At 40.5% G+C, this 72,089-nt stretch overlaps 1 protein-coding gene and 1 pseudogene across 2 annotated transcripts in view; both read right to left on the reverse strand.

The window, feature by feature from the left end:
- Znf606 (zinc finger protein 606) overlaps nucleotides 1-4,292 on the reverse strand; it is an 18,453-nt gene extending 14,161 nt beyond the window's left edge. Inside the window, exons 1-3 of one of the 2 annotated variants that reach the window (XM_052170958.1) lie at nucleotides 3,878-4,292; nucleotides 2,343-2,399; nucleotides 1,794-1,855 (exon numbers count right to left, since the gene is read on the reverse strand). In XM_052170958.1, the coding sequence (XP_052026918.1) occupies nucleotides 1,794-1,855; nucleotides 2,343-2,391 (111 nt within the window). In that variant the 5' untranslated portion in view covers nucleotides 2,392-2,399; nucleotides 3,878-4,292. Of the gene's footprint in view, nucleotides 1-1,628; nucleotides 1,680-1,793; nucleotides 1,856-2,342; nucleotides 2,400-3,877 lie in introns of those variants that run through there. The other variant, XM_052170965.1, reaches the window with a different exon arrangement.
- Nucleotides 4,293-14,417: 10,125 nt separating this feature from the next.
- On the reverse strand, nucleotides 14,418-58,008 carry LOC127683728 (vomeronasal type-2 receptor 26-like; annotated as a pseudogene).
- Between the last annotated feature and the right edge of the window lie 14,081 nt (nucleotides 58,009-72,089).

The following is a 72,089-nucleotide window of genomic DNA, read 5'->3' on the forward strand; positions in this document are numbered from 1 at the left end:
ATCTAGGCATTTTAAAGTATGAACTGACAATGGAGCTTAGCATTTAAACACGCGTTTAATTCTATCAGGTGCACCGATGTTCTGATCCGAGCACTCATGCTGGGCAGCTCAAAACCACATTTACCTCTATCTACAAAGGACCCAATATCGTCTCATCTCCTTGGGTGCCTGGGTATACACACACACACACACACACACACACACACAGTAAATTTTAAGTGGCTAGAGAGATGGCTCAGCAGTTGAGAGCAGTGTTTGCTCTACCAGTGTACAGACATACATGCAGGCAAAATACCCATACAGATAAATAAAAAACATTTTTTAAAATTAAGAAATAATAAATAAATGAGGGGGTAGGTTGGAAAGATGGGTCAGTGAGTAAAGTTGGCAATCTGAACTCAATCTCTGGAACCCCCATGAAGTGTTTTTTAAAATTAATAACCCTTAAAATGTGCCAAGTGGAAGAAGCGAGATTCAAAATGTCATATGTTACGATTCCATTTAAGTTAAATACCCAGAATAGGCAAATCCACAGAGTTGGAAATTGACCAGCATTTGCCAGGGACTGGAAGTAGGTAGAACGGGAGTGACTACAAGTGGACAGAACAGTTCTCCCTGGGGAGACAGAAATGTTCTAGAATGAGAAGCTGGAAGCACCATTTTAATACATTAAAAACCAATGAACTGTACGATTTAAAAGGTCAGCTTTCTAGTACGTAGATATTATCTCAATAAAGATATTATATTTTTTAAAAGAAAAAAAAAGACAAATGGCTGGATCTGACGAAGAGCCTAGATGTGAAGGGAAGCAGTGACACTGGCGTTCCCATGGTCCTCTCCTCCCTGAGGAGCCACCTGGGTGCTCTTACACACCCAGAGCCCTGCTGGAACCCCGTGAATCTCTCTGATCTTACCCCACCCTCCAGCTTCCAGACCCTGATCAGACTGAAGCCTTTGACACCAGCCTGCCTCTCACAGTCTCTCCACTGTACACCTTTCCAGACACATGGTGCCTCCTGAGGCCAACAATTCCGAGGTTCGTAGGTTGGCAACAGGAGTGCAGAGGAACCTGGGTTCTCCTAACTAGGTCAGCCTGAGTGTAGATACCAGTCATACAGTATGTGCAGACTGTAACATACCCGTAGAGCGTCGGGTAGGCCAGACACCTGCGTACCAGGATGCGCCCACCTGATGTACTGCTTTTATCTCTTGGCTTATTAGTCAAGGTAACCTCCCCTCCACAATTCTGCACCCCTACTGAGCGCTATGCAGATCTGCCTCATCTCTCAAGGCATCAGTGGACTGAGCTGTAAGAGAGCTTAAGGTTTCCCCTCCTTGTGTCGGAGCATGTCTAACCCCAGGCCAACTGAAGTGTCATTACCTGAGTGTGCTGCCTTAGAGATGGACTGTTAGGTCCTCCAGGGAACTGCTCCTGTTCTCAGAGCAAGCATGGGGTGTACTAGACAGCACCAGCCCGAGTCTGACCTGAACACGCGAGGACATACACGGGTTGGGCTGGCTGTCACTCATTCATCGTTCTCAGAGCAGCTGATGACAAGTGTCTCAGCTCTGTGGGGAGGCAGGTGACAGCAAAGCTGTATCATGGACAACTGACTGGATTCCCCTACCTGCATTCCGGAATCGCTCACTGGCTGACTCCTTGGCCCATGTTCTTACTGCTGTAAATTAAGGAACAATATCAACCAGGTGGCCAGGGGAAACCTGGGAACACCTTCCAAGAAAGAGCAGAAGTTCCACCTCACCTGCACGTGGGCTACTGGGAGTCCACCTACCTTTCTCCCCCCCTCCTCAGGGCTTCCCTCTACGTGCCATGCTGAATCCTGAGGACACAGAGCTGCGAATAGAAAAAGAAGTCATGGAGGCATCACTTCCTGCCAGGAGTTCATCATGCACCCTATAGAAATGAGAAGTGCTAGGCCCCGCCCCTGCTCCTACCATCCTCAGTAAGGAAGAAAGCCACTTCTTTACCCCATAGATGGAGGAGATGGATCTCGGAAAAGGTGACACATGAATCCTCACTGACCTATGTATGCTACGAGGCACCATCTGTGAGGAGCACTTTTCACAGACTCTCTGGTTGGAGCCCTGAATATCTAGACATTAATTCTCGTGTTACCTGTCCTAGAGATGTCATCATCACATTACCCCTACAGACACTTTCCGACTCTTCTTTATTCCCGCTCTGTGGTGAGATCTGGACTCCAAGCTCCTGTGCTAAAGAACCTCTGGGTCACCAGCTCTGACCCTAGCTATGGCAGATCACTGAAGGAACAGGACGGGACAAGGCAGCCAACAGCTGAGGGTACAAGTTCTTGACTCACCCCGGGAGACAGAAGGGTCAGCAGCCGCCACCTCCCAAGACTGGTCCATGAAGGCACCTGCAGAAAAGGGTCAGATGACGACTGACATACAAGAAAAAAGGAGCACGACAAAGTCCCACACAGAGTCCCAGGGCATAGAAACAAATCCAATAGCATCTGTAGACTATGACTTAACAACAAGGCAATTAAAAACAGAACCCTTTGAATGGCTGAATGAGTTTCTGATAAGATGTAACATCATCTAAATTTTAATTTTAAGTAAGATACTGCCTTGATGTCTACGGTGATGAAAACTTAAAGAGATAAAAGTACCACATATCATTATTAACATTGTTTTTAAAATACAGATTAATGTTAATAAGTGAAATACAATATTAAAGGAGAAAAACACAAGAGAAGTAAAAGCGTTTTGACTGTATGCATTGCCGTTTAAATAGTTCTATGAGTTACCAGACTATCTTATAGAGGTCCTTTTCAGAAGCTGACCATCAAATATACAAAACTTATGCTGTCTTTTACAAATACATTTCCTCTTAACCACTAATCTGTTCTAATTTTGTATCAAGACAGCTAGACCTTCCATTATCTCCCAAAGCTGGCGTCCTTTCTCAGCCCTATAGGGAAGGTGAAAAAAAAAAAGTCAGGAGGGCCACGGGGTGGTGGCTGCCATCCCTGAGGATCAATCAGCCAGGGTCCTGCCCAGGAGCACTGCAATTATCAGCCTAGAGACAAAGCAAAAAAAGACAAAATTGGCCCAGTCTCACAAAAAATCCAGTGAGAACAAAGAGATCCCATCCACAAAGGTAACAGAAAACCCCTAAGAAGCATGATTTTTTAAAAAAATATGCGCGCGCGTGGTAATTGTGCAAGAAATGGTGCACAAGTAATACCAGCAACGGGGAGGCAGACAGGAGAATCCCTGGGGATTCCTGACAAGTCAGTAGAGTGGAATTAGAAGGTTCCTGGTTCAGTAAGAGACCCTGTCTCAAAGCCAAGATAGAGAGCCACTGAAGAAGACCCCCAATACCAACCTCATATTTAACACAGACACATACACTTTAGGATAAAGTGTGATCGCCTGCAAAGGTTAAAGCCAACAACCTCCACCACCTGCAAGATCTTTGAGACTCAAGCCAAGACGTCGATCCCCTCCTATAGTCGCGTCAGAGACAAAAGTCTAGAGTCTGGAGTTAGACCCCACAAATGCATGGATTCTGGGTCTTTGTGAGGTCGGCAGCCTCTCGGTTGGCACTAAGCACTGGCACACTTACAGAGACTCAGACACCCCCGGATTTGAGCCAAAACTCAAGGCAAGCAAGTTGCAAGAACCATGCACGCACACCCCAACTGCACACCCTCCCCCCCATTTGTCACTTCAAATTTCAAAGAACCCAGAGCCCTTCCCAAGCCAGGTTTGACGCCCTTTACCGATCTTTGCTCGGAAGGGAACGGTTAAGAGCCTGGCTCTCCCTCCTTTCCTGGCCTCTGCAACCCGGTCGCTCCAGGCGCTGGTTTCTGCAAGCTTCCCGCCTTACCTGGCTCGCAGCCACCGGCCCCGACTCCGCGCGGTGGCTGAGCTGGCTCGGCGCAGCTGCACTGAGCGTCCGGCTTCGGTCCTGCACCGAGACCCCGTCCCGGGCCCGGCCTACTCGGCCCACTGGGGCCGGCCTTTCCCAGTCCGTAGAAAGAGCGCACGCAGACCCCGGAGCTGCAGGGTCGGGGGCAACCGGGACACCGAGTCGGCGAGAAAAGAGAAGACACCCTTTGCACCCCGGCACTGAACCAGCCCTGGCCGCAGGCGCCGCTTCCCCGTGGCGGTTCCGACCACCTGCCAGGCTCTCTGTGACAACGACATCTGTAGCCCCTCGGTCCAGAATAGGGCCTTACCTTGGCCCGGACAATGGCGGCCCCACCCCCCAGAGTCGACCAGGGCACACCGCGAGGGCTACTGGGAGTTGTAGTTTCAAGGAGACGCGCTTCACGCTGCTACCGGAAGTAGGTCAAAGTCATTTTCAGAGCATATCCATCGCAAGTCTGGCTCTTGAAATACCCAGACTCTTAGGTTTCGATTGTTTCCCCGTCGAGAAGGGCCGGTGGCTCTCTCACTTGCCACCTGTCCCCAACTGATGACAGCCAGGATAGGTTGGTAGGCAAGGAACCTCAGTTTGAGTCTCAGTAAAATGGCAGTTCAAGGTAGCTCCTTTTGAAGTTGGAGCTTGATGAGTGTGATTTCTAGGAAGCACTTCCCTCAACCTTGACAAAATTGAGAACGTGGTTGTTGTTACACCTTTATTTTATTTTTTATTTTTAGATGAAGAACCTAATTCAAACCTTGCTTATGAAGTCCCACTTCTGAGAACATCAGAAATTGTCCTCCAAACCTCTTTCAAGATGACAAAGCTTTATTTATTTATTTTATTTTATTAGACATTTGCTTTATTTACATTTCAAATGGTACCCCTTTACACGTTACCCCTGCGAAACCCCCTATCCCTCTCCCCCTGCTTCCCCCTTCCCCCATTTCCTCACTTGCATTCCCCTATTCTGGGGATTCGAGCTTCACAGGACTGACGGACGGCTTCTCCTCTGAAATGATGAGATGTCTGAAATGGTCATCTTCTGCTACATGTGTAGCTGGAGCCATGGGTCCTTCCATGTGTACTCTTTGGTTGGTGGTTTAGTCCCTGGGAGCTCTGGGGGTACAGGTTGGTACATGTTATTGTTCCTCCTGCTGGGCAGCAAACCTCTTCAGCTCCTTGGGTCCTTTCTCTAGCTGCACCATTGGGGACCCTATGCTCATTCTATTGGTTGGCTGTGAGCCATGGGTATTTTGATCCACTTTCCAATAAGGATCAAAGTATCCACATTTTGGTCTTCCTTCTTTTTGAGAGCTTCATGTGGTCTGTGAATTGTATTTTGGGTATTCCGGGAATTTGGGCTAACATCCACTTATCAGCGAGTATATACTGTGTGCGTTCTTATGTATTTGCGTTACCTCACTCAGGATGATATTTCCTAGTTCCATCCATTTGCCTAAGAATTTCATGGATTCATTGTTTTTAATAGCTGAGTAGCACTCCATTGTATAAATATACCACATTTTTCTGTATCCATTCCTCTATTGAGGGTTCTTTCCAGCTTCTGGCTATTATAAACAAGGCTGCTATGAACATAGTGGAGCATGTGTCCTTATTACATGTTGGAGCATCTTCTGGGTATATACCCAGGAGTAGTATAGCTGGGTCCTCAGGTAGTGCTATGCCCAGTTTTCTGAGGAACTGCCAAACTGATTTCCAGAGTGGTTTTACCAGCTTGCAATCCCACCAGCAATGGAAGAGTTCTCCTCTTTCTCCACATCCTCTCCAGCATTTGCTCTCCCCTGAGTTTTTGATCTTAGCCATTCTGACTGGTGTGAGGTGGAATCTCAGGGTTGTTTTGATTTACATTTACCTGATGATTAAGGATGGTGAACATTTATTTAGGTGTTTCTCAACCAATCGGTATTCCTCAGCTGAGAATTCTTTGTTTAGCTCTGTACCCCATTGTTTAAAAGCGTTATTTGGTTTTCTGGAGTCTAACGTCTTGAGTTCTTTGTATATATTGCATATTAGCCCTCTAGGATTGGTAAAGATCTTTACCTAATCTGTAGGTTGCCGTTTTGTTCTATTGACAGTGTCCTTTGCCTTACAGAAGCTGTGCAATTTTATGAGGTCCCATTTATTAATTCTTGATCTTAGAGCATAAACTATTGGTATTCTTTTCAGGAAAATATCCCCTATGCCAATGTGCTCCAGGTTCTTCCCCCATTTTCTCTTCTATTAGATTCAGTGTATCTGGTTTTATGTGGAGGCCCTTGATCCACTTGGACTTGAGCTTTGTACAGGGAGATAAGAATGGATCAATTTGCATCCTTCTACATGTTGACTGCCAGTTGACCCAGCACCATTTGTTTAAAATGCTGTGTTTTTCCACTGGATGGCTTTAGCTCCTTTGTCAAAGATCAAGTGACCATAGGTGGGAGGGCACAGTTCTGCATCTTCAGTTCTATTCCACTGATCTATCTGACTGGCACTGTACCAATACCATGCAGTTTTTATCACTGTTGCTCTGTAGTATAGTTTGAGGTCAGGGATGGCGATTCTGCCAGAAGTTCTTTTATTGTTGAGAATAGTTTTCACTCTCCCAAGTTTTTTGTTCTTCCTGATAAATATGAAAGTGCGCTTTCAAGCTCTATGAAGAATTGATTTGGAATTTTGATGGGGATTGCATTGACTCTGTAGATTGCTTTCGGCAAGATGGCCATTTTTACTATATTAATCCTGCCAATCTATGAGCATGGGAGATATTTCCATCTTCTGAGATCTTCTATGATTTCTTTCTTCAGAGGCTTGAAGTTCTTGTCATACAGATCTTTCACTTGCTTGGTCAGAGTCACATCAAAGTATGTAATACCGTTTGTGGCTATTGTGAAGGGTGTCATTTCCCTAATTTCTTTCTCAGCCTGTTTATCATTTGAGTAGAGGAAGGCTACTGATTTGTTTGAGTTAATTTTATATCTAGGCACTTTGCTGAAATTGTTTATCAGGTTTAGGAGTTCTCTGGTGGATTTTTTTTGGGTCACTTAAGTATACTATCATATCATCTGCAAATAGTGATACTTTGACTTTTCCTTTCCAATTTGAATCCCTTTTGTTGTCTAATTGCTTTGGATAGGACTTTGAGCACTATATTGAACAGGTAGGGAGAGAGTGGACAGCCTTTTCTTGTCCCTGATTTCAGTGGGATTGCTTCAAGTTTCTCTCCATTTAGTTTGATGTTGGTTACTGGTTTGCTGTATATTGCTTTTACTATGTTTAGGTATGGGCCTTGAATTCCTGATCTCTCCAAGACTTTTTATCATGAAGAGGTGTTGGATTTTGTCCAGCGCTTTCTCAGCATCTAATGAAATGATCATATGTTTTTGTTCTTTGAGTTTGTTTATATAGTGGATTACATTGATGGATTTCCATATATTGAACCAGCCCTACATCCCTGGGATGAAGCCTACTAGATCATGGCGGATGATCATTTTAATGTGTTCTTGGATTTGGTTGGCAAGAATTTTATTGAGTATTTTTGCATCTATATTCATAAGGGAAATTGGTATAAAGTTCTCTTTCTTTGTTGCGTCTTTGTGTGATTTAGATATCAGAGTAATTGTGACTTCATAAAATGAATTGGGTAGTGTTCCACCTGTTTATATTTTGTGGAGTAGTTTGAAGAGTGTTGGTATTAGGTCTTCTCTGAAGGTCTGATAGAACTGTGCATTGAACCCATCTTGTACTGGGCTTTTTTTTTTGGTTGAGAGACTATTAATGACTGCCTCTATTTCTTTAGGAGTTATGGGATTGTTTCGATTATTTATCTGATCCTGATTTAACTTTGATACCTGGTATCTGTCTAGAAAGTTGTCCATTTCATCTAGATTTTCCACTTTTGTTGAGTATAGGCTTTTGTAGTAGGATCTGATGATTTTTTGGATTTCCCCAGTATCTGTTGTTATGTCTCCCTTTTCATTTCTGATTTTGCTGAATTGTACACTGTCTCTGTGCCCTGTGGTTAGTCTGGCTAAGGGCTATCTTATTGGTTATCTTGCTTATCTTGTTGGTTTTCTAACTGAACCAGATCCTGGTTTGGTTGATTTTTGTATAGTTCTTTTTGTTTTTACTTGGTTGATTTCAGCCCTGAGGTTGATTATGTCCTGCTGTCTACTCCTCTTGTGTGTATTTGCTTCTTGTGTAGAACCTTTAGTGGTGCTGTCAAACTGTTAGTGTAAGTTCTCTCCAGTTTCTTTTTGGAGGCATTCAGAGCTGTGAGTTTTCCTCTTAGCACTGCTTTCATTGTGTCCCATAAGTCTGGGTATGTTGTCCCTTCATTTTCATTAAATTCTAAAAAGTCTTTAATTTCTTTCTTTATTTCTTCCTTGACCAAGTTTTCATTGAGTAGAATGTTGTTCAGTGTCCATGTGTATGTGGGCTTCCAGTTATTTTTGTTGTTATTCAAGACCAGCCTTAGCTTGTGGTTGTCTGATAGTGTGTATGGCATTATTTCAATCTTTTCATATCTGTTGCGGTATGTTTTGTGACGGAGTATATGGTCAGTGTTGGAGAAGGTACCGTGAGGTGCTGAGAAAAAGGTATATGCTTTTATTTTAGGATAAAATGTTCTATAGATATCTGTTAAATCCATTTGGTTCATAACTTCTGTTAGTTTCACTATTTCTCTGTTACGTTTATGTTTTTCTGATCTATCCACTGAAGAGAGTGGGGCATTGAAGTCTCCCACTATTATTGTTTGGGGTGCAATGTGTGCTTTGAGCTTTAGTAAAGTTTCTTTTATGAATGTCAGTGCTCTTGTATATGGAGCATATATGTTCAGAACTGAGAGTTCATCTTGGTAGATTTTTCCTTTGATGTGTATCAAATGTCCTTCCTTATCTTTTTTGATTACTTGAGGTTGAAAGTCGATTTTATTTGATATTAGAATGGCTACACCAGCTTGTTTCTTGGGACCATTTGTTTGGAAAATTGTTTTCTAGCCTTTTACTCTGAGGTAGTGTCTGTCTCTTTGCCTGAAGTGAGTTTACTGTATGCAGGAAAATGTTGGGTCCTGCTTATGTATCCAGTCTTTTGTCTATGTCTTTTTATTAGAGAATTGAGTCCATTAATATTAAGAGATATTAGGGAGACTCGATTGTTGTGTAGTGGCTATTCCTGGTTGTCAACTTGACTATATCTAGAATGAACTACAATCAAGAATTGGAAGGCTCACCTATCATCCTAACCTGGAGGTTCAGAGATACAAATTTCTGACCTGGATCTTGGCATGGAGATCTTGAAGCATAGTGGCTATGAATTCCAGAAGATTAAGACAAGGAGATCTCCGAGTTCAAGGTCATCTGGAATTAAAGGTGCTGTGGCACAGGCCTTTAATCTGGGCCACACCCTCTGCTGGAGACCTACATAAGGACATTGGAAGGGGGAAGACTCACTCTCACTCTTCCTTGTCTGCTTGTCTTGTGGAAATGAGCAACTGCTAGATCCTTGGACTTCCATCCACAGCTGCTGCTGACCATTGTTGGCGAGTTGGACTACAAGCTGTAAGTCATCGACAAATTCCCTGACTATATAGAGACTACCCATATGATCTGTGGCTCTAGAGAACCCTGACTAATACACTCAGATACACTGAATCTAATGGAAGAGAAAATGGAAGAGAGTCTTGAACTCACTGGCACAGGGGAAATTTTCTAAACAGAACCCCTATGGATCATGCTCTAAGATCAAGAATTGATAAATGGGACCTCATGAAATTGGAAAGTTTCTGTATTGCAAACGGCATAGTCAATAAGACAAATCAGCAACCTACAGATTGGCAAAATATTTTCACTAACCTCGCATCTGATAGAAGGCTAATATCCAAAATATATAAAGAACTCAAGAAACTAATCACCAAAAAACCAAACAACCCAATCAAAAAATGGGGTATAAAACTAAACCGAGATTTCACAACTGAGGAATCTGGAATGGCTGAGAAGCACCTAAAGAAAAACTCAGAGTCCTTAGTGATCAGAGAAATCCAAGTCAAAACGACCCTGGGATTCCACCTTACATCAATCAGAATGGCTCAGATCAAAACCTCAGGCCACAACACATGTTGGAGAGGATGTGGAGAAAGAGGAACACTCCTCCATTGCTGGTGGGATTGCAAACTGGTACAACAACTCTGGAAATCAATCTGGAGGTTCCTTAGAAAATTGGAAATAGATCTACCTGAAGACCCAGCTATACCACTCTTGGGAATATCCCCAAAAGATGCCCCACCATGCCACAGGGGCACATGTTCCCCTAAGTTCATAGTGGCCTTATTTGTGATAGCCCGAGGCTGGAAACAACCCAGATGTCCTACAACAGAAGAATGGATACAGAAAATGTGGTTCATTTAAACAATAGAATACTACTCAGCTACTATCAGATCGACGAGAAGCACCTAAAGAAATGTTCAACGCCCTTTGTTATCAGGGAATTACAAATCAAAACAACCCTGAGATTCCACCTCAATACCAGAATGGCTAAAATAAAAAACTCAGGTGACAGCAGATGCTGGTGAGGATGTGTAATAATCATCCTCCATTGCTGGTGGTATTGCAAGCTGGTACAATCACTATGGAAATCAGTTTGGCTACTCCTCAGAAAACTAGACACAGTACTATCTGAAGACCCAGCTATACCCATGGGTATATACCCAGAGGATTCTTCATCATGCAATAAGGACACATGCTCCACTATGTTCATAGCAGCCTTATTTATAATAGCCAGAAGCTGGAAAGAACCCAGATGTCCTTCAACAGAGGAATGGATAGAGAAAATGTGGTGTATAAATACAATAATACATTTATACAGTATTTATACTCAGCTATTAAAAACAATAATTCGTGAAATTCTTTAGGCAAATGCATAGAACTAGAAAATATCCTGAGTGAGGTAACCCAATCACAAAAGAACACACATAGTATTCACTCACTGATAAGTGAATATTAACCTAAAAGCTCTGAATACCCAAGATACAATTCACAGACCATATGAAGCTCAAGAAGGAAGACCAAAGTGTGGTTGCTCCAGTTCTTCTGAGAAGGGGAACAAAATACTCACAGGAGCAAATATGGAGATAAAGTGTGGAGCAGAACTTAAGAAAAGGCCATCCAGAGACTGTCCTACCTGGGGATTCATCCCATAAACAGTCACCAAACCCAGACACTGTTGTGGATGTCGAGAAATGCTTGTGAAAGGAGCCTGATTTGGCTGTTTCTGAGAGGCCCTGCCAGAGCTTTACACCGAAAGAGGTGGATGCTTGCAGGCCACTACTGTACTGAGCACTGGGTCCCTAACGGAGGAATTAGAGAAAGGACTGAAGGAGTTGAAGGGGTTTGCAACCTCATAGGAAGAACAACAGTATCAATCAATCTGACTTTCCAGAGCTCCCAGGGACTAAGCCATCAACCAAGGGGTACACATGGTTCTAACTGCATGTGTAGCAGAAGATTGCCTTGTCAGGCATCAATGGGAGGAGAGGCCCTTGGTCCTATGAAGGTGCAATAGATGCCCCTGTGTAGAGGAATTGAGGGTGGGGAGGTGAGAGTGGGGTGGGTGGAGGAACACCCTCACAGAAGAAGGGGGAGGGAGGATAGGATAGGGGATTTCTGGGAGGGGGAAACTGGGAAAGGGGATAGCATTTGAAATGTAAATAAAGAATATATCAAAAAAAAAAAGAACAAAGACATTCTGACTTTTGTATACAAATGGATGGAACAAGAAAATATCATTCTGAGTGAGGTAACTCAGACTCAAAAGGACATGCCTGGTATGTTCTCACTAATACGTGGCTGTTAGCCCCCTCCCCTCATTATAGAATACTCAAGATGCAGTCCACAGAACTCAAAAAGGGCGGTCCCACTTGGGAGGAAGAACAAAGCAATCTCAAGTGGGTACGGAGGGAGGGACCTGGGAGGGAAAGCAGACAGGGCAGGGAGGGAACCGAGGGGAGAGGGGAACCTGATCTGGTATCAGGTGAGGGAAAAGGACTGAAACATTGAGGGCCAGCAGAAAGGATGGAAACAGGCAACCTCGGGAGACAGGAGGTTGGGGGGACCCTCCAGAATGCACCAGAGATCTGGGAGCTGAGAGACTCTCAGGACTCAAAGGGAGGGACCTTAGATGAAATGCTCAACAGTAGGACAGTAGGGAGAGGGAGCGTATAGAGCCCACCTCTAACAGGAAGTCAGGGCACCAAATGAGGGAGAGGGTACCATCTCTAAGTCTGGCAAGATGCTTCAGTAGATACGTTTACGTGGTACACAGACCTGATGACCTGCATCTAATCCCAAGAACTCATATGAAGGTAGAAGGGGAGAACCAACTCTACACAGCTGCCCTTTATTTCACATGGAAACCATGGCGTGTCAACACACCCACACACACCCACTCTTCATATATACACAATAGATAATTTTATATAAAAAGATAAATTCTAGACTCTGTTAATCCAAATGATAAATATAATTTCCTAACATCACCACAACCATTCTTGAAGTTAAAAATAGATTAAAAAATTGGTTCAGCAATTTAGTAAGTAAACACACCTGCTGCTAAGTCCAAGAACCCTCACTAAATTCTCAAGTCCCAGGGATTGGTGGAGAAAACTGACTTCTTTAACTTCCATTTGACTTACACATATGTGGTATGGCATTTGGATATCCCACAAACAAGGAAGAAAACACAGAAGGAGCACATCGAAACACATCAATCAATCAATCAGTAAGCATAGAATTAAAAAGAAATAGAATATATCAGCAAAACTCCAATTCACCAACCTGTTATATTATTTCAGCCTACAGTTATTTAACATCTATTTTCAATAATTTGATCTATTCTTATAAATCATAATATAATGAAAGGTCACACTCTGTAATTGATTGATAATTCTTTTTTAAATGCTAGTTTTATTGAGATGTAATTCACAGATTGTACAGTTCATTCATTTACATTGTGCAGTTTTCCAGATGTGGAGCACACCTAAAATGCCTGCACTTGGGAGGCTGAAGCAGCAAGATTGCTGCAAGTTTGATGCTAACATGGAAAGACCCTGTCCAAAATAAACAAATAAAAGCAGATGACAATTAACTTATCTTAAATATGTTTTCATGTTATCTTACAACAATTACCAAATAATTTTATTTATCTTTAAGTGTGAGTGGCAGCAGTGTGAGCACGTGTGCTCAGAGGCCAGAGCTGTGGGATCCATAGAGCTGTAACTACAGGTGGATGTGAGCTGCCACACACGGGTTGTGGCAGCCCCCTGGGTCCTCTGGAGAAGGAGTAAGTGTTCTGAAACACTGTGCTATCTCTCTGGTCCCACAGAGTCACTTTTAGAACTTTATTACCTCAGAAAGAAACACTGCACACTTTGGTCTTCACTCTTCCATGCCAATCTCCTCTCCACACAAGTCAAGAAACCTGTCGTCTAATGTGTGCCACTATGGTTTTACTTCATCAGAATATTTTATTAAATGGAATAATAAAATATATTATTTTGATTGGCTTCCTTAACTCAGTATAAGATTCTCAATACGTAACTGTATATTAAACAGTATTCTATTACTTATGTTAATACTTATTTACAAATAATGTCATAGTCATGGATTAAGTTTTACAAAATATTCATCAAATGATAAACATTTAGATTCATGCAACTTATATAAATAATGGTCCTCTGAAGGTTCATTAACAGTCTTTACAGACATGATTTATTTTTTTGGGTATATATATAAAAGTGAGATTGCTCAGTCATGTGATAAGTCTCTGAAGTAACTGTCAGTGAAAGGTTTAATAACCAGTACTCCTCCTCTCATAAAAAACCCAAAACAACCCCCCAAAACCAAAAACCAAAAACCAATCAAACAAATTAACAGATCAACAATCTGCCTGTCAATTTCCCACATCCTCAGCAACCCTTGACATCATCATCATCATCATCATCATCATCATCATCATCATCATCACTTCATCTCCATTTTCGCACCTTTGCATTAATGTTTTGTGTGTATGCATGTGAGGGGTGTGCTGTGGTTTGCAAGCAGAAGTCTGAGGAAAAAGAATCAGTGATGTCAATTCACTACATCCACCATGTGCATCCTAGGATCACATTCAAATTGCTGTGCTTACTGGCAAACACTTTTTATCAATTGAACAATATTCTAAGCTCCCCTTTCCAAGTCCACATTCTTAACTGTGATGACTTTCAGCAATACATATGGAGAGAATAGTCAGTGACCATCTATAAATCCACTCTAAACCCAATAGTCATTTGTTGTGCTCTAAGTATCTCAGTTTAATCTTGATCTGTCTTTAAATATCTTTTGATCCACACAAAAACAATGAAATGAAATCATGCACGTGGTCCTGGTTCCTCCCCTGAGGACTCGATCTTGAGGCATTTTGGTGATGATTTGTGGGGATGCCTTCTCTTGTGAGGAGCATCTCACTGTTTTTCTTGCTGTGCCTTTTGGCCTTGCCTTAGCCAGGCAGAGGTGTTCCTCTCAGGTTTCAGTAAGATGATGTAGCACTTGGGGATGAAGATGCCACCCAGCAGCCCAGCAGTGGAGGCCAGGATGGAGAAGATCTCTACAGCCACAGTGGACTTTCCCCGGGCACTGTGGTACAGGGGCAGGAAGGCTGTCCAGACACTGCAGAAGAGCAGCATGCTGAAGGTGAGGAACTTGGTCTCATTGAAGACATCTGGAAGGCCTCTGGCCAGAAAAGCCACAGAGAAGGTACCCCCTGCCAGGAAACCCAAGTAGCCCAGCACACAGAAGAAGGTGGCACCAGAACCCTCCTGGCACTGGATGACAATGTGCTGGGGCTCTGAGACCATATCCCTGTCTGGGAATGGTGGGGAGGTGGCCAACCACACCCCACAAAGAACAGCCTGTATTGTGGAAGCAATGAGGACCACTGAGGTCGAAGCACCAGGGTTCAGGCAGACCTGGATCCTGCTCCGTGGCCTGGTGACTCTGAAGGCCAGGACCACTGTTAGAGTCTTGGCCAGAACAGAGGAGACAGCCACTGTGAATACCACAGCAAAGGTGGTCTGACGCAGGAGGCAGGTGATAACGGTGGGTCTCCCAAGGAAGAGCAAGGCACACAGGGCACACAGGGAAAGAGAGATCAGGAGGAAGTAACTGAGAGTCCTGTTGTTGGCCCTGACCACAGGTGTGTCCCGGTGCCTCAGGAACACGCCAAGAACCAGGACAGCCAGACCAGCCAGCAAGAGTGCCGCCAAAGCCAATATGAAGCCCAGTGGCTCCTCAAAGGCCAGGAAGATCTCTGTCCTGGGCAGGCAGTGGTCTCTGCTGTGGCTCGAGTACTGCTCCTTGGGGCACAGAAGGCATCTCTTCATGTCTGTGGGAGACACACATACATAATATCTGTATTACAATAGGAACTACATTAGCTCTGAAGGAAGATGTCCTAAGTGCTAATTGCTCTTGCAGCTTTCCCATTAATTAATGTATTTATGAATTATTCTTGGTGTCCAGGTTCAGAATTGGTAATATTAGGTGCAGAGACACAAAGAGAAATTTGTACATTCTATATCTGTTTTTGTTAGATATATTCTTTACCCAAATCCCCTAACCTATCCCTCCTCCTCCTGTTCCCCACTCTCACTTCTCTGTGCTAGTATTCCCCCACACTGTGGCATCGAGCCTTCTCTGGACCAAGGGCCTCTCCTCCCTTTGATGTCCAACAAGGCCATCCTCTGCTGCATATGCATCTGGAGCCATGGTTCCCTCTATGAGTACTCTTTTGTTGATGGTTTTGACCTGGGAGCTCTGGGGTACTGGGTGGCTCATACTGTTGTTCCTTCTATGGCACTGCAAACCCCTTCACCTCCTTGGGTCCTTTCTCTAGCTGCTCTATTGGGGACCCTGTGCTCACTTTAGTGGCTGGCTGAGAGTGCCCCCCTCTCTATTTGTCATGCACTAGCAGAGCCTCCCAGGTGACAGCTATATCAGGCTACAGTCAACAAGCACTTGTTGGCATCCACAATAGTTTCTGGGTTTTGTAACTATATTTGGGATGGATCCCTAGGTGGGGAAGTCTCTGCATGGTCCTTCCTTCAGACTCTGCACCACAATTTGTCTCTGTATCTCCTCCTTGGGGTATTTTGTTCTCCCTTCTAAGAAGGACCAGAGTAACCATACTTTGTTCTTCCTTCTTTTTGAGTTTCATTTGATCTGTGAAATGTGTCTTGGGTATTCCAAGCTTCTGGGCTAATATGCACTTATCAGTGACTGCATGCCATGTGTGTTCTTTTGAGATTGGGTTACCTTACTCAGGGTGATGTTTTCCAGTTGCACCCATTTGCCTAAGAATTTCATGAATTCATTGTTTTAAATAGCTGAGTAGTACTCCATTGTGTAAATATACTACATTTTCTGTATCTATTCTTCTGTTGAGAGACATCTGAGTTATTTCCAGCTTATGTCTATTATAAATAGGGCTGCTATGAACATGGTGGAGCATGTGTCCTTATTACATGCTGGAGAATCCTCTGGGTATATGCCCAGGAGTGGTATAGCAGGGTCCTCTGGTAGTATTATGCCCAAATTTCAGAGGAACCAACAAACTGATTTCCAGAGTGGTTGTATCAGCTTGCAATCCCACCAGCAGTGGAGGAGTGTTCCTCTTTCTTCACATCATTGCCAGTACCTGTTTTCTCCTGACTTTTTGATCTTAGCCATTCTGACTGGTGTGAGGTGAAATCTCAGGGTTGTTTTGATTTGCATTTCCCTGATGACTATGAATGTTGAACATTTCTTTAGGTGCTTTTCAGCCATTCAATATTCCTCAGGTGAAAATTCTTTGTTTAGCTCTCTATCCCATTTTTTTTAAATAGGGTTATTTGGTTCTCCTGAGTCTAGCTTCTTGAATTAACCCTCTGTTTGATGTAGGGTTGCTAATTTGTTGGTTGCTGTTTTGTTCTATTCACAGTATCCTTTGCCTTACAGAAACTTTGTAATTTTATGAGGTCCCATTTGTCAATTCTTGATCTTAGAGCATAAGCTATTGGTGTTCTGTTCAGGAAAATTTCCCCTGTGCCCATGTGCTTGAGGCTCTTCCCTACTTTCTTTTCTATTAGTTTCAGTGTTTCTGGTTTTATGTGGAAGTCCTTGATCCACGTGGACTTGAGCTTTTTACAAGGAGATAAGATTGGATCAATTTGCATTCTTCTGCATGCTAACTGCCAGATGAACCTTTTGTTGAAAAGGCTATCTTTTTCCCACTGGATGGTTTTAGCTCCTTTGTCAAAGATAAAGTGACCATAGGTGTATGGGTTCATTTCTCAGTCTTCAATTCTATTCCATTGTTTTATCTGTCTGTCATTGTACTACTACCATGCAGTTTTAACACAATTGCTCTGTAGTACTGCTTGAGGTCCAGGATACTGATTCCCTCAGAAGTTCTTTTACTGTTGAGCATAGTTTTAGCTATCCTTTGTTTTTGTTATTCCAGATGAATTTGAGAATTGCTTTTTCTAACGCTATGAAGAATTGAGTTAGAATTGTGAGGGAGATTGCATCGAATCTGTAGATTGTTTTTGGCAAGGTGGACATTTTTACTATATTAATCCAGCCAATCCACAAGCATGGGAGATCTTTCCATCTTCTAGGTCTTCTTCGATTTCTTTCTTCAGAGACTTGAAGTTCTTGTCATACAGGTGTTTCACTTGTTTGGTTAGAGACACACCAAGATATTTTATGTTGTGACTATTGTGAAGGTTGTTGTTTCCCAAATTTCTTTCTCAGTCTGTTTATCCTTTGAGTACAGGAAGGATACTGATTTGTTTGAGTTAATTTTATATCTGATCACTTTGCTGAAGTTGTTTATCAGCTGTAGGAGTTCTCTGGTGGTTTTTTTTTGGGTTGCTTAAGTATACTATCATATCAACTGCAAATAGTGACAGTATGACTTCTTCCTTTCCAATTTGTATCCCTTTGATGTCGTTTTGATGTCTAATTGCTCTAGCTAGGACTTCAAGTCCTATGCTGAATAGATATGGAGAGAGAGAGGGCAGCCTTCTCTAGTCCTTGATGTCATTGGGATTGCTTCAAGTTTCTCTCTATTTAGTTTGATGTTGGCTACTGGTTTGCTGTATATTGCTTTCACTATGTTTATTGAACATAGTGAATTCCATGAATTCCTGAACTTTCCTAGACTTTTAACATGAAAGTTAAAAGATGCTGAACTTTTTCAAATGCTTTTTCAGCATCTAATGAAATTATCATGTGGTGTTTTTTGAGTTTGTTTATATATTGGATTACATTGATGGATTTCCATATATTGAACCATCCCTGCATCCCTTGGATGAAGCCTACTTATTGTGGTTTTGAAGTGTTCTTGGATTCGGTTGGCAAGAATTATTTTTTGTACCACATATGAATTTATTACAAATAATGAAACATGAAAACTTGTATATCAACAACCTTACCTTATTGCTAAATTCAGTAGAAATACTTATTTACTTATTTTAATGAGATAAATACAGTGACACAACTTTCCTATTATCGATGCAATGCAATATTAATTGAAGTCCCGCTAGACCTTGTACACACATAAACACAATACAAACATGGACACTACTCCTGTTTCCCAATTTTCTTGGCTTCTTTCATGTCTCTCTTCCTCATACTATAAATCAGAAGGATCAGCATGGAAATCCTTGGGCATAAAAGAGTGAAGGCATTGGTTTTTTCTTAATCTAGAGACTAAGAAGAGCTTGAGTGGAAATATATAAAGAACAATGTTTCCTGAAAAGAATGCAACTGAAGTCAAGTGGAGGAAGAGCGTTGAACGTCCCTTGGAAGAGTAGATCACCAAAACAGACGAGATGGTATAACAATAAGTCACAAGAATTGCAACATGGTTTTCAGCTCTATTAACCCCAACATTGTGAATATTGCTAGTTCATTCATCTACAAGAGAGTAACAGAATATGATGGGTACCAAAAAACAAAACATGCTGACAGGAGTCTGTCTCCTGAGAGGCTCTCCAGGGACAGAAAAATATAGAGGCAGATGTTTGCTTGCAGGGTTGGCAAGAATTTCACTGAGTATTTTTGCACCAATATTCTTAAGGGAAATTGGTCTGAAGTTCTCTTTCTTTGGTGGATCTTTGTGTGGGTTTGGTATCAGTGTAATTGTGGCTTGATAGAATGAGTTAGGTAGAGTTTCTTCTATTTCTATTTTGTGGAATAGTTTGAAGAGTATTGGTGTTAGGTCTTCTTTGAAGGTCTGATAGAATTCTGCACTAAAACCATCTGGCCTTGTGCTTTTTGTGGTTGGGAGACTTTCAATGACCCCTTCTATTTCTTTAGGGGTTATGGGACTCTTTAAATGGCCTATCTGATCCTGATTTAACTTTTGTATGTGGTATCTGTCTAGAAAATTGTCCATTTCATCCAGATTTTCCAGTTGTATTGAGTATAGTTTTTGTAGTACGTTCTGATGATTTTTTGAATTTCCTCAGTTTCTGTTGTTATATCTCCCTTTTTATTTCTGATTTTGTTAATTTGGTTACTGTCTCTGTGCCCCTTTGTTAGTCTGTCTAAGGGTTTATCAACCTTGTTGATTTTCTCACTGAACCAGCTCCTGGTTTTGTTGATTCTTTGTATAGTTCTTTTTGTTTCTACTTGGATGATTTCAGCCCTGAGTTTGATGATTCCTGCCTTCTACTCCTCTTGGGTGTATTAGCTTTTTCTATTCTAGAGCTTTCAGATGTGCTGTTAAGCTGCTAGTGTATGCTCTCTCCAGTTTTTTTTGAGGCACTCAGAGCAATGAGTTTTCCTCTTAGCACTGTTTTTCATTTTATCCCATAAGTTTGGGTATATTGTGCCTTCATTCTCATTAAATTCTAAGAAGTCTTTGATTTCATTCCTTGTTTTTTCCTTGACCAAGGTATCATTGAGTAAAGCATTGTTCAGCTCCCATGTGTATGTGGGCTTTCTGTTATTTATTTATTTATTTTTGCTATTGAAGACCACCCTTAATCCATAGTGATCTGATAGGAGGCATGAGATTAGTTCAATGTTTTTATATCTGTTGAGGTCTGTTTTGTGACCAATTATATGGGCGATTTTAAAGAAGGTACCATGAGGTGCCTAGAAGAAGGTATATTCTTTTGATTTAGGATGAAATGTTCTATAGACATCTGTTAAATCCATTTGGTCCATAACTTCTGTTAGTTTCACTGTGTCTCTGTTTAGTTTGTGTTTCTCTGATCTGTCCATTGATGAGAGTGGGGTGTTGAAGTCACCCACAATTATTGTGTGAGGTGCAATGTATGCTTTGAACTTTAGTGAGGTTTCATTTATGATTGTGGGTGTCCTTGCATTTGGAGCATAGATGTTTGGAAATGAGAGTTCTTCTTTGTAGATTTTTCCTTTGATGATTATGAAGTGTCCTTCCATGTTTTTTGATGACTTTTGGCGGAAAGTCAATTTTATCTGATATTAGAATGGCTACTCTAGCTTCTTTCCTGGGACCATTTGCTTAGAAAATTGTTTTACAGCCTTTTACTCTGAGGTCGTGTTTGTCTTTGACACTGAAGTGCACTTCCTGTATGCAGCAAAAATGCTGGGTCCTGTTGATGTATCCAATCTGTTAGTCTGTGTCTTTTTACTGGGGAATTGAGTCCATTGATGTTAAGAGATACTAAGAAATAGTGATTGTTGCTTCCTGTTATTTTGATGTTATTTTTATGTTTGTTTGATTATCTTTGTTTGGCCTTGTTGAAAGAAGATTACTTTATTGCTTTTTCTAGGGTACAATTTCCCTCCTTGTGTTGTTGTTTTCCATCTATTATCCTTTGTAGGGCTGGATTTATGGACAGATATTGTGTAGATTTGGTTTTATCATGGAATATCTTGGTTTCTCCATCTGTGGTGATTGAGAATTTTGTTGGGTACAGTAGTTTGGGCTGGCATTTGTTTTCTCTTAGGGTCTGTATGAGATCCGCCGAGGATCTTTTAGCTTTCATGGTCTCTGGTCAGAAGTCTGGTGTAATTCTGATAGGTCTGCCTTTTTATGTTACTTGGGCTTTTCCCCTTACTGTTTTTAAGAGTCTTTCTTTGTTTAGTGCATTTGGTGTTTTGATTATTATGTGACGAGAGTAATTTCTGTTCTGTTCAAGTCTGTTTGGATTTCTGTAGGCTTCTTGTATTTTCATGGGCATCCCTTTCTTTAGGTTAGGGGAATTTTCTTCTATAATTTTGTTGAAGATATTTACTGGCCCTTTAAGTTGTAAATCTTCACTCTCTTCTAAGCATATAATCCTTAGGTTAGGTTTTCTCATTGTTTCCTGGATTTCCTTGATAATTTGGGTAACAAGCTTTTTGCAGTTTGCATTTACTTTGATTGTTGAGTCAAGACTTTCTATGGCATCTTCAGCACCTGAGATTCTTTCTTCTATCTCTTGTATTCTGTTGTTGATGCTTGCATCTATGACTCCTGATTTCTTTTCAAGGTCTTCTATTTCCAGACTTGTCTCCCTTTGTGCTTTCTTTGTTGTTTCTACTTCCATTTTTAGGTCCTAGATGGTTTTGTTCAGTTCCTTCACTTGTTTGTTTCTGCTTTCCTGTAATTCTTTAATGGATTTTTGTGTTTCCTCTTTAAGGGTTTCTATTTGTTGACCCATCTCCTCCTGTATTTCTATAATTGATTTTTGTGTTTTTTTTTTTTAAGGGCTTTTACCTGTTGACTCATGTTTTCCTGTATTTCTTTAAGGGAGTTATTTTTTCCTTCTTTAAGGAAACATCATAAGATGTGATTTTAAATCCAGATCTTGCTTTTCCAGTGTCTTGGGGGTATCCAGGACTTGCTGCTGTGAGAGAACTTTGATCAGATGGTGCCATGTTGACTTTGTTTTTGTTGGTAATGTTCTTGTGTTTACCTTTTGCCAACTGGTTATCTCTGGTATTAGCTGGTCTTGCTGTCTCTGACTGTGGCTTATCTGTCCTGCAAACCTATGTATCTGTGCTCCTGGGAGATTCATTCTCTCTGTGTACACAGGTATGTATGTACTCCTCGGAAACAAGCTCTCTTGTGGTTGTTTTGGGGTATGTAGCTCTGTGGCCCAGGATCAGCTCTGGGTGTGGACAAAAATCAGAAGACTCCTGTCCCAGGCTGCTCCTAGTCCCCTATGTCCTCAGGGTTTTGGACTGTTTTCTCTGAGCAACAGTGGTGGCCCTACCTGTGCTGTCCGGCATCTCCGCACTCTTGGGTGGTCAGCTATCTCCCTGTGCCACCCGGATATGGCATGCTGTGGCAGAGGATGGTCCTTCTCTGCACTCCTGGGTAGTTAGCTACCTCCCTGTGCCACCTGGATATAGCATGCTGTGGCGGAGGATGGTCCCGAGCTGTCTATATGTGTTTTGTGCGAAGGCTTTGATTCTGCTTTAAAAGAGTGTCTCCTGTAACTCAGCCTGTTCTTGATCTGGCTGAGTAGCAGATTACCTTGAATTCCTCAGTCTTCTTCCTTACCCTCTTAAGTGGTTTGGTTAGAAAACTGCACTACTATATATAACTCATATGGGTTAGGGTGTGTTTGTGTGTGCATATTTGTGTGTTCATATATGTATGGTATGGATGCACCTGCACGTGGAGACCCAAGATTATCATCAGATATTGTTCTCAATCATTTTCCACACATTATTATTTTTCAGTCAAATTTGTTTATTTTATTTTGTTTATATATTACATATTTATTCACTTTGTATATATTGTATGTATGTGTGTGAGCTCAGGTATGCCTTGGTGTGCACTTGCAGGCCAGGACAACTTTCAGGAATTTGGTCCTATCCTTTCACTATGCGAGTCTCAGGAGATGAACTCACGTTGTCAAAGTTGACAGAAATTGAACTCATTTTAGTTGTCTATCTATCTATCTATCTATCTATCTATCTATCTATCTATCTATCTATCTTCCATATATCTATATCTATATGGAATAATTTACTGTATTTAATTTGTTGAGTATTTTGTCTATGCATACATATGGATATCATGTACCTGCAGAAGTCAGAAGATATCATTACATTTCTTGTAACTGGAGTTACAGAAGGTTGTGAAGCACCATGTGGATGCTTCTAACTGCTGATCCATCTCTCCAGACCCTCTCTTTAATAGTTGTTGAGACAGGTTCTCTAACTGAACTTGGAGACTACACTGCTCAGGCACAAGAATCTTCTCTCATGTGAGCTTTTTAGTGATTACTTTTTTTCTTCAAGAGTAAAAAGTCATATTGCCAGATGTTTAAGACAGAATTATACCTTGAAAATACATATTTAAAAATCCTTTTCCTCAGTTTCTCAAAATGGGATTGTATTTCACAGTAAGGCAATTGGAGATGATATAATACAGGTTAAATGAAGTCACCAGGGTATACTCTAGTTCCAGCAGGACTGCTATCCTGATGAGAAGGGGGAGTTGGAGCACAATGTGGCTACATATGACTTATTCTGAGCACTTGAGAGGTAGAAGAGGTGGATTTCTATCTTAGAGGTTAGCCTGTTTAACATAGTGAGTTCCAATCCAGACAGGGCTGCATTGAAAGATGTTGTCTCAAAGCTAAACAACAAACTAAAAGGAGGGGACACATAGGTATACAGACATCTCCCCTCAATACCCCTCAGAAATACCATTCTGGGGACAACTTGGCTTTGCATTTCCAGCTTTCAGCATGTAAAGGAGTAAGCTCTGTATAAAAACAGCCCAGAATGTGGTGGTCTGTTGCCATTCAACCTCTGGGATGAACCCAGCTAATACAGAGAAAGAAGAAAGTTGCAACAGAACAACCATGATGCAATTCCACTTACCAGAGCTTTCAAAAGCAAGTGAAATCCATCAGTCTGCATAGAAGTCAGTGTTTTTATAAGATCCTTAGACAGTTGTGGAAGTAGCTTATGCCATGGTACTTTTTATATGTTTATATTTTTCATTTTTCAAGACAGGACTTCTCTGGGTGTGGCCTTGGCCATTCTCAGATTCCTTCTGTAGACCAGGCTGCTTTCAAACTCACTTATAAAGATCAGATAGCCTCTGACTCTCAATGCTTTGATTCAAGGCCTGCAGCACTATTACCCTCTGACACTAAGTTTATTGATATGGGGGCAAAGGGTAAGCAGTGCTTGCTATTGGACAATTCATCAGGTTGTGCAATTATGGATAATTTACTTGTCCTACTCAATAAAGCACTTATTCAAGAACAATTATTATAAGAGTAGCGTTCTCTTGTTTGTGGAATAGTTTAAGGAATATTGGCTCTTATTGGAAAATCTGGTAGAATTCTACACTAAAACTATCGGGCCCAGGTGTTTTCTGTTTGTTTATTTTTTTTTGTTTTTTTTTCCATTTGGGAGAATTTTAATGATTGCTTCTATTTCTTTAGGTGTTATGGGATATTTAAGTACTTTACCTGGTCTTGATTAACTTTATCTTTGACTGGTAGTATGTATCTAGAAAATCATCTATTTACCAAAACATAATCCACACATCAAATGAGGTACAAGAAGAAAGGAGGAGTGGCCCCTGGTTCTGGAAAGGCTCAGTGAAACAGTATTTGGCAAAACCAGAACGGGGAAGTGGGAAGGGGTGGGTGGGAGGACAGGGGAAGAGAAGGGGGCTTACGGGACTTTCGGGGAGTGGGGGGCTAGAAAAGGGGAAATCATTTGAAATGTAAATAAATTATATTGAATAAAAAAAAAGAAAATCATCTATTTAGAAGCTGGAAAGAACCCAGATGTCCCTCAACAGAGGAATGGATACAGAAATTCTGGTATATATACACAATGGAGTACTATTCAGCTATTAAAAACAATGAATTCATGAAATTCTTAGGCAAATGGATGGAACTAGAAAGTGTCATCCTGAGCAAGGTAACCCAGTCACAAAAGAATGCACATGGTATGCAGTCACTAATAAGCAGATGCTAGTTCAAAAGCTCAAAATATACAAGTTACAATTCACCCAGCACAGGAAGTTCAAGAAGAATGAGTACTTAAGTGAGGGTGCTATGGTTCCTCTGAGAAAGGGAGCAAAATGTTCACAGGAGCAACAAGGGAGGCAATGTGTAGAGCAGAGTCTGAAGTTAAGGCCACCCAGCGAGTGCCCTACCTAGGGATTCATCCTATAAATAGTCAGCAAACCTCGACACGGGGAAGTACAATGAGAAGTATGTACCAAAGGGAGCATGCCATGGCTGTCTCCAGAGGGGCCCTGCCGGAGCCTTACAAATTCAGAGACAGAAACTAGCAACCAACTATTGGACTGAGCTTGGGGTCCCCAGTGGAGGATCTGGAGGGTGGTCAGAGGAGCTGAAGGGGTTTACAGCCCCATAGGAAGAACAATGACTTTGGACAGATAGATCCCAAGACTCCCAGGGACTGAAGCATCAACCAAGGGGTATACATGGTTCCAGCCAAAAATGTGGCAGAGGAATGCCTTTTTGGGCATCAGTGGGAGGAGTGGTCTTTGGTCAGGTAAAGGCTCAATAGAGGCCACAACAAAGGGAAACAGATGGGGGGGAAGTTGGGGGGGGGAAGTGGGGAAGGGAATCACTGGGGATGGGGACTTTTGGGAGGGGGGAAATTGAGAAAGGTTTTACCATTGGCAATGTAAATGAAGAAGATACTCAATAAAAAAATGAAATACAAAAAAAAAAAGATTTTCCAATTTTGTGGAATACAGTCTTCTCTGAATTTTCCCAGTGTCTGCTGTTAGGTCTCCTCTTTCATTTATGATTTTGTTTATTTGGATATGCTCTCTGTAGATTTGTTAGATTGGCTAAGGTCTTGTCTATTTTGTTGGTTTTCTCAAAGAACCAGCTCTCAGTTTCATTGATTCTTTGTGTTGTTTTCTTTGTTTTTAAGTGATTGATATCATTCCTAATTTTGATCATTTCCTGCCTTCTACTCCACTTTTGTGTGCTCACTTCTTTTTTCTAGAGCTTTCAGATATACTTTTGAATGGCTAGTATGAGAACTTTCTGGTTTCTTAGGAAGGCACTTATTGCTATGCATATTCCTCTAAGCCCTGCTTTCATTGTGTCCCATAAATTTGCTTATCTTGTGCCTTTATTTTCATTGAATTCTAGAAAGTCTTTAATTTCTTTCTTTTTCCATGTCCCAGAGATCACTGAGTAGAGAGTTGTTCACTTTCCATGAGTGTGTAGGTTTTCAGGTGTTTCTTTTGTTGTTGAAGTCCAGCTTTAAAATGTAGTGTTGAGAAGATACAGGGCATTATTTCAATTTTCTTATACCTGTTGATGCTTGCTTTGTTACCAACTATATTGTCAACTTTGGAGAAGAATCCATGAGATGCTGAGAAAAAGGCATTGTCTATTGTGTTCAGGGGAAATATTCTATAGATTTCTGTTAGGTCCATCTGATTCATAATGTCTATTAGTTCTGTTATTTCCTCATAGGTTTTGTCCAGATGACCTGTCATTTGCTGATTGGGCTATTGAAATATCCTACTATTGATGTGTGGAGTTCAATGTGTGATTTAAACTTTAGGAACATTTCTTTTACAAACGCAGGTGCCATTGTGCTTGGGGGCATAAATATTCAGAGTTGAGATATTTTCTTCTGATGAGTAGGAAATGTCCTTACCTGTCTCTTTTAATTAATTTTGGTCGAAATTCTATTTTATTAGATATTAGAATAGTTACTCCATTTGCTTGGAAAACATTTTTATAGACCTTTACTTTGAAGTAATATCTATCTTTAATGCTGAAGTCTATTTCTTGTATGTAGTAGAATGATGAATCCTCTTTTCAAGTCTATTTTCTTATTCTGTGTCATTTTATTGGGGAATTGAGTTTATTGATGTTGACAGATATTAATGACAAGTGATTGTAATTTCCTGTTATTTTGATGTTGGTGGTGTGTGTGTGTTTCTTTGTATATGTGTATTTCTTTGTGCTTCCCTTGTTTTGCTAGTATGGAATTACTTATTTCCTGTATTTTCTTAGATGTAATTATCCTCCATGGGTTGTATTTTCTTTAGGGGTGAATTTGTGGATAGATTTTATTTTAATTTGGCTTTATCTTGAAGTATTTTGTGATGGAACATTTGCTGGGTATAATAGTCTAGATTGGCATCCAACAGAATAAATTAAACATGGACCCTTGGGACTCGCAAAGACTGAACCAACAACCAAAGAACATACACGGACTTGACCTAGGTGTCTCTATATATAGCAGATGTGCAGTTTGGTCTTCATATGGGTCCTGAACAACTGGAATGGGACCTATTTCAAAAGCTGTTGCCTGTTCATGAGATATGTTCTTGCATCTGGTCTACCTTGTCTAGCCTCAGTGGGAGAGGATGTGTATAGCTCACAGAATCTTGATGTGTCAGGAGAGGGGGGTACCCAGCGAGTCCCCATATACTTAGAGGAGAGGGAATGGTAAAAGGATTGTGGAAGAGGGTAAATGGGAGGAGGAGGGCAGAGAATGGGATGAAAAGTAAAAAAAAAAAATAAATAAAAATAAAATTAAATAAAAATAGTAACATACTTAATGATGTTCCTTCCTAATGTCCACATAAAATAGAGATTGTGTACCATCTTAGTAGATGAGTGCAGTGGTTTTCATCTTGGTAGATAAGAATTACCCCCATGGCTCATATATTTGAATGTTTGATTTCTACTTGATAGACTGTAGGTGGTAGACTGTAGGTGGTGGATTGTAAGATATAGCCATGTCAGAGATGTGTTTCTGACTGTGGTCTTTGAGAGTCCAAAATCCCAGACCATGCCCACTCTCCACATCTCTGCCCCACTTATATGGATCAGCATATAAGCTCTCAGTTACTGTGGTACCATGTCTGCCTGCCTGCCTCTTTCCTGTTGTGATCGTCATGGACTCAGTCTCTAAAACTCTAAGTAAACCCCCCATATCAATGTTATTTTTTAGAAACTACCTTGGCCATGGTTTTTCTGTACAGCAGTACAACAGCAACTAAGACAATGAAGAAATACAGCAGGCTCACAGTGCTCTGTGGGTCCCTCAGATTTCAGGTCCATAAGCCCTTACCTCTTTGGTCTGCAAACTGTCCCTCGGGGCATGGGCTGCAATCGAAACAGCAGTGGGGGGCTCCCAGTTGGGGCACTTGGCTGAACCCTGGAAGGCAGCTTTCACTGCAGACGGAGGTGGGCACCTGGTAACAGTAAGCAGAGTGTCACTGTGACTCTCCAGGAAATCATGCTTAGCCTCACCCTGAGAAGCAGAACAGAACAAGTTCCTCTCAGCCCACTGGATGAGATGCCTTTCAGGAAACATATATATCCTAAGAGATGCTCAATTGCAGAAGTACCATTGCATGTAATAGGAGGAGGGTTACATATAGCTTCTTTGGCTAATGACTTCAAAAACTTAGCTAAACAGTCTTCCAATCTCTCTGTGGCACCTACATCAACAACTGAATGTACAGGGAGATGGCTAAGCTGGCAGAAGTACATACTGCTCTCTCAGAGAAGCAGGGTTCAATTCTCATCACCCTCAGAGCACCTCACACTGTAACTCCAGTTCCAAAGACCCAATTCCATCTTCGGGCTTCTGTAGACACCAGGTATACACATAATATGTATGCAGGCAAATATGCATACATGCAAAATACACTAGAAAAGAAACTGTAATATTTTTAGATATTACAGAAACACTGCCATATCCTTCTGTCAAACCATCCTGCTTGTCTCCGTTACTCAGGAAACCATTTTTTTATGTTTCCCTTTTTATTATTTTTTACTTTCTTTTGGACACACCCCATAACCTGGACATGCTTCCCTTGCTACTCTTGGCTTTCTTTCTCTTTCTCTGAAGCTTCCTGCAGCCTGTGATCGCTTGTTGGACTCCATGCCTAACTCAGAAGACATGACTCATGTCTCAGTTCCTTTCCCCATCTCCCTCCTTTGTGAAACTGTTGAGATTTACAGTTTGACTGTCCTGTTTGTTACTTTTGCATATACTCTAATAATTAAGTATCCTCAAGCTTCAGAAAAAGAAAATTTACAGGTATTTACTTCCTTAGCACCTTAGCACAGACATAGACACACACACACACACACACACACACACACACACACACACACACACAGGCACACACACAGGCACACACACAGGCACACAATCACACATGCATCCTCCTGCTCTCAAACCCGTACTTGTAGTAGAGACCTACAAAGACTGACTCAGTTCCTTTTAGCACATTTCCAACTCCAGACAAGGATTATCTAAATGATAGTGCAGAATCCTGAGATCTCTGCTATGACAGAAGAAAGTAAAAGGACTTCCCAGAGCAAGTACATTAAAATAATATTCCATAAGAATCCTCTGAACACCTAGCGTGCATCATTTATGCTTCACAAATTATCAGAAACTCATTCTCATGAAGAAATCCTTAGGTCGCCATTGACTGGAGATGCCACCAGGACAAAGTTAGACAAAGTTGCAGAAGGAGGGGAATTCTTTGTCCACTGTCATAGGACAGGAAGTTGAATCATTTCTATGCAGCAGATTACACACATAGATATGCCTATCTCAAAACAGCCAATTTATTAACATTTGTTAATAATTGTTAACTTTTAAATCTCAAATTATCTCCCAAAGTCTTGTGTATTTTGTACCACCGATTAAGAGATGGTGGATTTTTGAAGAATGATTGGATCTTGATGTATCTGACATAACCAATGGATCAATTCCTCAGTAGACTCATAATTTGATGTACTATTGTAGGTGGAAATAGGACATGGGATCTAAATGGAGCAAGAGAGAAACAGGAGATATGCACTAGTAAGATCTAACATGTTTATCTATCTAATCTGTCTCTAGCCCTACCTCCCACTTCTGGGGCTCATGAATGGGGAAACTTCTACCACATATCCCTGCTGCCAAGATATATTGTCTCAATCAGACACACTCAAAGCAACGGATCCATCTGTCTTGCCCTTCTCACACCGTGAGTCAATAAAAACATTTCCTCACTTCACACTGTTTCTAGGGTATTTGTTTTGGTTGAGAACATCTAACACAGCAAGTCACCTGAGAGTGTCTGCTAAGTTCATTTCTCAGGTAGCCCATGGTAAGGTGTCTGGTTTAGTGGGTCACTACCTTCCTCTTCACTGAGTGGGTCCTGAACACAGACAATGATAATACTCCCAAAACACCACCGGTGCAGATTCTGATTGTATTTGGGGAGCCTGCTGTGTTCTTGATCCAATTTTACACAACTGTGTGTTATGTAATTTTCTGTATTTGTGTTTTTATATCTATATATGATTATGTGCGTGTATGTATAAGTGCATGTGGAGGCCCAAGGATAATGTTGGGAATCACCCTCCACTGCTTTTCCACTATGCACACTGAGGCACAAAGTAAAACCCTGAGATAGCTCATATGGTGAGTCTTACTTGCTCCTTGTTTTGGGCATCTCCTTGTCTCCAACTTCCAAGAATAAAATTACAGGGGAACCACACTGACCCATCTACATATACATGTTCTGGAGACCTAATGTCTGCATAGCACACACTTTAACTGCTAAGCCATCTCTCTAGCTCCAGGTCTGATATATTCATTTTTACTGGTGACTAAGTATTATTCAGAGAATTCTCTTTTATGAGGTAAAGAGCACAGTCAGTTATAATTGACTGGCTCTATCTAGAGTGGCATCTACTTACGTAGAGATCAAGGACCCTGGACTTTGAATTTTCCTGTGACTTTAACACAGTAGCACACAAGAGTCATCTCTGCATGCAGGCAACTCACTTTGATATCCTCCTTCAAATGGACCATCATTTTGTTCTCTGAAGAGGCTTGAGGGTCTATGATGCCTACATGAACCAAGTGAAATATGCCCTTGGGGGTCCTCTGCCCTTGGAGAATGTCAAATCTTGACACCAAATCTCCATTTGCATCAAACATAATCTCAGTTCCATCAGGAGTCTTGAAGTGAACCTTTCTGAGGGCATGAAGCAGCTGAGGAAGAATGGGAAATATTGTAGACTGGTCAGGGTCAGTACCCAGGGTCTTATCCAAAATCCCACAGTCCATTAACCTCTGCAATGATACAAAGTCTCCTCATGTTAGGACTGGCCCTAGCTGCCAGTAGGTATAAGGGGGCTTAAGGTGGTGTGATATTGTCAGATACTCACAAACATGTTCTAGCCTTTAAAAAGTAATAATTCATAATAACTAATCCAGATATTCTAATCTCTCTCTTTATATATATATATATGTATATATGTATATATGTATATATATATATGTATATATGTATATGTGTATATGTGCATATATATATATGCGTGGACATACAGCTCACATACGCTAGGCATTTCAGAGACTAGCTATCAGTTATATTCTCTCCTTAGGCTGCCATATGTTATTCAGGAATCCAACTTAGGCTTGGGACAAATTCCATTATCATCTCACTAGCCTTCAGTTTAAATCCCAAACATTCCACTGTGGCGCTGTTTCCAGGCCCTCATTTGTCTCTGTGCTGCTGTCCTCAAACTTTCCTTCATATTCTTTAGACACAAAACCATAATAAGACTTCCACAGACTGACCCCAGCCCACTTAGGCCCCCTAATCACTCTGACCCATATGTCACACTCTTTCAGTAGCCATGTGGCTCTTCTTGCTTGTCACCACTCTAGGGTGTTGCTACATGCTATCCCTGCCATAGACACTGTTATTACTTCTTCCCATGGTGAAATTTCACATTGTCTGTTTGGAAATCAGATATTTCCCGACAGAAAGAACTTCTCAGACCATACTCAACCCTTTTCCTTGCTTCTCCCTCCTTCTAATTTACATTTTTTCATGGATTACCCACACAGTAATCACCAACCTCCTTTTGTTTGTTTTGTGACAATATCTTGCTGTGTAGTTCAGATCGGCTTTAAACCTGATTATCTTGCCTTGACCTCCAGCGTGCTAAGATGACAGGCTTGGATCACTATGCCAGGTATCATGTAATTTCTACTAGGTCACTCTCAGCCAAAAATGCAAACAAATTATCACTGTTCATCTGGCTCAAAATCATATGTATCTTTGCCAGGCACATAGTAGAGACTCAAGTCACCTGAATGGAGGTAATTAAAACACACTCCTCCTAGGCCAACAATTTTATTGTGGATTGCAGAGATAAAGATACGGTAGAATCAAAATGCACAAAAACCCATTATATAAATGTATGAAATTTCTATCCCCTCTGCCCAAACACCATCTTCCTTCTGGTCTGCACCTCCACTAGGAGTGGATTGGTGTGTCTGCTCCTCTCCAGTACCCGATAGCCTGCATGTCTCCTAGGAGGTCTGCCATAACCAAGGGCACAGGTAAGACCCCCCACGTCAGAACTCATGTCAGATAGAACCACTGCAGAACCCAGGAGATGTGGGACCTATCCCGTCTGCCTGAGCCCCATCTTCTCTCTGGGCTGCGAAGTCGCCTGGGGAAGATGGACATGCCTGCCCCTCTCTTACACCCCATAGTCTGCCAGGAGGTCAGGCACAACCAGAGACCCAGGTTTTCCCTTACCAGAGATACAGGAGGACTGCTCTAACCAGGTACAGGGGGTCCCATCATAACCAGTCTGACTCCCAGGAGGCCTGGTATAATTTATCTCACAGAGCACTCCCTGCCATCAAGGAGGTAGACTACAGTTAGAGACACCAGGCCAGTTAACACCAGAGACAACAGAAAACCCACATACACGTGGAAACTGAACAATACTCTACTCAATGATACCTTCCTATACTCAAAGGATAACCAGGCTGAGAAAGAAATTAGGGAAATGACCCCCTTCACAATAGCCACAAACAGTATAAAGTATCTTGGGGTGACTCTTACCAAACATGTGAAAGATCTTTATGACAAGAACTTCAAGACTCTGAAGAAGGAAATGGAAGAAGACCTCAAAAAATGGGAAAACCTCCCATGCTCATGGATCGGTAGAATCAATATAGTTAAAATGGCCATTTTGCCAAAAGCAATATACAGATTCAATGCAATACCCATCAAAATCCCAACTCAATTCTTCACAGAGTTAGAAAGAGCAATTATCAAATTCATCTGGAATAACAAAAAACCCAGGATAGCTAAAACTATTCTCAGCAACAAAAGAAAATCTGGGGGAATCAGTATCCCTGACCTCAAGCAATACTACAGAGCAATAGTGTTAAAAACTGCATGGTATTGGTACAGTGACAGGCAGGAGGATCAATGGAACAGGATTGAAGATCCAGAAATGAACCCACACACCTATGGCCACTTGATCCTCGACAAAGAGGCTGAAAACATCCAATGGAAAAAAGATAGCCTTTTCAACAAATGGTGCTGGTTCAACTGGAGGTCAGCATGCAGAAGAATGCGAATTGATCCATCCTTGTCTCCTTGTACTAAGCTCAAATCCAAATGGATCAAGGACCTCCACATAAAGCCAGACACTCTGAAGCTAATAGAAAAGAAACTGGGGAAGACCCTTGAGGACATTGGTACAGGGAGAAAGTTTCTGAACAGAACACCAATAGCGTATGCTCTAAGAGCAAGAATCGACAAATGGGACCTCATAAAATTACAAAGTTTCTGTAAGGCAAAAGACACCATCAAGAGGACAAATCGGCAACCAACACATTGGGAAAAGATCTTCACCAATCCTACATCAGATAGAGGGCTAATATCCAATATATATAAAGAACTCAAAAAGTTAGACTCCAGAAAACCGAACAACCCTATTAAAAAATGGGGTACAGAGTTAAACAGGGAATTCTCACCTGAAGAAATTCGGATGGCGGAGAAGCATCTTAAAAAATGCTCAACTTCATTAATCATTAGGGAAATGCAAATCAAAACAACCCTAAGATTTCATCTTACACCAGTCAGAATGGCTAAGATTAAAAATTCAGGAGACAGCAGGTGTTGGAGAGGGTGTGGAGAAAGAGGAACACTCCTCCACTGCTGGTGGGGTTGCAAATTGGTACAACCACTCTGGAAATCAGTCTGGCGGTTCCTCCGAAAACTGGGCACCTCACTTCCAGAAGATCCTGCTATACCACTCCTGGGCATATACCCAGAGGATTCCCCACCATGTAATAAGGATACATGCTCTACTATGTTCATAGCAGCCCTATTTATAATTGCCAGATGCTGGAAAGAACCCAGGTATCCCTCAACAGAAGAGTGGATGCAAAAAATGTGGTATATCTACACAATGGAGTACTATTCAGCCATTAGAAACAATGAATTCATGAAATTCTTAGGCAAATGGATGGAGCTAGAGAACATCATACTAAGTGAGGTAACCCAGACTCAAAAGGTGAATCATGGTATGCACTCACTAATAAGTGGATATTAACCTAGAAAACTGGAATACCCAAAACATAATCCACACATCAAATGAGGTACAAGAAGAAAGGAGGAGTGGTCCCTGGTTCTGGATAGACTCAGTGAAACAATATTCGGCAAAACCAGAACGGGGAAGTGGGAAGGGGTGGGTGGGAGGACAGGGGAAGAGAAGGGGACTTATGGGACTTTCGGGGAGTGGGGGGCTAGAAAAGGGGAAATCATTTGAAATGTAAATAAATTATATCGAATAAAAAAAAAAGATTGGACAAGAGAAGAAATTTCTCCCATCATGTAATGGTCAAAACACCAAATGCACAAAACAAAGAAAGAATAGTAAAAGCAGTAAGGGGAAAAAGTCAAGTAATGTATAAAGGCAGCCCTATCAGAATACCACCAGACTTCTCAGCAGAAACTATGAAAGCCAGAAGAGCTTGGGCACATGCCATGAAGAACCAAGAGAACACAAATGCCAGTCCAGGCTGCTATACCCAGCAAAAATCTCAATTATCATAGATGGAGAAACCAAGACATTCCATGACAAAAGCAAACTTACACAATATCTTTCCAACAAATTAACTCTACAAAGGACAGTAGATGGAAAACGCCAACACGAGGAGGGAAATTACACCATAGAAAAAGCAAGAAAATAATTTTCTTTCAACAAACCCAAAAGAAGATAGTTATATCAACATAAAAATAACATCAAAATAACAGGAAGCAACAATCACTCTCTTAATCTCTCTCTCTTTTTAAACCAGAGGCTATTCTTTTTTAAAAATTAAAACAATTATTTATTGAAAAGGAAAGGGAAGTAAAAACACTTTATTTTATTTTAATTTTATTTTATGATAAAATTAAAGATTTACATGGAAAATATTTCATATAAACAAGTTACAAAGGACAAATTTCATGGAAAATTAAGGAGCAAAGTGGTAGACATGTAAAACATTGATAAATTAATTGAAAAATGGGATAGAAACATTTTATGATAGAGCTGAAGATTTACATGGTAAATATTTCTGATAAAATTGTAGAAAAATGTAGAAAAACATGTTAGAATTAAAGATTATCATGGAAAATTTTATATAGATATAATAATGGTAGACATAAAAGTATTCCTAAGTTGATTCAATGTGAAATTATAAACATTTTTGATAAACTTGAAGATTTACATGGAAAATATTTCTGATAAAATTGTAGAAATATATAGAAAAACATGTTAAAATTAAAGATTATCATGGAAATTATATAGATAAAATGATATGCATAGAGATAATTCTAAATTGATTGAAGGTGGAATTATAAACTTTTTCAGATAACATTGAAGATTTACATGGAAAATATTTCTGGTAACATTTAAGAAATAGACAATCACGTTAAAATTGACTGTTTCATGGAAATTTTTAGATAAAAAATGGTTGATGTAAAAACTCTAAATTAATTGAAGGTGGAATTAGAAACATTTTTGATAGAATGAAAGATTTACATTGGAAACATTTCTGATAAAATAGAGGAAGTATATAGAAAGACATATTAAAATTGAAGATTATCATGAAAAATAATGCAGATAAAATGGTAGAGATAAAAGAAATTACTAAATTAATTAAAAGGGGAATTACAAACTTTTTTTGACAAAATTGAAGATTTACATGAGAACTATTTTGTTAGTCTATGTCTTTTTTATTGGGGAGTTGAGTCCACTGTTGTTAAGAGATATTAGAGAGTAGTGATTGTTGCTTCCTGTTATTTTTGATGTTATTTTTATGTTTGCATGGGTATATTATTTTGCGTTTGTTGAAAGATTAGTTTTTTGCTTTTTCTAGGGTGTAGTTTCCCTCCTTATGTTGGCATTTTCCATCAACTATCCTTTGTGGGGCTGGATTTGTGGACAGATATTGTGTAAACTTGGTTTTATCATGGAATATCTTGGTTTCTCCATCTATGATGATTGAGAGTTTTTCTGGGTATAGTAGCCTGGGCTGGCATTTGTGTTGTCCTAGGGTCTGTATGAGGTCTGCCCAGGATCTTCTAGCTTTCATCATCTCATAGGTCTGCCTTTATAAGTTATTTGCCATTTTCCCCTTACTGCTTTTAATATTCTTTCTTTGTTAAGTGCATTTGCTATTTTGATTATTATGTGCCGGGAGGATTTTCTGTTCTGGTCCAGTCTGTTTGGAGTTCTGAAGGCTTCTTGTATGTTCACGTGCATCTCTTTCTCTAGGTTAGGGAAGTTTTCTTCTACAATTTTGTTGAAGATATTTACTGGGCCTTTAAGATGTAAGTCCTCACTCTAGTCTATACCTATAATCCTTAGGTTTGGTCTTCTCATTGTGTCCTGGAGTTCCTGGATGTTTTGAGTTACCAGTTTTATGCATTTTGCATTTTCTTTGACTGTTGAGTCAATGTTTTCTATGATATCTTTAGCACCTGAGGCTTTTTTTCTTCTCTTTTATTCCGTTGTTGATGATTGCATCTATGACTCCTGAATTCTTTCCAAAGTTTTCTATCTCCAGGGATGTCTCACTTTGTGATTTCTTTATTGTTTCTACTTCCACTTTTAGATGATGGATGGTTTTGTTCAGTTCTTTCACTTGATTGTTTGTGTTTTCCTGAAATTCTTTAAGGGATTTTTGTGTTTCTTCTTTAAGGGCTTCTATCTGTTGACCCATGATCTCCTGAATTTCTTTAAGGGATTTTTGTGTTTCCTCTTTAAGGGCTTTTACCTGTTGACTGATGTTCTCCTGTATTTCTTTAAGGGAGTTATTTAAATCTTACTTGAAGCCCTCTATCAGCATCAGGAGATACGATTTTAAATCCAACTCTTGCTTTTCCAGTGTGTTGGGGTATCTGGCACTTGCTCTGGTGAGAGAACTGGGTTCTGATGTTGCCATGTGGTGTTGGTTTCTGTTGGTAGGGTTCTTGTGCTTGCCTTTTGCCATCTGGTGCTAGTTGGTATTCTTGTCTCTGTCTGGAGTTTGTTTCTCCTGTGGGCCTGTAAGCCTGTGTCCTTCCTCCTCTGTGCTCAAAAGTGAAAGCCTGCAGGGAGATTACTCCCTCCTGGTGGGCTATGCACAGAAGGCTGTGGAGTCTTATGGCTCCCTGGCACAAATGGTGGCAGGAAGCCCTTAATATCTCTTAACATCAATGAACTTAGTTCCCCAATAAAAAGTTATAGACTAGCAGACTGGATATGTAAACAGGACCTAGCATTTTACTGCATACAGGAAACACACCTCAGTGTCAAAGACAAACACTACTTTAGAGTAAAGGGATGGAAACATTTTCCCCTAGCAAATGGTTGCAAACAACAAGCTGGGGTAGTCATTCTAATATTGCATAAAATCAACTTTCAACAAAAAGTTATCAAAAGAAAGCAATTCTCATATTCATTTTTAATAACCAAATCCCAGGATAGCAAAAACTATTCTCAACAATAAAAGAACTTCGGGCAGAATCACCATCCTTGACCATAAGCTATACTACAGAGCATTAGTGATAAAAACTGCATGGTATTAGTACAGTGATAGGCAGGTAGACCAGTCGAACAGAATTGAAGACCCAGAAATGAACCCACACACCTATGGTCATTTGATCTTTGACAAAGGAGCTAAAACCATCCAATGGAAACAAAATGGTGCTGGTTCAACTGGTGTTCAGACTGTAGAGGAATGCAAATTGATCCACCCTTATCTCTTTGTACAAAGCTCTAGTTCAAGTGGATCAAGGACTGCCACATAAAACCAGATACAGTGAGACTAATACTAGAAAAAGTGGGGAAGAACCTCTAACATATAGGTGTAATAGGAAAATTTCCTGAACAGAACACCAATAGCTTATGCTCTAAGATCAACCCTAGACAAATGGAACTTCCTAAAATCACAAAGCTTCCTAAAATTGCAAAGGCAATTGACACTGCCAACAGGACAAAATGGCAACCAACAGATTGAGAAAAGATTTTTACCAACCCTACATTCTATAGAGAGCTAATATTCAAAACAAAGAACTCAGAACTCCAGGGAACCCGATAACCCTATTAAAAATGGAGAACAGAGCTAAACAGATAATTCTCAACTGAGGAAACTTGAATGTCCAAGAAGCACCTAAAGAAATGTTCAACATCCTTAGCTATCAGGGAAATGCAAATCAAAATAACCCTGAGATTCCACGTGACACTAGTCAAAATGGCTAAGTTCAAAAACTCAGGTGACAGCAGAAGCTGGTGACGATATGGGTAAAGAGGAACACTCCTCTATTGTTAGTGGAATTGCATGCTGGTAGAACCACTCTGGAAATTAGTCTAGCTGTTCCTCAAAAAATTAGACATTATAGTACCTGAGGACCCAGCTATACCCTCCTGGGCATATACCCCAAAGATGCTCCAACATATAAGAAGGACATATGCTCCACTATATTCATAGCAGCCTTATTTATAATAGCCAGAAGCTAGAAAGGACCCAGATGTCCTCAGCAGAGGAATTGGTACAGAAAATGTAGTACATTTACACAATGGTGTACTGCACAGCTGTTAAAAATAATGACTTCATGAAATTCTTAGGCAAATTGAGGGGACCAGAAAGTATCATTCTAAGTCAGGTAATTCAGTCACAAAAGAACACACATGGTATATACTCACTGATAAGTGTATATTAGCCCAGAAGCTCAGTCTACCCAAGATACAATTCACGGACTACATAAAGCTCAAAGATGAAGAAAGACCAAAGTTGGATGCTTTGGCCCTATTTAGAAGGGAGAAGAAAATACTCACCAGAAGAAATACAGAGACAAATTGTGGAATAGAGACTGAAGGAAAGGACATTAAGAGACTGCATGACCTGAAAATCCATCCCCTATAGAGGTACCAAACCTAGACACTATTGTGGCTGCCAACAAGTGCTTGCTGACAGGATCCTGATATAGCTGTCTCCTGAGAGACTCTGCCAGAGCCTGACAAATACATAGGTAGATGCTCACAGCCAACCATTGAACTAAGCATGAGGTCCCCAATGGAAGAATTAGATAAAGGACTGATAGAGCCAAAGGGGTTTGCAACCTCATAGAAAAATATTACGAACCAACCAGATGCCCCAGAGCTCCCTGAGACTAAACCACCAACCAAAGAGTACATATGGAAGGACACATGGCTTCAGCCACATATGTAGCAGAGGATGGTATCAATGGGATGAGAACCCCCTTTTCCTGTGAAGGCTAGTTGCCTCAGTGTAGGGGAATGCCAGGGAGGGAGGTTGGTATTAGTGGGTTGGGAAACACACTCATAGAAGCAGGGGAAGGGGGATGGGATAAGGGGTATGTGTATGGGGGAACCAGGAAAGGGGATAATATTTGAAATGTAAATAAAGAAAATATACAATCGAAAAAGGAAAATAAAGAAACAATAAAGAAATCACAAACAGAGGCAAACCTGAAGATGGAAAGCCTAGGAAAGAGATCAGGAACTGCAATTGCAAGCATCACTAACAAAATGCAAGCGACAGAAGAGAGAACTTTAGGTGTAGAAGATATCTTAGAAGGTGTCAACACACAACAGTCAAAGAAAATACAAAGTGTAAAAAGCTCCTACAAGACTAAACCTAAGAATATTTAGAATAGAAGAAAGTGAAGATTCCAAGTTCAAAGGGCCAAAGAACGTCGTCAATAAAACCATAGAAGAAAAACTTTCTAATCTAACAAAAGAGTAAATGCACAAAATGACTGTAAATGCACAAAAAGCTTACAGAACACCAAATAGATTAGACTACGAAAGAAAATCCTTCCATTACATAATTATCAAAACACAAAATACTCAGAACAAAGAAAACCATGAAAGGAAAAAGCCAAGTAATTTATAAAGGCACATTTATTAGAATTATATCAGACTTCTCAATGGAGATTCTAAAAGTCAGAAGATCCTGGAAAGATCCTAAGAGACCAAAATGCTAGCCCAGCCTACTATACCCAGCAAAACTCTCAATTGTCATAGATGGAGAAACCAAGATATTCCATGACAAAACCAAATTTAAGTTATATCTTTCTACCAATCCAGCCCTATAGACAATACTAGAAGGAAAACTCCAATAGAAGGAGGGTAACTACACCCAAGATAACAAAAAATTAATCATCCTACAACAACTCCCCACACCAAAAGAGAAACACACATATAACACCAGCTCCAAGAACAAAATTAACAGGAACTAACAATCACTGGTCTTTAATATCTCTCAACATCAATGGACTCAATTCCCCAATAAAAAGACACAGGATAAAATGGTGGATAAGTAAACAGGATCCAGCATTTTGTTGAATGTGAGAAACACATCTCAGTGACAATGACAACCACTATCTCAGAGTAAAGTGTTGGAAAAAGGTTTTCCAAGAAAATGTTCCCAAGAAACAAGCTTGAGTAGAAACAACTTAAAAATTGCAAAGGGAGACAACTTTCGAGATAGAAAGCCTTGGGAAGAAATCAGGGGCCATAGATGCAAATATCAACAACAGAATACAAGAGATAGAAGAAAGAATCTTAGACGCCGAAAATACCATAGAAACCATTGACTCAACAGTCAAAGAAAATGCAAAATGCAAAAATCTTTAAACCAAAACATCCAGGAAATCCAGGACACAATGAGAAGACCAAACCTAAGGATTATAGGTATAGATGAGAATGAAGATTTACAACTTAAAGGGTCAGTGAATATCTTCAACAAAATTATGGAAGAAAACTTTGCTAACCTAAAGAGAGAAATGCCCATGAACATACAAGAAGCCTACAGAACTCCAAACAGACTGGACCAGAACAGAAATACCTCCTGTCACATAATAATCAAAACCCCAAATGTACTAAACAAAGAAAGAATATTAAAGGCAGTAAGAGAAAAAGGCCAAGTAACATATAAAGGAAGACCTATCAGAATCACACCAGACTTCTCACCAGAGACCATGAAAGCTAGAAGATCCTGGGCAGATCTCACGCAGACTCTAAGAGAACACAAATGTCAGCCAAGACTGCTATACCCAGCAAAACTCTCATTCACCATAGATGGAGAAACCAAGATATTCCATGACAAAACCAAATTTACACAATATTTTTCTACAAACCCAGCTCTAAAAAGAATAATAGGAGGAAAACTCCAATACAAGGAGGGAAACCACATTCTGGAAAAAAACAAGATAGTAACCTTCTTTTATCAAACCCAAAGGAAGATATCCACTCAAATATAAAAATAACATCAAATATGACAGGAAGTAATAATCACTATTCCTTAATATCTCTTAACATCAATGGACTCAATTCCCCAATAAAAAGGCATACAGGAAACACCTCAGTGTCAAAGACAAAAACTACCTTAGAGTAAAAGGCTGGAAGACAATTTTATAAGCAAATGATCTCAGGAAACAAGCTGGAGCAGCCATTCGAATGTCAGATAAAATTGACTTTCAACCTAAAGTCATCAAAAGAGACATTGAGGGATACTTCTTGCTGGTCAAAGGAAAAATCCACCAAGAAGAACTTTCAATTCTGAATATCTATGCGCCAAATGCAAGGGTACCCTCATTCATGAAAGAAACTTTACAAAAGCTCAAAGCACACATTGCACTTAACACAATAATTGTGGGTGACTTCAACACTCCACTATCCTCAATGGACCAATCAGGAAAACAGAAAGTAAGCAGGGACACAGTAAAACTAATTGAAGCTTTGGACCAATTGGATTTGTCTGATATTTATAGAACATTTCACCCTAAAGTAAAAGAATATACCTTTTTCTCAGCACCTCATGGTATCTTCTCCAAAATCAATGATATAATTGGTCACAAGACAGACCTCAACAAATATAAAAAGATCAAACTAATCCCATGCCTCCTATCAGATTAATATGGAATAAGAGTGGTCTTCAATAGCAACAAAAACAACAGAAAGCCCACATACACATGAAGGCTGAACAATACTCTACTCAATGACACCTTGGCCAAAGAAGAAATAAAGAAAGAAATCAGAGATTTTTTTAGAATTTAATGAAAATGAAGGCACAACATACCCAAATATTTGGGACACAATGAAAGCAGTGCTAAGAGGACAACTAATAGCCCTGAATGCCTCCAAAAAGAAATGGGAGAGAGCATACACTAGCAGCTTAATGGCACACGTGAAAGCTCTGGAACAACAACAACAAAAAAGAAGCTATTTCACCCAGGAGTAGGAGAAGACAGGAAATCATCAAACTCAGGGCTGAAATCAATCAAGTGGAAACAAAGAGAACCATACAAAGAATCAACGAATCCAGGAGCTGGTTCTTTGAAAAAATCAATAAGATAGATAAACCCTTAGCCCGACTAACCAAAGGGCACAGAGCCAGTATCCAAATGAACAAAACCAGGAATAAAAAGGGAGATATAGGAGGTTTTCCCATTTTTTGAGGTCTTCTTCCATTTCCTTCTTCAGAGTCTTGAAGTTCTTGTCGTAAAGATCTTTCACATGTTTGGTATGAGTCACCCCAAGATACTTTATACTGTTTGTGGCTATTGTGAAGGGGGTCATTTCCCTAATTTCTTTCTCAGCCTGCTTATCCTTTGAGTATAGGAAGGCCACTGATTTGCTTGTGTTGATTTTATAACCTGCCACTTTGCTGAAGTTGTTTATCAGCTGTAGGAGTTCTCTAGTGGAGTTTTTTGGGTCACTTAGGTAGACTATCATGTCATCTGCAAATAATGATAGTTTGACTTTTTCCTTTCCAATTTGTATCCCTTTGGCCTCCTTATATTGTCGAATTGCCTGAGCTAGTACCTCAAGTACAATATTGAAAAGATAAGGAGAGAGGGGGCAGCCCTGTCTAGTCCCTGATTTTAGTGGGATTGCTTCAAGTTTCTCTCCATTTAGTTTGATGCTGGCTACCGGTTTGCTGTATATTGCTTTTACTATGTTTAGGTATGGGCCTTGAATTCCTGTTCTTTCCAAGACTTTAAGCATGAAAGGATGCTGAATTTTGTCAAATGTTTTTTCAGCATCCAGTGAAATGACCATGTGGTTTTTTTTCTTTGAGTTTGTTTATGTAGTGGATTGCATTGATGGATTTCCGTATATTAAACCAACCCTGCATTCCCGGGATAAAGCCTACTTGATCATGGTGGGTGATCGTTTTGATGTGTTCTTGGATTCAGTGGGCAAGAATTTTATTGAGTATTTTTGCATCGATGTTCATAAGGGAAATTGGTCTGAAGTTCTCTTTCTTTGTTGCATCTTTGTGTGGCTTTGGTATCAGCGTAATTGTGGCTTCGTAGAAGGAATTGGGTAGTGTTCCTTCTGTTTCTATTTTGTGGAATAGTTTGAAGAGTATTGGTGTTAACTCTTCTTTGAAGGTCTGATAGAATTCTGCACTGAAACCATCTGGTCCTGTGCTTTTTTTGGTTGGAAGACTTTCTATGACTCCTTCTATTTCTTTAGGCGTTATGGGACTGTTTAGATGATCTATTTGGTCCTGATTTAATTTTGGTATTTGGTATCTGTCAAGGAAATTGTCCATTTCCTCCAGATTCTCCAGTTGTGTGGAGTACAGGCTCTTGTAGTAGGATCTGATGATTTTTTGGATTTCCTCAGTTTCCGTTGTTATATCTCCCTTTTCATTTCTAAGTTTGTTAATTTGGATACAAAAAATGGGAAAACCTCCCATGCTCATGGATCGCCAGAATCAATATAGTTAAAATGGCCATTTTGCCAAAAGCAATATACAGATTCAATGCAATACCCATCAAAATCCCAACTCAATTCTTCACAGAGTTAGAAAAAGCAATTAACAAATTCATCTGGAATAACAAAAAACCCAGGATAGCTAAAACTATTCTCAGCAACAAAAGAAATTCTGGGGGAATCAATATCCCTGACCTCAAGCAATACTACAGAGCAATAGTGTTAAAAACTGCATGGTATTGGTACAGTGACAGGCAGGCAGATTAATGGAACAGGATTGAAGATCCAGAAATGAACCCACACACCTATGGCTACTTGATCCTCGACAAAGGGGCTGAAAACATCCAATGGAAAAAAGATAGCCTTTTCAACAAATGGTGCTGGTTCAACTGGAGGTCAGCATGCAGAAGAATGCGAATTGATCCATCTTTATCGCCTTGTACTAAGCTCAAATCCAAATGTATCAAGGACCTCCACATAAAGCCAGACACTCTGAAGCTAATAGAAAAGAAACTGGGGAAGACCCTTGAGGACATTGGTACGGGGAGAAAATTTCTGAACAGAACACCAATAGCGTATGCTCTAAGATCAAGAATTGACAAATGGGACCTCATAAAATTACAAAGTTTCTGTACGGCAAAGGACACCATCAAAAGGACAAATCGGCAACCAACAAATTGGGAAAAGATCTTCACCAATCCTAAATCAGATAGAGGGCTAATATCCAATATATATAAAGAACTCAAGAAGTTAGACTCCAGAAAACCAAACAACCCTATTAAAAAATGGGGTACAGAGTTAAACAGGGAATTCTCACCTGAAGAAATTCGGATGGCAGAGAAGCATCTTAAAAAATGCTCAACTTCATTAGTCATTAGGGAAATGCAAATCAAAACAACCCTGAGATTTCACCTTACACCAGTCAGAATGGCTAAGATTAAAAATTCAGGAGACAGCAGGTGTTGGAGAGGGTGTGGAGAAAGAGGAACACTCCTCCACTGCTGGTGGGGTTGCAAATTGGTACAACCACTCTGGAAATCAGTCTGGCGGTTCCTCCGAAAACTGGGCACCTCACTTCCAGAAGATCCTGCTATACCACTCCTGGGCATATACCCAGAGGATTCCCCACCATGTAATAAGGATACATGCTCTACTATGTTCATAGCAGCCCTATTTATAATTGCCAGATGCTGGAAAGAACCCAGGTATCCCTCAACAGAAGAGTGGATGCAAAAAATGTGGTATATCTACACAATGGAGTACTATTCAGCCATTAGAAACAATGAATTCATGAAATTCTTAGGCAAATGGATGGAGCTAGAAAACATCATACTAAGTGAGGTAACCCAGACTCAAAAGGTGACTCATGGTATGCACTCACTAATAGGTGGATATTAACCTAGAAAACTGGAATACCCCAAACATAATCCATACATCAAATGAGGTACAAGAAGAAAGGAGGAGTGGCCCCTTGTTCTAGAAAGACTCAGTGAAGAAGTATAGGGCAAAACCAGAACGGGGAAGTGGGAAGGGGTGGGTGGGAGGACAGGGGGAGAGAAGGGTGCTTATGGGACTTTCGGGGAGTGGGGGGCTAGAAAAGGGGAAATCATTTGAAATGTAAATAAAAATATATCGAATAAAAAAAAAGACAAAAAAGGGAGATATAACAACAGAAACTGAGGAAATTCAAAAAATCATCAGCTCCTACTACAAAAGTCTATACTCAACACAACTGGAGTATCTGGAGGAAATGGACAACTTCCTGGACAGATACCAAATACCAAAATTACATCAGGATCAAATAGATCATCTAAACAGTCCCATAATCCCTAAAGAAATAGAAGGGGTCATAGAAAGCCTTCCAACCCAAAAGAAGCTCAGAACCAGATGGTTTTAGTGCAGAATTCTATCAGACCCTCAAAGAAGACCTAACACCAATCCTCCTCAAACTATTCCACAAAATAGAAACAGAAGGAACACTACCCAACTCCTTCTAGGAAGCCACAATTATGCTGATACCAAAACCACACAAAGATCCAACAAAAAAGAGAACTTCAGACCAATTTTCCTTATGAACATCGATGCAAAAATACTCAATAAACTTCTTGCCAACTGAATCCAAGAACACATCAAAATGATCATTCACCATGATCAAGTAGGCTTCATCCCAGGGATGCAGGGATGTTTCAATATATGGAAATCCATCAATACAATCCACTACATAAACAAACACAAAGAAAAAAATCCACATGGTTATTTCATTAGATGCTGAAAAAGCATTTGACAAAATTCAGCATCCTTTCATGCTAAAAGTCTTGGAAAGAACAGGAATTCAAGGCCCATACCTAAACATAGTAAAAGCAATATACTGCTAACTGGTAGCCAACATCAAACTAAATGGAGAGAAAGTTAAGCAATCCAAATAAAATCAGGGACTAGACAAAGCTGACCCCTCTCTCCATATCTTTTCAATATAGTACTTGAGGTACTAGCTAGAGCAATTAGACAACATAAGGAGGTCAAAGGGATACAAATTGAAAAGGAAGAAATCAAACTATTACTATTTGCAGATGATATGATAGTCTACTTAAGTGACCTAAAAAAACCCACTAGAGAACTCCAACAGCTGATACACAACTTCAGCGAAGTGGCTGGTTATAAAATCAACTCAAGCAAATCAGTAGCCTTCCTATACTCAAAGGATAAGCAGGCTGAGAAAGAAATTAGGGAAATGACACCCTTCACAGTAGCCACAAACGATACAATATATCTTGGTGTGACTCTAACCAAACAAGTGAAGGATATGTATGACAAGAACTTCTGATCTCTGAAGAAGGAAATTGAAGAAGACATCAGAAAATGGAAAAATCTGCCATGCTCTTGGATTGGCAGTATTAATATAGTTAAAATGGCCATCTTGCCAAAAGCAATATACAGATTCAATGCAATCCCCATCAAAATCCCAACTCAGTTCTTCATAGATTTAGAAAGAGCAATTCTCAAATTCATCTGGAATAACAAAAACCCAGGATAGCTAAAACTATTCTCAACAGTAAAAGAACTGGGGGAATCAGTATCCCAGACCTCAAACATTACTACAGCGCAATAGTGATAAAAAACTGCATGGTATTGGTACAACACAGGCAAGTGGATCAATGGAATAGGATTGAAGATCAAGAAATGAACCCATATACCTATGGTCGCTTGATCTTCGACAAAGGAGGTGAAAACATCCAGTGGGAAAAGATAGCCTTTCCAACAAATGGTGCTGGTTCATTTGGAAGTCAGCATGCAGAAGAATGCGAATTAATCCATTGTTATCTTCTTGTACTAAGCTCAACACAAAGTGGATCAAGGACCTCAACATAAAACCAGACACACTGAAACTATTAGAAAAGAAACTGGGGACTCTTGAGGACATGGGCACAGGGGAAAAGTTCTTGAACAGAACACCAATAGCTTATGCTCTAAGATCAAGAATTGACAAATGGGACCTCATAAAATTACAAAGTTTCTGTAAGGCAAAGGACACTGTCAAAAAGACAAAATGGCAAACAACAAATTGGGAAAAAATCTTCACCAACCCTACATCTGACAGAGGGCTAATATTCAATATATACAAAGGACTCAAGAAGTTAGACCCCAGAAAACCAAATAACCCTATTAAAAATGGGGTACAGATCTAAACAAAGAATTTTCACCTGAAGAACTTCGGATGGCTGAGAAGCATCTTAAAAAATGTTCAACATCATTAGTCATCAGGAAAATGCAAATCAAAACAACCCTGAGATTTCACCTCACACCAGTCAGAATGGCTAAGATTAGAAAATCAGGAGACAGCAGGTGTTGGCGAGGATATGGAGAAGGAGGAACACTCCTCCACTGCTGGTGAGATTGCAAGCTGATACAACCACTCTGGAAATTAGTTTGGTGATTCCTCAGAAAACTGGGCACACCACTTCTGGAAGACCCTGCTATATCACTCCTCGGCATATTCCCAGAGGATTCCCCAGCATGTAATAAGGATACATGCTCTACTATGTTCATAGAAGCCCTATTTATAATAGCCAGAAGCTGGAAAGATGTCCCTCAATGGAGGAATGGATACAAAAAAATGTGATATATATATATATATATATATATATATATATATATATATATATATATGCCCAATGGAGTACTATTCAGCCATTAGAAACAATGAATTCACTAAATTCTTATTCAAATGGATGCAGTTGGAGAACATCATCCTAAGTGAGGTTGTGTTCAGTTAAGTCTCAAAAGAACACTCATGGTATGCACTCACTGATATGTGGATATTAGCCTAGAATCTTGGAATACCCAAGACACAATCCATATATCAAATGATGTCCAAGAAGAAGGAAGGAGTGGCCCCTGGTTCTGGAAAGGCTCAGTGCAGCAGGGTAGGAGAATACTAGAACAGGGAAGTGGGAAAGGGTGGATGGGGGAACAGGAGGAGGGAAGAGAACTTATGGGACTTTCAGGTGGGGGGATCCAGGAAAGGGGAAATAATTTGAAATGTAAATAAAGAATATATCAAATAAAAAGTATGAGTTTATCAAACAATACTTTAAAATACAAAAAAGGTAAGGATGTTGGAGTTGGCTTAGTGTTTAAAGCGTTTGCCACAAAAGCTTGAGGATAGGACTATAAATACCCAGAACCCCTAAATGTTGGGTGGATGTGGCAGCTTTTTTGTAATTACAGCTTTAGGGAGTGGAGACCAGAGATGCTCAAAGTAGACTTGTAATAACTTCTGGGTTTGAGTGAGGGACCACGCATGAAAGAATAAGGTAGAACAGCAATTGAAGGGTAATTTCTCATACCATCCCAGACCTTCCTACACGTATGTGCATACCTGTGAATATCCTTCACATGGGCCTGCATGCGTACACACATGCTCCTTCACTGTTTAATCAGTCAGGCAATCAATCAATCCTATCTGTTTGAAATTCTGATTTGCATCATGCCTATATTAAAAATCATCCACTGTTTATGAAAACTCAAATTTGGTATAGTAGAAAAATGTAATATTATCTGAAATTTATTTTACTAGGTATCTTGTATTGGCTAAGTCAGACAACACGATAAGGACTGGGATCACTTGAGATCAAACACACAGCATGGTATCTTATCCAGTGCTAGGATGTTGTGAGATAACTCTCAGTTGAGCAGATGAAGCATATAGTCTGTTACACCTCCATAGCTTAGTATAAACTGTTGCTCCTGTTCCTTAAACATCCCTGAATCACCCATTCCACACATGTCACTCTTACCTGCCAAGGTTGGAAGTCCTGTGAGTCTGTACCTTTCCCATCCTGGTGCCCATAGGTCATCATATCGTGCAGGGCATGGGCAAGCTATAGACAGCAGAGTAAGCAGCATCAATTTTACTCACTTCTGGGAAAGGATGTGGCTTGTTTTTCAGACTCTCTTTTCCTGAACAGACCTGGACACCCTCTGTCACTGTGCTGTTCTGGTAGGGCCATGTACAATCAAAGGTGAACTCCCAGAACTTTTTTATAAACATGTCTTCTGGGGTCTGGCTGGGGTGCAAGTGATCAAGGAACTCAGGGAAGCCAATAGCCCTGCTGCTGTGAGGCAAAAGGCTAAATGTGCCCTGCAACACCCGGGAGACGCCTGGGATGGTCAGGGCGAGTGCCATGTGCAGAGTGTCCTTGCTGACCCACACCTGGCCTGAGACAGGGACAGCCAGTAAACCATACAGGATAAACTGGAAATTTGAATTGCTTAGGAAGACCAGAACAATTCTGGCTGTACATTTCTGCATCTTCTGAATAATCTCTTCAATTTTAGGTAAGGACTGATGGGAAGGGACATGGAGGTGGAATTCAATGCAAACCCCAACTGGGGTCAGCATCTGAGTGGCCAAAGAACTGGCCTGCTGCCCAAAGTCATCATCTTGGGCCAGAATGACCACCCAGGACCACTGAAAGTGGATGATCAGCTGGGTGACTGCACTGGAGGATGTGAGGTCACTAGTGAGGGTCCGAAGGAAAGATGGAAACTGGGTCTTGTCGCTCAGGCCGGGTAGTGAGGATCCATGACTGACCTGCCAAGGAAGAGCCAGGAAACAGGAAAATGGATGAGATTATGGACTCATGTGGAAACTGGTGACTGGGCTTACTTGTGAGAAGAAGGGGTCTGGGGAGATAGCTCAGCAGTTCAAGCCCTTGTTCTTCTTGTAGAGGATCTCAATTAGATTACCAACACTTGCATCAGGTTGATAGCAACTGTCTATACCTCCAGTCCCAGGAAATCTCATGTTGTCTCTGGCTTCCCCTAGTAACTGTGGCATAGACATACACAGGTGAGAGTATATTGAAATCTAAAACATAAAATATTCATGAAAGCACTTAATGTCATGCTTTGGGAATTGTGCTGGTTCTACCAATCAGCTATGTGCTCCTCAATGGCTGCTCATCCCTGACAACCCTGTGACTCCTGCAGTGAAGGCCACACTCATAGTTCTTGTTCTCCTCTCAGTATCTGTCCTTTCTACTGCCTCTTCATATTTTGCTCCTGAATCTCAGTTAGGCTTTGTTTGACTCTCTGGTTTGCACACAGCTGTTGAGCTGTTCTTTTTAAATTTTTGTGTTATGTTGCTAGTGTGTGTGTGTGTGTGTGTGTGTGCCTTTGATGATGCATTTATAGATGTCAGAAAAAAATGGAGGACTGTTTTTCTTCTTCCACCAGCTGTGTTTGAGCTGAGTTCAGCCTTAAGTCATCAGGCTTGCTAGCAAGCACTTTTACCTGATGAGGTTTCTGCCTATTCATAGTAAGAACCAATAAATTATTGGTTATCTAATTGTGTGCTTTTTCATGTTTGAAAGAGAAAGGAGTCTGATTTGTTAATTTGTTGAGGGAATAATGGTACAATGTTCTCAAAAGAGCTGGTTCTTGGAGATGTGACAACTGGGGTTCTTTGTTTTTGTTTTTGTTTCTTAAGAGGCACATATGTGGCTGCAAAGCCTCACAGTATGTGTTGAAAACCTTCTGCTACTACCAAATCTATAATTGTTATAAGTCTTAAAACAAAAGCCCCAATACCTTTATGGTTTAAGTGGAGAGATACAATTGACTCAATCTCATAAACATGGTCATGCCCCATCCTGTCCCAGGAAACACACACTATTAATTGAATAAAGTACATTTTAATTGAAATATTCCAATAACTTATACTAAAAACAATTGATTGTTTCTCTGAATCTCAAACGCCTACTCTTTTCCATGTATGAGGGTTTTGCCTGCATTTATGACTATGCATCACATGTGTGTCTGCAGTCTTTGGAGAACAGAAGAGGGAGACACATTGGTGGGAAGGGATTTTTTTAAAATATTTATTTATTATATGTAAGTAAACAGATCTCTTTATGGATGGTTGTGAGCCACCATGTGGATGCTGGGATTTGAACTCATGACTTTTGGAAGAGCAGTTAGTGCTCTTACCCGCTGAGCCATCTCTCCAGCCCCGGTGGGAAGGGATTTACAGATGGATATCAGCCACTAATGAAATAAACTTATATCATCTGCAAGAGCAGACCATGGTCTTAACCTCTGAGCCATCTCTCCAGTCCCTGTAATTTAACTGAAGCTTATCTTGTAGACCTACACACTGGAAAACAAGAAGTTCTTTAAAAATGTTTAATATATCATGTTTCTGCTCTGGATATAATAGTGCACAACACTCAGGATCTGATAAAAGAGTATTAATAGTTGAATAGCAGGTTTGGTTATCCATAGACATGCTGCTTCAATATGCACACACAGAGAGTCAAATAAACAGACACAGACACAAAGACAGACACAGACACAAACCAGACACAGACACAGACAGACAGGCACACCCACAGAGACAAGCACACAGATATGATTAAAGTCATGAATTTATTGACAGGTTTTGCTTAAAAGAGAACCTTTTTAGAAAGTTGCTTCTCTCAGATATGGCTGTCTCAGCAAGGAAAAGCTAATTAACATTTTAGTGATTGATTCTATGGTTCAACACAATTGCCATTTGTCTCAGCAGTTCCATCTACATTCCTAAGATGGTCAAAAGTATTTAAGCATTATAATAAGGAAGGAAATAAAGAAAACAAAACCCTATTCTTGCTATTCATAGAAACATAAGCTGCTCCCCAAAGATGAAACAGCTGAAGTAATGATTTTCATTGGTGTGACCAAAGCACCTGACAAGAACTAACTTGAATGGTGAAGAGGTGCATTAAGCTCACAGGTTGAGAAGGTATGAGCCATATGGTAGAATATGCACAGCAGCATAGGTTTCCATGGCAGCAGATGTGCACCTTGGAGTCTTTACCTCCTCATATCTTGGTGGAACAGAAAGCAGAAAAATATACAGGAAGTGTATTGAAACTTAAGGTCCTCTTCCAGTGGCCCTCCTGCTAAAGGTTTCATAACTATCTAACATAGACTCAGGGCTCGAGAAGTCTCCAAACACATGAACACGTTTCACCTTGAAAGGGAAATGAACTGATAAATAGATAAGCAAAACATGGTCTCTACATAAAACATCACAATTTTAGATTCTCAAAGCACAGGAATGTCCAAGCCCTTTCCCTGAGAACTTTCAACTGTCAGGTTCCACTCACAGAACTCTCTAACCCAATCCCTGCACTGCAGTGTGAAAAGCCCAAACCCAGGGCTTGAATTCCCTCCCATCTCTTCCACCTTGGAAGGCTCCAGCCACAAGAAACCCTATATAAACTCTGTCTTCTGCTCAGTTCTCTGCTGCTTCCCACTTGAGCAGTGGCAGTCACCCTTCTGGGTTCTTCCCTCCCAGTAACTCTTCTGTGTGCAGTTTGTTGTGCACTGTGACTATGTGTTATTCCTCGGCTCTTGACTGCCAGGGTATCATCCCCTTAGAGCTGTAAGATTTAACAATAATTGTTGATAAGGAGTAAAATATTGGTGCATGCTACAACATGGATGACCCTTGAAAGTATGCTCAGTGAAAGAAGCCAGTCCAGGTATAGTGAGTCTGCTCATATGAAATGACTACAAAGACAGACCCACAGACACAGAAGGCAGTGTGGAGTTGTCTCAGAGTAGGGATGCTGGGATAGAGTAACCAACTTGCTTGAGGTTGGTGTCTCTGCAAGAAGATGAAAATGTTTTTAGATCGCCTGAAGGAATCACACCAAGGAGAAAGCCACAGATGTGCTCATATTAAATGGATAATTATCCTCAAGTCACCTGTTAAAACTGTGAACTGAAGAGATGATTGTCCGATATGGCTACCCTTGTGGGAATGACAACGCTTCTTTGGTTTTGGGGAACATAAAGGGGGCAGATGGGAGATAGTGGCATGAGCCCAACCATTATACTCAAAGTCCAGTTATAGTTCCTATAGTTAGACCAGCTTAATGATAAGGGTTTTTTTCTCTATAAGGTAGAAAGATGTAAGTGTAAGGTGCTTTCCAAAAAGTCTGGAAACCTGAGTTTAATCACTAGAACCAACACAGGAAAACCTGACTCCAAAAAGTTGTCCTCTGACATTCAAAATGGCACCATGGCATTGGTGTGGAGCACATATGCACACAAGCACATATGTGTAAACACAAGCACACATAATAATAACAACAATAACACATACATACATACATACATACATACATACATACATACATACGTACATAGTTGGAGAGATTGCTAAGTGGTTAGTTGACACTACATACTGCTGTTTCAAAGAACCTGTACTCAATTTCCAGCACCCTCATGACAGCTAAAAACCATTTGGAACTCCAGTTTTGTAGACTCCAATGCCTTTTCTGATTTCCTTGGGCACAAGGCACTCATGTGGTATGTATATGTGTATGTGTATGAGTATGTGCATGTGCATATGTATATGCAAAGTACTCAATATAGGTGACAAAATAATTAAATATTTAAAAACAGTTTTTAAATAGAAAAAGGAAAATGTCTTCATGTTTTCTCAATGCAAGGGGATGATAGTTCTCTAAACTATCTATAAGGAGGAGAGAACCATGTTGGACATGGAAAATATTTCATGAGGATATTGAGGAACCTGGCTCCTCAATCGAGGGCTCATTACTGTGACCATCACCTAAATTTCACTACCATCATTAAGGCATTACACTACATTCATGAAGGAATAAGGCCTTGAGCAACTCACCTGGGGAAACTTGTACAGCCCCAGAAGTCTGGCCATGGAGACAGATAGGGATGAGCGTGTGTCCCCAACCAAGGCAGCCTGAGGAGAGCCATGCTGGCATGTGTAGTTGGGGATGGGCTCCTCCTGCCCTGTGAGAAAGCCCATTGTCTCATAGAGGGCTCCATGCACTGAGTCCCCAGAGTTTCGAATGGAGAAGCCAAGTGTCAAATTGGGCAACAAGTGAGCACTCCTATTAATCTCCTCAATGGCAAAGACGAAACTCTGGGCCACCCGGTAGCCCCACATGGAGACACTGAGGGAAAGAGAAGCCCACATTTATCACTCATTATGGTTCACAACGGAACAAGAATGAACACTGTGACTAAAGTGATCTGAGTAAAAACGTACATCTCCGCAAACACTTGTACAGCGATGTCACAGGAGAACATTCCAGAGGAGTCAAAGGGAGCCAGAGGGAATGCAGAGACAGTGATCAGAGGGAGAGTTTCAGAAGACAGGAGGGACATTTGAAGACCTATCACATGAGCTGGGTTTGGTGGTCCACTTGTTTAATTCCACCACTCAGGAGGCAGAGGCAGGTGGATCTTTGTGTGCTAGAGACCACAATGGATTACATAGGCAGACCCAGACAGCCGGAGCTATATAGCAAAACCCTATCTCAAAGAAACAAAGAAAAAATCTATTGGATAATATTATTTGTTACAATATTTAGCAACTAACATCTATTTCAGAAATGCTCAAAATAAGCCAGAAGATATGGGGATGAGAAGTGAAATGCGGTCTTCAGGACATGACTCAGATACTGCACGCATAGGAGCCTGTCAAAAGCCAATCATGTGCTGGACATTTCTTTGCTTGGCCTTAATCTTTTTTGCTGAACTGTAGGCAACTGATGTATTTTGGGTTAAAGACTGTCATCTTCAGTCTTGTTACCAGCAGGTGACACCACCAGGGTCCAGTGGACAGTCCACAACCCACAAATACACAACAGCCCCAGTTGAAATCAGTGGGTACAAAACAAAAAGACAGAAAAATTTGGGAAAGGGACCTCTAGTGTGGAGGAGGTAATGAAAGGTATGGAAGGAAAATAAGAGGGGCTGGGGAATGAGAATAAATTATTTAAACATATGAAATTGTCAATGAATAAGTCTAATAAAATTAAAACATATATATATATAAACAATACCAAAATTACTCAACAGGTGATATTTATATTTATTTATATACTTTTCTGCATACTTATGCAGATACAATAATTAAAGAATAAAAAGTCATAAAATTGAAATTTGAAAGGGAAGGTATATATGGAAGGTATTTGAGGAAGGATATAATATATATAAATATATGTATATTATATATATATATATATATAAGCTGGGATATATAGGAAGCATATATATATATATATATATATATATATACACATACACATATATATATATATGGCCTGGTTGAGACAGCAGGATCTCCCTTCCTGTCCAGAAATTCAGAGATCTACTGGCCTCTTCCTTTTGAATGCTGGGATTAAAAGCATGTCCCACCACATCCAGATGATGTTGTTAAATTTTAATAAAATTTTTTAAAATGATAGTGTTGAGAGTAGTTGTTTTTGTTTTACATCTGAGTCTCTTATCACTTAGTCTGATGTCACACTCACATCTGAGAATGCATGTGAACTTCTTTTATCTGTATCTGTGTATGCATATGCATGCTTGTATGCATGTATAAGCCAGAGGTCAGCTTCTAGCATCTCCTACAACCATGCTGGGATGTGTGCGCCTGTGTACATGTGTGTATGTACGTATGTGTATGTACATAGGTATGTATTCATGGTGTGCATGGTGTATTTATCTAATAGGGTGTAAGAGTTGATGTGATATCAAGATACCTTTTTCAATTGTTTCTCCACCCTTTAAAAAAATCATTACTCTGTGTACATTTATTTTTATAGACCTACACACACTACAACACACTTAGTTCAGGAAACAAAGTTCTGAGTAAGTTCTCTTCCTCCACCTTTCGTGGATTCCAGGAGGAGATAACTCAGGTCACCCAACATGCTTGAACACCAAGCACTGTACCCCGTGAGCCATCTCACTACTCCTCTCCATACTAATTTATGTGACAGGTGACGTCACTGAACCTGGGCTTCATCCGTGCATCTAGGCTGCTGGCCAGCAATAGTTAGGAATCTTCTCATCTCACTCATCATGACCAGAATTATAGATGCTCAGTATGCTAAGTTTTCACATGGGTTCTGGGAATCCGAACTAAGATCTCCATGTTTCCATAGCAGACATTTCACCAACTCAGGCATTTCTTCAGACCTCAAGCTCTACCCATGATTCTCCCTTCCCAGCCTCACACATTAGGCTTTAAATGTTTACATCACTAAAAAGCAAGTGTGTAAATAATGAATTTGTTGGTGAACTTTGTTACTTATTCTATAATGTATACATTTTAAAAATATTGCACTTTACTCAATATATAGATTTAAATATAAATATAAATATATTTAAAAATAATATGGTAACCAAATATGGTGGCACATACTGTGATTCCAGCACTCAGGTAGGCGAAGGCAGATAGTGACTTTTAGACTAACTTCCTCTGCACAGACAGACACTGTCCCCAAAACTGGGCAGGCTTGTGTGGTGGTTTATGCCTGTAATCCCATATTTGGTGCTATCTGTACTATACAAGGAATTCCAGACTAGTCTTAGCATCAAGTGAAATATAGTCACACACAAAACAAAAAGTCATTTAAATATTTTTAAATCTAAAAATTCAGACCTAAGTCTCTTGCATTTCTGGTTGAATACAGAATGATGGTAGTTTCTTTAGAAAACTAATAACTGTTAATAACTCATAATAACTGATTTTAATTCAGGTCATACAATGTTCCTCAGTCTCCTGGCTCAGCTTCATGAGTCCTAGGAGTACAGTCAGATACCCCATACTTATCAATTGTTGCAATAAAATTAGCTAGATATGAACATTCAAAACTAATAACCAGAAAGGCTGTGTTGGGAAGTACTGTGTATAATAATATTTTGAGAATGCTGGAACAAAAATGGGAAAAGATGGTTTGTTGATATGGTACAGGTCATGGAGTTAGAAATTCAAGGTCATCTTTGACTACCTAGAGTTGGAGGCAACATGAGATTCTTAGAAAAAATACCAAGCAAAAATGAATATAGTAGAGTGAAACCATGGGGGCTTATATTTGATGAAAAATCTATTAATTACACAGTCATTAATTCAATAAGCACACCTATTTTAATAATTTTAATAAGAACCCTATTTTAAGAAGGAAGGATATACAAAAGAATCAAGAATCCACACCTGACCTGTGAAGCACATACATTACAGTCAGTCTATGGGCGGTGTATATTTGAATCTGGTACAGATAAGAAACAAGACGGAGAGAGGTGATGCAAAAAGAGCAGCAGGGCTACTTCATTCACACAGAGAAAAGAGGTGGCTATGTAGCTAGGTCTGAGAATCAACCCTTATCCAAGGCGTCATACAACCTTGTAAAGCTGCTTCAAGCTTTCAGAGACCCCACCCTGCAACCAGCACTTACCCTGAAGTCTGTAGCTCAGCTGGCGGGGTAGTGAAATTAGGCAGGGTACTATTAGAGAAGGGAAAGATAGAGAAGCTGCCCCCAACTATTACATCTCCAGGGCGGTTAAATTGAGGGCTCTGTCTTGGCAACAGCCAGGCTCTTGTTCCAGAATGGGCAGAGCCAGAGGGACAGCCAAAGAAAGCTTGAAGAAGAATGCACAACCACATGCCTTCTAGGGGGCCAGACAGCCAATGACAGGAGAGCCCCATATGGGGCAGTGGCTGGCAGTGAACGGGGCTTTTATCTGGGAAATTACTCTTGATAAAGCACCTGAGGCTAAGACCACACTGGAATGTCTAGGCTTGCAATCTGTGGAGGGAGTATTGATCATGAGGTGGTGGAAGTGGAAGGACACTAAATCCCAGAGCCATTAAAAGTTGTATCCCCTTCTCCTGAGGGTTCCTAGCCTCTCTTTATGCATGTAGCATCTCTGGAGCTCATCTGCTGACTATAGAAAGAGTGACAATGGGCCCATTTATTGCCTGGGGAACTTGCAATCCCAAGAGGAGATGTACCCAGGGTGCTCAGGGAACTGTTTGGAGAAAAGACACAGATGGGTACAAGAAGCAATTATCCCAGTAGCTGACATTAAGTATGTTGGGCACATACTTCACACTCTATAACAGCTGCATTTTTTCCTTGATGTTTTTGTACTAGGGTGATCCAGCAATCCTCCATATTCTTTGAAGTTCTTTGAGGAAATTCCAGGGAGGTTTTATAAAAGAATTATTATTCTTTTATTAATGAATTTGGACCTTCACGAAATTACAACACAAAACAATCAATGTCCTTGTCACTGTCAAGCATAACCAACCATCCATGGCTACCAAGCCTTTTTTTCTATCTTTTGTAAACAAATCCGAAGCCTGGAAAGATGGTTCAGCAGGTAAATTCACATGGTACACAAACCCGCTGACCGGCATTTGATCCCAAGAACTCATATAAAGGTTGAAGAGGAGAACCAACTCTACCAAGCTTTCCTCTAACTCCATGTGTAAGTCATGATAGGTATAAACATCTCCCCCTCATGCACATGCAGGTGCACATACACACACACACATACACACACACACACACACGCGCACACACACACACACACACACACACACACACACACACACACACGCACACACACACACACACACAGACACACTTCATAATTTACAATAGATAAGTTTTATGTAAAAATGTCAAATTTAAAATTGTACCATCCAACTAATAAATATAATTTCCTGACATAATCATAATGTCATTCTTAAAGTTAAAAAATGGTAGCAGTGCAGGAAATCAGCTATACACCCAGAGGCCAGCTAGGAAGAGGCAGCTTTCACTGGTTAGTCCAGCCCTGCAGAGTGGAGGATCCAGTCCAGAGGCCTCTAGTAAGAGCCTTCCAGTCTCCACCTCTGAATTGGGAACAGCCTCAGCCACAGCACACCACCTCCAAGCAGTGCAGGAAGCCAGCTATACCCCCAGCAGCCAGCTAGGAAGAGGCAGCCTGCACAGGTGAGTCTGGCACTGCAGAGGGGATGATCCACCTGCACAGCCTGCATCCAGAGCTGATCAGGGCCACAGAGGTACATACCCAAATACAACTACAAGAGAGTGGGTCTTGGCTGTCATCTTTGCTTCTGTGACTGTGCGACAGATTGGTAGGCAGGTTCCACCAGAGTAGAGGATCACTTGGGACACATCACACAGGACTCCACCTACACCCAGGAAGATAAAATAGTCTTTCAACCAAAAGTCATCTAAAAAGATACAGAAGGTCACTTTATACTCATCAAAGGAAAAATCTACCAGGAAGAACTCTCAAATTTGAACATCTATGCCCCAAATACAAAGGCACCTGCATTCATAATAGAAACCTTACTAAAGCTTAAAGCATATATTGCACCCAACACAATAATTGTGGTGGACTTAAATACCCCACTTTCTCCAATGGACAGATCAGGGAAACTCAAACTAAACCAAGTCACAGTGAAACTAACAGAAGTTTTGGACTAAATGGACTTGATAGATATCTATAGAACATTTCATTCTAAATCAAAAGGATATACCTTCTTCTCAGCACCGCATGGTACCTTCTCCAAAATTGACCATATAATTGGTCACAAAACAGACCTCAACAGATATAGGATGATTGAACTAATTCCATGCCTCCTATCAGATCACTATGGAATAAGGGTCGTCTTCAATAGCAACAAAAATAGCAAAAAGCCCACATACACATGGAAGCTTAACAATTCTCTACTCAATGATATTTTGGTCAAGGAAGAAATAAGGAAAGAAGTCAAAAACTTTTTAGAACTTAATGAAAATGAAGGCACAACATACCCAAATTTATGGGACACAATGAAAGCAGTGCTAAGAGGAAAACTCATAGCTCTGAGTGCCTACAAAAAGAAGCTGGAGAGAGCATACACTAGCATACACTCAAAAGGAGTAGAAGGCAGGAAATCATGAAATTCATGGCTGAAATCAACCAAGTTGAAACAAAAAGAACTATACAAAGAATCAACAAAAGTAGGAGCTGGTTCTTTGGGAAAATCAACAAGATAGATAAACCTTTAGCCAAACTAACCAGAGGGCACAAAGACAGTACCCAAATTAACAAAATCAGAAATGAAAAAGGTGATATAACAACAGAAACTGAGGAAATCCAAAAAATTATCATATCCTACTACAAAAGCCTATACTCAAGAAAACTGGAAAATCTGGACAAAATGGACAATTTCCTAGACAGATACCAATTACCAAAATTTAATCAGGATCAGATAGACCATATAAATGGACCCATAAACCCTAAAGAAATAGAAGTGGTCATTGACAGTCTCCCAACCAAAAAAAGCACAGGACCAGAAGGCTTTAGTGCAGAGTTCTATCAGACATTCAAAAGAGACCTAATGCCAATACTCTTCAAACTATTCCACAAAATAGAAATAGAAGGAACATTACCCAACTCGTTCTATGTAGTCACAATTTTGCTGATACCAAACCACATAAAGATCCCACAAAAAAGAGAACCTTAGACCAATTTCCCTTATGAATATCGATGCAAAAATACTCAATAAAATTCTTGCCAACTGAATCCAAGAGCACATCAAAACAATCATTCACCACGATCAAGTAGGCTTCATCCCAGGGATGCAGGGATGGTTCAATATATGGAAATCCATCAATGTAATCCACTACATAAGCAACCTCAAAGAAAAAAACCACATGGTCATTTCATTAGATTCTTAAAAAGCATTTGATAAAAATCAGCATCTGTTCATGTCAAAGGTTTTGGAAAGAACAGGAATTCAAGGCCCATACCTAACCATAATAAAAGCAATATACAGCAAACCATAGCCAACATCAAACTAAATGGAGAGAAACTTGAAGCAATCCCACTAAAATCAGGGACTAGACTAGGCTGCTCTCTCTATATATATTTATTCAATATGGTACTTGAAGTTCTAGTTAGAGCAATTAGACAACACAAGGAGGTCAAATGGATACAAATTGGAAAGGAAGTAGTCAAACTATCACTATTTGCAGATGATATGATAGTATATTTAAATGACCCAAAAAACTCCACCAGAGAACTCAGCAAGGTGGCTGGTTACAAAATTAACTCAAGCAAATCAGTAGCCTTCCTATACTCAAAGGATAAACAGGCTGAGAAAGAAATTAGGGAAATGACACCCTTCACAATAGCCACAAACAATATAAAGTATATTGGTGTGACTCTAACCAAACAAGTGAAAGATCTGTATGACAGCAACTTCAAGTCTTTGAAGAAAGAAATTGAAGAAGACCCCAGAAGATGGAAAAATCTTCCATGCTCTTGGATTGGCAGGATTAATATAGTAAAAATGGCCATCTTGCCAAAAGCAATCTACAGATTCATTGCAATCCCCATCAAAATCCCAACTCAATTCTTCATAGACTTAGAAAGAGCAATTCTCAAATTCCTCTGGAATAACAAAAACCCAGGATAGCTAAAACTGTTCTCAACAGTAAAAGAACTTCTGGGGGAATCAGTATCCCCGACCTCAAGCAGTACTACAGAACAACAGTGTTAAAAACTGCATGGTATTGGTACAGTGACAGGCAAGTAGATCAATGGAATAGAATTGAAGATCCAGAAATGAACTCATAGAATTATGGTCACTTGATCTTTGATAAAGGAGCAGAAAACATCCAGTGGAAAAAGATAGCCTCTTCAACAAATTGTGCTGGTTCAGCTGGAGGTCAGCATGCAGAAGAATGTGAATCGATCCATTCTTATCTCCTTGGACTAAGCTCAAGTCCAAGTGGATCAAGAACCTCAACATAAGACCAGACACACTGAAACAAATAGAAAAGAAACAGCGGAAGACCCTTGAGCACATGGGCACAGGGGAAAATTTCTTCAACAGAACACCAATAGCTTATGCTCTAAGCTCAAGAATTGACAAACGGGGCTCAGGGCCTGTGTCCTGCCCAGAGAGCTGCTGAAGGAGAGAAACCCTTCGGCCATACTCGCTGCCTGCCGGGACAGAAAAGGGTCACTAGGTACTGTATCACCCTGAGCTTTAGATCTCTGGTGGTGCAAACCGCAAATGTACTAAACAAAGAAAGAATACTTAGGGCAGTAAGAGAAAAAGGGCAAGTAACATATAAAGGAAGACCTATCAGAATCACACCAGATTTCTCACCAGAGACCATGAAAGCTAGAAGATCCTGGGCAGAGCTCATGCAGACTCTAAGAGAACACAAATACCAGTCGAGACTACACTACTATGTCAGCGAAACTCTCAATTACTATAGATGGAGAAACCAAGATATTCCATGACAAAACCAAATTTACACAATATCTTTCTACAAACCCAGCCCTACAAAGGATAATAGGGGGAAAACACCATTACAACGAGGGAAACTATACCCTGGAAAAAGCAGGATATTAAGCTTCTTTCATCAAACCCAAAGAAGATAACCACACACGTATAAAATTAAAATAAAAAATGATAGGAAGCAATAACCACTACTCCTTAATATCTCTTAACATCAATGGACTCAATTCCCCAGTTAAAAGACATAGACTAACAGACTGGTTACATAAACAGGACCCTACATTTTGCTACATACAGGAAACACACCTCAGTGTCAAAGACAAAAACTACCTTAGAGTAAAAGGCTGGAAGACAATTCTACAAGCAAATGGTCCCAGGAAACAAGCCAGAGTTGCCATTCTAATTTCAGATAAAATTGACTTTCAATCTAATGTCATCAAAAGAGACATGGAAGGTCACTACTTGCTGGTCAAAGGAAAAATCCAACAAGAAGAACTCTCAATCCTGAACATCTATGCCCCAAATACAAGGGCGCCCTCATTCATAAAAGAAAGTTTACTAAAGCTCAAAGTACACATTGCACCTAACACAATAATTGTGGGTGACTTCAACACTCCACTCTCACCAATGGAATGATCAGGAAAACAGAAACTAAACAGGGAGACAGTGAAACTAATTGAAGCTTTGAACCAATTGGAGTTAACAGATATATAGAACTTTTCATCCCAAAGCAAAAGAATATACCTTTTCCTCAGCACCTCATGGTACTTTCTCCAAAATAGATCATATAGTTTGTCACAAGACAAACCTCAACAAATATAAGAAGATTGAAATAATCCCATGCCTACTATCAGATAACTATGGAGTAAAAATGGTCTTTAATAACAGTAAAAACAACAGAAAGTCCACATACACATGGAAACTGAACAATACTCTACTCAATGATACCTTGGTCAAGGAAGAAATAAAGAAAAGAAGTCAAAGATTTCTTAGAATTTAATGAAAATGAAGGCACAACATACACAAATCTATGGGACACAATGAAAGCAGTGATAAGAGGAAAACTCATAGCTTTGAGTGCCTCCAAAAAGAAATTCGAGAGAGCATACACTAGAAGGTTAATGGAACAACTGAAAGCCCTGGAACAAAAAGAAGCTAATTTACCCAGGAGGAGAAGAAGACAGGAAATCATCAAACTCAGGGCTGAAATCAATCAAGTAGAAACCAAGAGAACCATGCAAAGAATCAACAGGACCAAAAGCTGGTTCTTTGAAAAAATCAACAAGATAGATAAACCCTTAGCCAGACTAACCAAAGGGCACAGAGAAAGTATTCAAATTAACAAAATTAGAAATGAAAACGGAGATATTACAACAGAAACCAAGGAAATTCAAAAAATTATCAGATCCTACTACAAAAACCTGTACTCAACACAACTGGAGTATCTGGAGGAAATGGACATTTTCTTAGACAGATACCAATTACCAAAATTAAACCAGGATCAAATAGACCATCTAAACAGACCTATAACCCCTAAAGAAATAGAAGGGGTCATAGATAGCCTTCCGACCAAAAAAAGCATAGGACCAGATGGTTTCAGTGCAGAATTCTATCAGACCTTCAAAGAAGACTTAACACCAATACTCTTCAAACTTTTCCACCAAATAGAAACAGAAGGAACACTACCCAACTCCTTCTTCGAAGCCACTATTACGCTGATACCAAAACCACACAAAGATCCAACTAAGAAAGAGAATTTCAGGCCAATTTCCCTTATGAATATTGATGCAAAAATACTACATAAAATTCTTGCCCACTGAATCCAAGAACACATCAAAACGATCATCCACCATGGTCAAGTAGGCTTCATCCCAGGGATGCAGGGATGGTTCAATATAAGGAAATCCATAAATGCTATCCACTATATAAACAAACTCAAAGAAAAACACCACATGATCATTGCATTAGATGCGAAAAAAGCAAAATTCAGCATCCTGTCATGCTAAAAGTCTTGGAAAGGACAGGAATTCAAGGCCCATATCTAAACATAGTAAAAGCAACATACAGCAAACCGGTAGCCAACATCAAACTAAATGGAGAGAAACTTGAAGCAATCCCACTAAAATCAGGGACTAGACAAGGCTTCCCCCTCTCTCCATATCTTTTCAATATAGTTCTTGAAGTCCTAGCTAGAGCAATTAGACAACAGAAGGAAGTCAAAGGGATACAAATTGGAAAGGAAGAAGTCAAACTATCATTATTTGCAGATGATATGATCGTATACTTAAGTGACCCTAAAAACTCTACTAGAGAACTCCTACAGCTGATAAACAACTTCAGCAAAGTGGCTGGCTACAAAATCAATGCAAGCAAATCAGTAGCCTTTGTATATCCAAAGGATAAGCAGACTGAGAAAGAAATTAGGGAAATGACTCCCTTCACAATAGCTACAAATAGCATAAAGTATCTTGGGGTGACTCTAACCAAACAAGTGAAAGACCTATATGACAAGAACTTCAGATCTCTGAAGAAGGAAATCAAAGAAGATCTCAGAAAATGGAAAAATCTTCCATGCTCATGGATTGGCAGGATTAATATAGTTAAAATGGCCATCTTTCCAAAGGCAATCTACAGATTCAATGCTATCCCCATCAAAATCCCAAACCAGTTCTTCATAGAGCTAGAAATAGCAATTCCCAAATTCATCTAGAATAACAACCCAGGATACCTAAAACTATTCTCAACAGTAAAAGAATTTCAGGGGGATTCAGTATCCCAGACTTTAAACTTTACTACAGAGCAATAGTGATAAAAACTGCATGGTATTGATACAATGTCAGGCAAGGGGATCAATGGAACAGGATTGAAGATCCAGAAATGAACCCACACACCTATGGTCACTTGATGTTCGACAAAGGAGCTGAAAGCACCCAGTGGAAAAAAGATAGTCTTTTCAACAAATGGTGCTGGTTCAACTGGAGGTCAGCATGCAGAAGAATGCGCATCGATCCATTCTTATCTCCTTGTACTAAGCTCAACTCCAAATGGATCAAGGACCTCCACATAAAACCTGACACACTGAAAGTATTAGAAAAGAAACTGGGGAAGACCCTTGAGGACATGGGCACAGGGGAAAAGTTCCTGAATAGAACAGCAATAGCTTACCCTCTAAGATCAAGAATTGACAAATGGGACCTCATAAAACTACAAAGTTTCTGTAAGGCAAAGGACACTGTCAAAAGGACAAAACGTCAACCAACAGATTGGGAAAGGATCTTCACCAACCCTAAATCTGACAGAGGTCTAATATCTAATATATAAAAAGAACTCAAGAAGGTAGAACCCAGAGAACCAAATAACCCCATTAAAAAGTGGGGTATGGAGCTAAACAAAGAATTTTCACATGAAGAACTTCGGAGAGCTGAGAAACACCTTAAGAAATGTTCAACATCATTAATCATTAGGGAAATGCAAATCAAAACAACCCTGAGATTTCACCTCACACCAGTCAGAATGGCTACGATAAAAAACTCAGGAGACTGCATGTGTTGGCAAGGATGTGGAGAAAGAGGAACACTCCTCCACTGCTGGTGGGATTGCAAGATGGTGCAACCACTTTGGAAATCAGTCTGGCGGTTCCTCAGAAAACTGGGCGTGACACTTTCTGAGTACCTGGTTATACCACTCCTGGGTATATATCCAGAGGATTCTTCAGCATGCAATAAGGACACATGCTCCACTATGTTCATAGCAGCCTTATTTGTAGTAGTCAGAAGCTGGAAAGAACCCAGGTGTCCTTCAATGGAGTAATGGATACAAAAAAATGAGGTATATTTACACAATGGAGTACTATTCAGCCATTAGAAACAATGAATTCATGAAATTCTTAGACAAATGGATGGAGCTGGAGAACATCATACTATGTGAGGTAACCCAGTCTCAAAAGATCAATCATGGTATGCACTGATAAGTGGATATTATCCTAGAAACTTTGAATACCCAAGACATAATCCACAAATTAAATGATGTCCAAAAAGAATGGAGGAGTGGCCCCTGGTTCTGGAAAGACTCAGTGCAAGAGTATAGGGGAATTCCAGAACAGGGAAGCAGGAAGGGGTAGATGGAGGAACAGGAGGAAGGAAGAGGGCTTATGGGACTTGTAGAGAGTGGGGACCCAGAAAAGGGGAAATCATTTGAAATGTAAATAAAAAATATATCAATTAAAAATATTTTAAAAAAAGTTTAAAAAAAAAGAAAAAGAAAAGAATTGACAAGCAAGACCTCATAAAACTGCAAAGCTTGTGTAAGGGAAAGGACATAGTCAAAAGGACAAAATGGCAACCAACAAATTGGGAAAAGCTCTTTACCAACACTGCATCTGACAGAGGTCTTATATCCAAGATATACAAAAACTGAAGAAGGTAGACTCCAGAGAGCCAAATATCCCCCTTAAAATGGGATACCAAGGTAAACAAAGAATTTTCACCTGAGGAATATCAAATGGCTGAGAAGCACCTAAAGAAATGTTCAACATCCTTAGTCATCAGGGAAATGCAAATCAAAACAACCCTGAGATTTCACCACACTCCAGTCAGAATGGCTAAGATCAAAAAGTCAGGAGAAAACAAGTGCTGGTGTGGATGTGGATAAAGAGGGACACTCCTCCACTGCTAGTGGGGTTGCAAGCTGGTACTACCACTCTCATTCCTCAGAAAACTGGAAATGACACTTCCAGAGGACCACACTATACCACTCCTGGGCATATACCCAGAGGATTCCCCAGCATGTAATAAGGATACATGCTCCACTATGTTCACAGCAGCCCTATTTATAATAGCCAGAAGCTGGAAAGAACCCAGATGTCCCTCAATGGAGGAATGGATACAGAAAGTGTGGTATATATACACAATGGAGTACTATTCAGCCATTAGAAACAATGAATTCATGAAATTCTTAGACAAATGGATGGAACTGGAGAACATAATCTTAAGTGAGGTAACCTAGTCTCAAAAGATCAATCATGGTATGCACTCACTGATAAATGGATATTAGCCTAGAATCTTGGAATACCCAAGACACAATGCACATATCAAATGGTGCCCAAGAAGAAGATAGGAGTGGCCCCCATTCCTGGAAAAGTTCAGTGCAGCAGTGTAGGGGAATACCAGAACAGGGAAGTGGGAAGGGGTGGATTGGAGAACAGGGACAGGGAAGAGGACTTATTGGACTTTTGGGGAGGGGGAACCCAGGACAGGGAATATCACTTCAAATATAAATAAAGAATATATCAAACAACAAAAAAAAAGAAAGTTAAAAATAGGTTAAAAAGATGACCCCACAATTTAGCAAGTAAAGACACCTGTTGCTAAGCCTGAGCACCCTCAGTAAATTCCCAAGTCCCACTGTTTGGAGGAATGAACTGACTTCTGCAACTTGTCATTTGATTTACATATATGTTGTGTGTTATTTGCATATCCCAAAAATTATGCAAACATAGAAGGAACACACAGAAACACATCAATCTATTAATCAATAAATATAAAATTACATTCTATAAAGAAGCATTCTATGAATGCTTATACCTAAACTAAACAAAGACCAAACAAGGAAAGAGAACTTTAGACCAATTTCCCTTATGAACACTGATGCAAAAATTCTCAACAAAATTCTAGCCAACTGAATCCAAGAATGCATCAAAATAATAATTCACCATGATGAAGTAGGCTTCATCCCAGGGATGCAGGGATGGTTCAATATATGGAAACCCACCAATGCAATCCATTACATAAGCAAACTCAAAGAAAAAAACCGCATGGTCCTTTCATTAGATGCAGAAAAAGGGTTTTGACAAAATTCAGCATCTCTTCATGATAAAAGTCTTGGAGAGATCAGGAATTCAAGGCCCATATCTAAACATAGTGAAAGCAATATACTGTAACATGGTGGCTAACATCAAACTACATGGAACGAAACTTGAAGCAATCCCACTAGCATCAGGGACCAGACTAGGCTGCCCTCTCTCTCCCTATCTATTCAGTATACTATTCGATGTCCTAGCCAGAGCAATTAGACAAGAAGACGTCAAAAGTATACAAATTGGAAGGGAAGAAGTCAAAGTATCACTATTTGCAAATGATATGATGTATACTTAAACAACCTCAAAAATTCCACCAGAGAACTCCTAAATTTGATAAACAACTTCAGCAAAATGGTTGGATATAAAATTAACTCAAGCAAATTAGTAGTCTTCCCCTACTCAAAGGATAAACAGGCTGAGAAAGAAATTAGGGAAATGACACCCTTCACAATAGTCACAAATAATATTACATACCTTGGTGTGACTCTCACCAAGCAAGTGAAAGATCTGTAGGACAAGAACTTCAAGACTCTGAAGAAAGATATCATAGAAGCTCTCAGAAGATGGAGGCATCTCCCATGCTCATGGATTGGAAGGATTAATATAGTAAAAATGGTCATCTTGCCAAAAAGCAATCTACAGATTCAATGCAATCCCCATCAAAGTTCCAAATCAATTATTTATAGAGCTAGAAAGAGCACTCTGCAAATACATTTGTAATAACAAAAAACCCAGGATAGTGAAAACTATTCTCCAAAACAAAAGATCTACAGAGGGAATCACCATCCCTGACCTCAAGCTCTACTACAAATCAATAGTGATAAAAACTGTGTGATAGAATTACTCAGGGCGGCGGCGGCGGCGGCGGTAGCAGTGGCTGCTCCAGCTGAAGGGCCATCAGCAGTGGAACCAAGGCGACACAGGGTCCAGTTAGGCCCTGCGCCCACGACCACTGACCTTCGCTGACCAGCCGGGCGGCAAGCAACTGCGGTTCTGCGGAGCCTTTCGCTGCACGGAAGCCACTTCAGAACTCGGCTGCCCGCCAGTCAGGAGAGACTCACCGCCATCTTGATCCCGGGCTCCAGAGATCAGTCAGACTGAGGTACACAAACATAATCCTAGGCCCAACACCGCAGGGGTCTGAGCCAGACGGGCGTTGGCCTGCACCCAGGCCCTGGGCTGTTCGAGTGGCCATCGGGGCGCCAACCCAGCCAGGAGTTTTTTTTTTTTGCCCCGGCCGGTGCACGCGCCGCCATTTTGCCTACAGGAGCCAGAGTGCTCGGGAGGGCAGAGACTGCTAACAAGCGTAGCCTGAGGCTAACAAAACGGGGGTCTAGGCCCCAAAAGGCACAGGACTGACCCCAAGAACTGGGCGGCTTGGTGGGCCATCTGTGTGTCAACCAGCCCAGGAGGTTATTAGCACAACAGACTCTCCCGGTGCTTTCGCGGAGCGCGGACGCGCACGCCCGCCATCCGGGTCACCTGGCGGACCCAAATAACAGACATAGCCCTAGGGGAACTTTGCTCGGACCTTGGCCTCCCAGGCGTTTGCCTGGACTCAGGGCCCAGGCGACAAGGCTAACCTAGTGTGCGCCAGCCCGGTTGGGGAAATCGGCTGCCCAGCGGAGTGAGCGGAGCACAGGGGAGGTCACAGCAACATTCACCTTCGGAGCTCCCTGGGGGTGCACACGGGTTCCACCTGGTCCACAGACACAATCTGGGGCAAGGCCTCAGGCAGAAGCCCCCAGCTCAAATCTCTCCGCTTCAGATCAGCCTGGGTGGCCGCCACATCTCCAGGTCCCTCAAGAGGCTAGTGGGGGCTTCCGGGCGGCCAGCTGGGAAAAGTCGGTGTGCTCCGATAAATCCTGCGGGCCCCAGCGGGAGCCTTCAGGTGCCTGCTTTGGGATCTGAACAGCCTGGAAAACAGCACCCTGTCTATAGGCAGTGCAGAGTGTAAGCTGTGCACCAGAGGCCAACGGGGAAGGGGCAGCTTGCACTGGTGAGTCCAGCACTGACAAGACCAAGTAACACCAGTGAGAGCTAGATGGCAAAAGGCAAACGCAGAAACGTCACTAACAGAAATCAAGGCAATATGGCAACATCTGAACCAAATTCTCCTCTACCAGCAAGTCCTGGATACCCCATCACACCAGTAAAACAAGATTTGGATTTAAAATCACTGGTCATGATGCTGGTACAGGAACACATGAAGGTCATTGAGGAGAAAATGGATCAAAAGTTAGAAGCCCTTGCAAGGGAAACACAAAAATCATTGAAAGAAATCCAGGAGAATACAAAAGCCAACAAGGAGGAAATGCAAAAAACACTTAAAGAAATACAGGAGAACTTTGCTCAACAGGCTGAGGTCATGAAAGACGAAACACAAAAATCTCTTAAAGAAATACAGGAGAACTTTGGTCAACAGGCTGAGCTCATGAAAGAGGAAACACAAAAATCTCTTAAAGAATTACAGGAAAACACAAACATGCAAGGGAAGGAGCTAAGCAAAACCATCCAGGATCTAAAATCAGAAGTAGAAACAACTAAGAAAACTCAAAGGGAGACAACTTTGGAGATAGAAAGCCTTGGGAAGAAATCAGGGGACAGAGATGCAAATATCAACAACAGAATACAAGAGATAGAAGAAAGAATCTCAGATGCTGAAGATTCCATAGAAACCATGGACTCAACAGTTAAAGAAAATGCAAAGTGCAAAAAGCTTGTAACCCAAAATATCCAGGAAATCCAGGACACAATGAGAAGACCAAACCTAAGGATTATAGGCATAGATGAGAGTGAAGATTTACAACTTAAAGGGCCAGCAAATATCTTCAATAAAATTATGGAAGAAAACTTCCCTAACCTAAAGAGAGAGATGCCCATGAATATACAAGAAGCCTACAGAACTCCAAACAGACTGGACCAAAACAGAAATACTTCCCGTCACATAATAATCAAAACACCAAATGTTCTAAACAAAGAAAGAATACTAAAGGCAGTAAGAGAAAAAGGCCAAGTAACATATAAAGGAAGACCTATCAGAATCACAGCAGACTTTTCACCTGAGACTATGAAGGCTAGAAGGTCCTGGGCAGATCTCATGCAGACTCTAAGAGAACACAAATGCCAACCAAAACTACTATATCCAGCAAAACTCTCAATCACCATAGATGGAGAAACTAAGATATTTCACGACAAAACCAAGTTCACCCAATATCTATCCACAAACCCAGCCCTAAAAAGGATAATAGGAGGACAACACCAATACAAGGAGGGAAACTCCACCCTGAAAAAAGCAAGATAGTAACCTTTCATCAAACCCAAATAAGTTAAGCAATCAAATTTAAAAAATAACGTCAAAAATGATAGGAAGTAACAATCACTATTCCTTAATATCTCTTAACATCAATGGACTCAATGCCCCAATAAAAAGACACAGACTAACTGACTGGATACGTAAACAGGACCCTACATTTTGCTGCTTACAGGAAACACACCTAAGGGTCAAAGACAAACACTACCTTAGAGTAAAAGGCTGGAAGACAATTTTACAAGCAAATGGTCTCAGGAAACA

This window comes from Apodemus sylvaticus, chromosome 1 (genome assembly GCF_947179515.1).
Source record: "Apodemus sylvaticus chromosome 1, mApoSyl1.1, whole genome shotgun sequence".
In the NCBI taxonomy this organism is placed as follows: Eukaryota; Metazoa; Chordata; class Mammalia; order Rodentia; family Muridae; genus Apodemus; species Apodemus sylvaticus.